Below are 72,089 nucleotides of genomic sequence, written 5' to 3'. Positions count from 1 at the left end.
GTGCGAGAGTTATAGTCTTGCGGTTCTGCAGACGTGCTGTGCTCCGTGGCAATGCATCATGGGAAAAGTGAAGTTTTAATGCTGTGCGGTTTTATGGCTGTTCATCATGCTTTGTGACATGTACAAAAGTGAGGTTTACCATTTCCCCCGACAGTCTGGTGTTACACTAACAGAGGCTGATGGATTTAGCAGAGCCTAGCGTCACTTGGACTATTCTGTGAATCAGCTCATATCTTCTTACTTACACATGTGAGATAATTTTCCACAGAACAAATACAGTACAGTTATATTATAAACATATGACATTTTCTTTACCCAATCTTGGCATAATTTAGAGCCTTGAAAAAAATAATTTGATTCGTCTTTTCATTAGCTTTCGGTCTTCGGGTTTATAAAAGTGTCAACAAAAAATACAGGAAATGTCTCTATTTTCTGAAGCCTATCATGAATGCTTGAAAATACATGTTATCCCAGTGGCAGCTTAGCATCACACAAGAAAACAGCAGCATGGCAGCACTGCACAGTAACACATTATAGTGATACTTATGCTTTTTATAGTTTGGATTACAATGTGAAATTCAGCCATTACATTACAGTTACTAGGTCCAGTAAAGATGCATTACTTTTGACAATTTTAGTGGCATTAACCTCTTCAGGGTGAAGAAGTACATTTAATGGTCTGTATGTGCCGATGCGAGGCCAGCGGACAGATAGGCCAGTAAATTTTGAGCGAGTAGTCGTTATATGCCTGCGCCTTCTGCAGGCTCTTTCCAAGCAGCACCCCTCATCTAAAACAGAGAATTTCCAGTAGTGTAAATACATAATAAACAAACCATTTTCTGCTGTGAGGAACTGCAACTGTGGACAATTTCCCAGCCTGATCCTTCCAGCACTTGCTTAAGTTTATTTATGAAAATGTCTTCATTTAAATGCTGGGTCTTTTTAGCTGGCATGCTTACATTACCCACAATCATAAGTTAAGCAGGCCATTAAATTTTCAGCTACCACAATCATGAGATCAAAATTACACCTTGTCCAAGAATCTTTGGCTCATTATTGGACCAACAAGACAGCCTGCCAGCATGCTGAAATAAAGTGAATATATTAGGCTATATTCAGGACTACAGCCTCAAAGAGCCAATGTGGTCATAGTCTGTTTTTTACATTAATTCAACCACAAATGAGTTAAAATGATATATTATTGTAAGAAAGTTATCTTTGAGTCTCTTTTGAACATGTGGAACAGAAATCTTTAATTCAGAAGGTGCAGGCCAGGAGACAAGCAAAGGAAAAAACACGTGCACCGAGTCCATTCCTGCGTTGTCTGCCTCGGGCTCTTTGACCTTCTGTCGCACGTCTCTCTTTCATCTTTTCATACGTGTCATGGCGTCACAGGTCTGACTGTGATTACAAATAAACAAAAAGGAAGCGTCAAACGTGAAATTTTACATGTAATTGTTTGACGAAGCAAGAATTCGTGATGTTGGAAGGTTCTAGACTTCCTACAGCCTGCAGTCAAAAAATGTTCATCCAATCATTAAAAAAAGTCCTTATATTTAAAATGAAGTCAATCCAGTTACTTTTCAGACTGGGGGCTATGTATGAAAATGGTTGTAATTCCTAAACAGTTAATGTAATACTTTTGTGAAACTAATTGAATTAAAGCTGAAAGGCTGCACTTCAATCACATCTTGGTTGTTTGATTTAAAACCCACTGTGGTGATGCAGAGAGGCAAAAACCCATGGACCTGACTTTGTGCACTAGACAAGCCGATGCTGTATTTGAAACTACATGCAAGCCTTTCCTCTGCTTTGTGGGTGACTATGCCTTCAGGCTGTTTGAACGTTTTGCCTTGTCTTGTACATGGGAGGGTTGCTAAAACCACAAACCAACCACCACAATAGTTTCTATGAGAAATTATTTCACATCTAGATCTGGCAGTTACGCTGCTAGCTGCTTCTTGACTTTTCGCTTTTCAGCCAAAGGAAGGACACCTCCACGGAGGAGCATCGGCTCAACGCAACATGATTATAAACCTGACTCTGACACCACAGAAAACCTTTCGCTCCTCCTGCTAGAGAAACTGTGTCCACAGCATCCTGTTTTTTCCAGTAGTTATCCTGTGATGTGCCCACAGGGTGGGGTGGTAACAGTGTGTGGATTGACAAATGGCGGAGTGGTTAGCTGCATGTCATACAGCCTCAATCCCAGATCTCGGGAGCGGCTGACTCACACGCTTCTCCACCCTCCGCTGCACGACACAGCCACTAACAAACAACTTAACACGCTGTGGAATGTGGCTGAACGCTGAAGTGGAGGAAGAACAGGTCTTAATGAACCACAAACAGCCACAAGACTGCAGGGCGCCAGCACCTCGCATAACAGTGACTATTATTCTTATAATCATTCCTCCTTTTGCTCTATCATTTCTCAGATGTCTAGCTGTTGCCAAAACAACAGCTTGTTATCAGAGGACTGATCAGCATGTGCTCACAAAAGGTTCGCCCCGTTGAATTCCCATAACAGGTTTCACATTTGGGTGAAGAGCTACAGGTGTGAGCATTCCTGTGCAGGGATGGAAAGATAGCCCTGGGAGTGAGGGTAGGAAACAGGCTCAAGATTTCCGAGATAAGGATTACCTGTGAACCTGTGAAGGTCATGCACACACACACACACACACACACAAAAAGAAGAAATCCCCAACAATCCCTACTCCATCTTCTTAAACCTCCTGTAGCAACTCACAAATAGCAGGCATGCAGTTCTCTGATATGACCTCTGACAAGGATAATCCAGAACCTTGTTACACCTTTTTAAGACTTAATTGCTGCCTGTCACAGAGCAGGAATCTTCTCTCTTTTTACAAGGCCTTTAATAGCCAAGTGCACCAGTCTTCTTTCTGGTGTAACTCATCAAACTAAATGGGCGGATAAGTAATCAGGCAGATGAACGATCGGGAAACCGTGTGAGTCAGTAAACCGCATAGCTCATGGTAAAATTCTTTATATTGTTCTGGGCGGTGCTTCACCGCACCGTTTTGCCTTGAGCGAAAAGGAAGCAAGGGTGTAGCAATCTTAAGCGAAGAGAAACTTGTTGAGCGGTGTTTTCTGCTGCGTTCCTTCCTGACTAACTCTGTCTCCTAGACTATGTCTTTACATCTACTGTAATGTTTTTGTTGTTGCTGTTGTGATGAAACCTCGTCGCTGGCCAGATTATGTTGAAAAGCAAAATGATGGAGACACTACAAGCAGATATTTCACTGCAATAGTCGTGGACAATGTTACTGTATTTTTTTAAGTTTTCCATTTGATTTAATTTGTGTGTCAGTGAACTATAATAATGCTGTCAGTGACGATTTTTGGCAACTTTAAAAGTGGGTTCAATAAAAAAACAATCCTCTAAAACATGTTTACTGTTGCAAATTAGCTGAACATAAACATAATTTCTAGGAGGTATGGCTGGCCAGGCAGATTAGAGGCGATGTCACGTCCCGGGTGTCAGTTGCTCCCTGCTGAATAGCTTCTGTGTTCAGCCGTGGAGTGACGGTGAAGGGTGGAAAGCTCACTGCAGCATTTCAAAGGTGAGTGATTTATATGGCAGCTGTTCCCCAGCGTGGCGTTCTGAATGCCCGTGCCCCATGTTTAACAGCTGACAAACACATGCCTCTTCTGTCACGCCGCATTTATGGCGTCACACACAATTCTATTAGTGCAACCTCAGCCATACAAGGGTATAAAGAAGCTTTTATGATGCAGTTATCGAAGTCAATCAAAACGGGGTGACTACTTGAACGGAGCTGGCCTGACGAGGCAGGCGCCGGCGCGCTGACAGCTAAGCCAATCTCAAGGACAACGCTTTAATTTGCTGTTTTCTCATTGCTCGCATTCAAAAATCACAAAGTTGCTTTTCATATGATGCGTGCGGTCCTTAAAATAAAAGGGAAGGCTTGGAAGTAGTTTGTTTGATATTTGAGATCTCTCCATTAACCCACAGCAGCGCACTGGGAGAGTGTAACCTTATTTCACGCTGGCTCTCAAATAGTGCCGAGAATTTGTGAGGCAGTTAGTGGCCGTCATTAATAACAGCCTAGGCTGGTCTGACAGCTGCTGATTGGAATGAAGAGCTGCGCTACGGCAGACAGCTACAAATTTCCCTGACAGCCAGGTCTCCATTACTGGGTGTCAGCTGCCAAAACAGCAGTAATCAGAGAAGGGGAGAGGAGGGAAAAAAGCCACTCTCTCACCACCAACGGCTTCCTTTTCCCCTACTGTTACAAAACATAAACACACAAACATGTACGCACACATATAACTCACATTTTTCATCTGCTCCTCAAACAGCTGCTGAATTTCTCTATTTATGTCAGACAGGCATCATTTTTATCCACTACTTTTATTAGAGCTTGTTCCTTACAAGTAAACTTCACAACAGCGTCAAGCAAAACATTACAGTAGATGTAAAGATATTTTCCAGGAGACACACTTAGTCTGAAAGGAACGCAGCAGAAAACACCCCTCATCAAGTTTCCCTTTGCTTAAAAAATCCGATTCAACGGTTTTTTGTTTCCTGCTAATGTAGAGTCCTGTAAAAAATACATTTTTCAAAAAACAAAGTCCACCCTTAATACTTCTGTAGGAATTAATAGCAGCCAGATGCTGCTAATCAAATGCAGTAGACTCACTGATCAGCAACTGTGAGCGTCTCTATAAAACCAGAATTTTATGGCAGTAGAAATCCCAGCAAATCCAACCTGAGATCAAACTGTGCAATGCTCAGAGTAACTGCAAAACCCCCAAGATGTACATCTCAGAACCTCAGTTAACGTGTTAAATAATAAAGTTTATGGCAGCGCTATTTGTTTTGTTTTTTTAATGAACAAGTATGACTTGTTAGGAAGGTTTTGGCAAGAGGAAGCCTCTTCTCTGTAAAAAGAACATGACAGCATGGTTTCAGTTTGGAAAGCTGGATCTGAATAAACCACAACACATCAGGAACAATGTCAAAGCAGAGATATGTAGGCGTAATACACAGCACCATGTCTGGAGACAACCAAACGGAGCATATCAGCAGAGACACCTCATACCAACTATCATGCACGGTGGTGGAGGAGTGATGATTTGAGCTTGTTTTGCAGCCACAGAACGTGGTTAGCTTGCAGTCATTGAGTTGACCATGAGGCCATCCATCTGACAGCTAAAGTTAGGCCCAAATTGGGTCATGCAACAGTGCAATTACACTAAGCACACCAGGAAGTATATAGCATAATGGCTGAAAAAGAAAAGAATCAATTCAATTCATTTTATTTATACAGCGCCAAATCACAACAACAGTCGCCTCAAGGTGCTTTATATTGTACAGTAGATCGTACAATAATAGATACAGAGAAAAACCCAACAATCATATGACTCCCTATGAGCAGCACTTTGGCGACAGTGGGAAGGAAAAACTCCCTTTTAACAGGAAGAAACCTCCGGCAGAACCAGGCTCAGGGAAGGCCGGGGCCATCTGCTGCGATCGGTTGGGGTCAGAGTCCAGACCTCTATTCAATTGAAATGCTGTTGTTAGACCCTAAAAGATCTGTACATTAATGAATATCCACAAACCTTAATGAACTGAAACAACGCTGTAAAGAAAAGTTGGCCAAAATTCCTCCACAACAATGTGAGAGACTGATAAACTCATACAGAAAATGATTACTTCAAGATATTGCTGCTAAGACCGTGTAAAGTCCTATAAAAACTTTCTTTTTCACATGACTGTACATGTAGCAATGCAATAAGATCACCTTGTTGTGCATTTGTATCCTAAGGAAAGTATAAGCAGCAGCTTTAGCATCTATTTATGATGATGGCTGTATTCATTTAGGAAAGGTGATAAGAAAACGGCAGATAGATTAAAAACTATATCGTTCACATGACTGATGCTAAACTGCTAACCTTCATAGTTTTGTGAAGTTAAGTTTACACGTTTACATAGTCTCATTGTGCTGCAAATGGAGATATTTAAAAAAAAAAAAAAACTTATTTAACATAAGAAACAAAATAGCTGTTTCAATAGTAACTGCAATGTGACTGAATTTACTTGCAATGTAATTACAGCAGTGTGGACTGCACTGCATGCTACACTGGCAGAAACAACAAGAATCACAACAGCATGCCAGCAAAAGAAGAGAAGATGAAGACAGCTAATAAGTAAACACGGATGTGACAAAAATGCAGATTTCTTGGCTTGGAAAAGGGAACGCGCTCAGCCTGCTCGCTAGACATTAAGGATACGCTCCGTGTTTACTGAATGTAACATCGGTAATAGACATGTCAGCCAAGTCCACCAAAATATTTGCAATTATAGAGGAAATACTGCATATTTTTGGCATCCACAGAACTTGACCCTGGTTTGAGAGGACATACAATCTGTGGTAAAATATCAAAAAGGCAAGTCTAGAGGGAAGCATCTGATCCATGCTGTATAATTTTGCAGTTTTTAACCAAACCTCAGTTTTCAGTAGCCTAAAATCAGTGACATGCTACGCTTAAAGCAAGAGGTGGAGCCAGATGTTCAGCGTTCATTGATCTGTAGGTTACAAAAAATGTCATGATTCTCCTAGCTTTATATCTCCTTCTAAGTACATCTGGCAAATTTGTAAACATTATAAAAATATGCAAAACTGCAAGACAGGATTGCAAATTGATGTCAGGTCTCCACTGTCCTCCCCTTTTTTTTATCCAGTGGGAGCTGCCCAGAGAAAGGCAAGAAGAAATATTCGTTTCTTGGAAGCATAAAATGCAAGAGATTTATCATCTATGTGCAAAACCACAGTGGGTTGTTGCAGAGAAAATACAGTAATTTCATCAAAAGTAGGCATCTACATAATTTCACAAGAGTAAAATTGTAGATGTTGGGCACTTTCCAAGCCTCACAGAGTGTTTTCCACATGAATGGCAGCGCATCACATACAATTTGCTACAGACAGGGACTATTTACAATAATGGCAAAAAGCCAAAATTGTACCAATATAGTCCTCAACCCTCCTGATCGTGCAACTGCACTTGTGTAAATGGCGAAGGCGGGCGCAGCATGTTTTCAGCGGGAGGAGTAAAAGTGAAAGTCTGTGGCCTTGAACAGTTTGATCCCTGTAATGACAGAGGGCTTTGGTATGGGTCAACCTGTCGGCGCTATGCTTCTACTGATCCCTGCTGCTCACTGCTGCAAACCATGGTCCTCCACACACTGTGACACACTCACACAGCTCTGGGTGTGTCCCGCTGTCCGCTTTGCTTCTACTGATGAAGTTTTCTACCAACAGTAATATGTGTAATAGTAAGGTCAGCCCCAAACAGGTCTGCTCAAATGCTGTTTGATGGATGAGCAATTAGCTGACGATGGGTTGTGGGAAAGTATTTTTTTGACATTTCATTTTAGCCAAAACTCTGTCAACCCTGCAACAGATGTGGCAGCACATTAAAATGAATCACATCTCAAACTTCCTCCTAATGTTGTTTTACACATAAACTGTTTGCACTCTGCAGTTGGAGTACGGGGCAGATTAGTTATCAGAGCCACATAGATTAAAGTGACACATGAGTAATCACTGATGAGTTATTCATTCTAGAGAGTCGGCCTCTCGTCTTATACCAACTGTGCAAACAAACAAGCTCATTTAAACCCCCTGTACGCACATACTGCACACAGGAACATTCACGCATACAGACTGCAGAGCTTTCACAGGAGGTGGCAGACGACCAAGAATGGGAGGCTTCATTTTATAGCTGCCTCTTCCATGTCAGCTTTACTCCAGCAGCAATAAAACACTCCATAATAAAAGCCACTATCCCAGAGAGGCAGCAGGACTCCAGCGACAGATAATCCACAAAGCTCACACGGCTCGCATAGCGTTTGCATTTCTTGCCCCTGAATTCATTTTGCAGGTTTACTTCAGCATTCTCTGGTTTTAAGTATAATGGAAAGCAGGGAGCTTTGGCTTAGCTGCTGGATCAACATGAAAACACAGCAATAATGTGACCTTAGACACAAGCGGGAGAGCGAGATGGTTAATTACAGCCTATAACATCATCGAAACCTTTGGAGTTAAGATGTAATTAAACTCGATAACCAGCTAAAAACTGATAAGGGGAAAAAATGTCAGGTAGTAAATCGATATATTTCTTTTATGTGGACGCTAGTTTTTACAGTTGCCATGTAACATAATGAAAATTTGACAAACACTGCCATATAATATACAGTCATGTAACAAGCGTGGCTCCAAAAAAGAAATATGTCACTCACGGGACATAACTCCGACCACTGACCACGTATTTCACTGAATACTTCAGCCGCCTCTAAATCACTCACTGCAATTTATGTCCGTGCTTGTAAACCCACAGTCAAGGTTACTTGCAAGCGCAGCAGAAATTGGCATGTGCCATTATTGTCAGTGTAATTCACACAATATTTATGACAGAGGATGTCCCATCTGGTGCCTCTTCCTTTCTTCTGATCCCCTGAGAGTGGGGTGCCTGAAGGTAGTGGCGCTTCTCTGTGACATCTGCTCTCCTCCTCTGAGTGTAATGCAACACAGTTGCAAAAACACTGCAGAGTTACAGGGTTCAGTGAAAGCAGTATTACTATTTCATATGCTGATAGTTTAGAAATGCCCATATGGTATTTAGCGCTTCAAATACACATTGTTATCATGTTTGATCATTAAATCATATCCTGAAAAGATGAATCAATTAATCAACTTTTTAAAAAATGATTAGTTTTTTTTATTTTGAGCAATCTTCTTAATGTAAGTTTCAGACAGCTTCTCTAACATTTGACATTTTTAGGAATTTAGGAGTTTATTGGACCATATTCACACACAGATAGCTCTCTTCAAATGTTAACAGCACCTGTAAAGCTTGACAATTCATAAACCTGCTTTCTTTAAACCATAAATACCAAGACTGAAGTCTAAAAGCAGTCCATTTGTTTCCCTTTAACCTCCCTGGAGTAAACACTATAAGTTAGTTGTCCTGTTTGTCACGTGAAAGTGGATAAGATGATGCCAAATGACAAACTGCTCAAATGTTACCGTTTTAATTTAGAAAGATGTTGAGAAATGACCCATCAGAGCTTAGGATGATGACTCAAAATGCTGTAGTTGAGGCCCAAAATGTATTAATTTTACAATCATTTGAAACAGACAGCAGCAATTCAAATTTAGCTGGGACCAGTAAATGAGTGATATGTGCTCGAAACTGCAGAGTCTGGGTGAAACTGAACTTGATAAGTGGAAGAAATGAATGGATGGAATATATATATAAGCATATATTCCTTAATGACTGATTTGCATGGGTTCTCTCTGGGTACTTCCGGGCTTCCCCCCACAGTCCAAAGACATGCAGTTAATGGTGTTAGGGTCATTGGTAACTAAATTGCAGGTAGGGCAGGGCAATATGGAGAAAAATATTTATGTAATAATAATCACGATATATATTTGAAAATTTGCGATAACGATTTAACTAAAGATATAATTGACACGAGACAAAATACCAATACAAAATAAACGTCACAACTATTAGTGCAAAAAACCCTCCATCAATGTATTTTCACTTAAACAAGCAGCTGTTTTTTTATGTGTATTAAAGCTATATAAAAATGTAACAGTGCAAATACAAATTCCTTGCTGACAGTTTAACCAAAAGGTATTTACAGTGGAAATGGGCCGAGATATCCTCAGCATAACCATGTATAATATCCACAAAACTTAAAAGGAGGTTATACACACACAATACGGTAATATTATGTTGAAGCACAGCACGTATCACTCCGCGAGGCTCCTGACTACGGTAGCTGTAATGCTCCAACAATCCATCAAGCGGTGCGGCTTCGTAGCTTCATACTAAAACATTTTTTGAAAGGTTTCTGAGCACCGTGTACCACGAAAAATCGGTTCGAGGTCAGTAAGCACAACCAGAATTCATACATAAGGCACACGGGATTATAAGGGGCATTGAGGATTTTTCAGAAAATCAAAGGATTGATTTTAAGTGTGCCTTATTTTCCAAACAACACGGTAATAACAACGGCCCACTTGCATGCTCTACCAAAAATAGTGCTTTGTTGTGTATCTGACGGACGAAAGCCAAACCAGTTCCACACTGAAGTTGCAGCATTTTTACAAACCAATTCTGGTTCTTCTCTTTCATTTAACAATCCGCTTTCGCCCTTCTCATTCTCCGTCGCTGCCATGCTTTTTCCGCCATGTGCGTATGAAAGCAAAGGCACTGCGCATGTGCGTTTACCCATATTCTATCGCGATATTTCATTTTCTTATCATTGCCTAACATTATACCAGTATTACCGTGAACGGTATGATATAGCCCAGCCCTAATTGCAGGTGTGAGTGCGAATGGTTGCCTGTCTCTATGTGTTAACCCTGTGACAGACTGATGACCTATCCAGGGTGTACCCTGCCTCTCGCTCTAAGATAGCTGGGATAGGCTCCAGAACAACATCCATAATTATTTGGGTTGGGTTTACTTCAAGGCACATGGCACATTTACGAAAGAATCATTAATGCTAAATGAGTGTTGAGCAGCTAAACACTAAACAAGTGTTGGAGTCCTACATCAAGCAAGAATGCAAAAATATCCTGCTTTATTTTGTTTTTGTTCCTAAAACGGTCACATTGTTGTAAAAAAGAGGTGATGCAAAAGTGGGAAACGTGGCCTATACTAACTTTTTTAGAAACACGTTTGGTATATTGTCTTTGCAGTACTTCATCTTAAATCCAACAAATCATTACATTTTCGTTTCTTGAAATTTTCACACTGTATCTTAACTTTTAACAGTGTTGTCTTTGTGCTAATGTGTGTGCAAATAACACTGTCAGAAAAAATATCTGGGCGTCGCATTCGATCTTTTCATTATAGATCACAGGATTTTTAGGCCTCGGTCTGAAATGGCAAAGGTAGGTGTGGCCTGAGGGAGTAGACTCTAACAAGGCAGCAGGCCTGATTTAACACAGCATGAAACTGCTGTTAGTCATAGATCGCCATGACAGCGGCTCTCATTATCACTACCTGGATATGCATGGCACGGTTGTCAGAGCGACGCTGGCACAGGGGACAGCCGCACATGATTGCCACAAATCAGCCGAGTAATGGGTTGTCTGATCACTCTCACCAGATCTGATAGAAGTACAGAAATTCATCTCAGTCAGGAATGGACATGCAGATGCCTTATTAAGGTGCAAATTGAGATGCAGAAATGTTCAAGTGAGTTTATTTTCCCGTTTCTTTGTAACCATGAGTAAAGGTGGGGTGATGCTAGCATGTCAACATGACAACATGAAAAGCAGGGGGCATTTGATGGACAACGGCATTCGTTTTGGCACCTTTCAGAGCAACTCACATCAGACCAGCCTCTCATCCTTGTGTCCTTCTGTCAAGTGTTGCTGGGTTGCCAGTTCCCCAACTGCTCTGTTGGCTGAGGGCTCCAGGACTGCAGGTGCACAGCCTGTCTGCCCACTACAGGTGGGCCCGAGAGAGAGAGAGAGAGAGAGCTCACGTCTCACCCTTCTCTGGGCTCATTAAAGTCTTTAGCTGCTCCTCCCCCTACTTCTTCCTCTCTCCCCCCTTCAGCTTGGTGCTCACGCCACACCGATCACACCCATCAAGCTTTGATTTACAGTATTTACACCATCCCCCGTCCCCATTGTGGCTATGGGGAATCTGAGGAATGCCCCTCCCCCTCCCCGCTGCCCACGGTGCATCGAGCATCCTGCTAAATGTGAGCCAATCAGTGGCGGTGGGTGGAGTGCCAAGCCACAGAGCACTTCTTGCCGTTGGCAGCCTTCCCTGCGGTGGCTCTGATCACAGCACAGTGTTAACAACACGTGACCTGGCCCCGCAGCCCACAGTAATTGAGGTTACATCCCAGGCAATACCTTGATGAATAATTAAAAGGCCAGAAACAGAACTCAAAGTGACTTAGCCAGCGCCCTGGGGTCTAATAACGTGCTTGGACTGTATTAGGTAATCTATCCACTAGTGCCAGTTAGTGTCGCATACTCACACATAAGTACACAATTGGGCCCAGATAAAGGCAACACAACAGTATCAGTCATTGTCAGGGCAGAGTGCTAGTTAAGGCTCTGCAGGAACAACATGAGGAATTATTTCAGGGTGAGTAGTGGGCACTTATCTTGCCAGCACTGTGAGGCAACACTGACAATGCGGCAAACATGCAGGCATTACGTGACACACAAGGATGTAAACAGCTCAATTATGAAATGCTTTTTGACAGACAAATAGAGCTTAAAATACTGCATAATATAACACTCGTACCTGAGCTTTTGCATATGGAAGAGGAACTAGCTTGTGACCTTGACCGTGCTGAAACCTGAGCCTAGAAACACTAGACCCATTTATAATTCGCCATTAAGCCTGCAAAGGTGATAAAGATGTACCTCCATACCAGCGTCAGCCGTTAAAGCCCCTAACGTCATTCATAGGGTAACAGAGGTCATTTACACTATGCTAAAACATGACTTGTTTTATGGTCTGCAACCCTGAGTGTAACATTGGAAAACAGTGGTGCTAACCGAATCGTTTCAGCAGTGACATTTCTAGAGGCTGAGGCTGCAATCATGACTTATTAGTTTTGTAGAAATATATAAGAGAGAACATTTATGAATTATGAAACCTATTGAATTTGCAGAGTCAAAGATAACATAATCAACATCCAGACTCAAGAGTAAGTAAAAATAATTGCAGGATAAATGGAGTCAGACTGCAAAAACGTGTGACGGACTACACCGAGGTCTACTAACTTAACACTTAAATGAAAGTATAGAGAGTACTGTGAATGCACACTGCACCAGGCTGCTGTTTACATATATTGTGTGTGAGTGTAGTATGTTACAGGGGGCAGCGTATAGCCCTTCCCTCTGACAGGTCCCTGGGTGTCACAGCTTCAGCAGTGAGTAGAGGTAAGCTGCCAGTGTGGAATAATTAAGACCTCTGTGGAAGTGACAGGGTCACTAGGAGGTATGCAGCATAGCAAAGCTCCTCTTCTCAGCTGTTTCCTCTATGAGCTGTCACGGCCTCTGCGTATTTATAGCCGCATGGCACTGCACTCCACTCTCCTCTCCCCTCCGCCTCCCAGACAGATGTCACCTTCAAGCCACCATTTCTGGGGCTAAACACAAGCTTTCAGCAACCTAACAAGCCACACACACAGGCAATCAAACAACCGAAGTCTGAGGACAACATCAACGTTGCCTCATTCACGCTGAATTTACCAGGCTGGCTGGCAGCAGTCCGCCTCTCCCATCGGACCGGGCTTTTCTACATAACAGCGAGTCAATTACTGTTATTCTGGAGCATGAGGACCTGAAGCTGTTGACACAATAACACACTCAGTCAGGAACGAGTCACAAGGTTGGCCACTCCAGAACAATGCTTCCACCCAACACACAACCCCAGAAATTTGCTCTTAATTATTTTTCAGCCCTGATGATGTCGTCCACAAGTAAGGCACTTTTAATTCAATTTCATCAATACATAGAATCACTCAGTGCTTTCCAATCTTCATAAACTGCAAACGAGGCCCACAATAATAAGACTCAATTCAATTTTAACATCAATTTTTGTGTGTCTGTGTGTGTGTAATATAGATGACTGTATGTCTGTGCCTCAGATAAGAGACGACTAGGGCCTCTGTAATGTAAGCCTGGATGACTGAATGTGTTGACATAGCTTTAATTCAGCTTGATACCAGACACCAGTAGTCTGTCTGAGCCTCTGTGCACAGGGGGTGTTAACCTCTCAGAGATTCTCAAAATACACAAACACCAAGCACGACTGGCCAGGAGGGATTAAAATAACTTTTATGAGTGTCATGCTCATATACTGTCGTTTCCACACTTGCCTTCGGTCAGCAACATAACTTATTCAAGCAAAGTACCGGTTTAATGGGTAAACAGTTTGGATTAATGATCTATTAGACATGTTTTTTGTAGATATGATTAGAATCACATCCAGTCTGGTGCCATCATGCTGCTCTGTGTATCATAGAAGCAATAAAATTCAATTACAGCGTACAAACACATAAACATCTTGTAACAGATGCAATTTATGACCGTGGCTATGATTTGATCCTTTAACCTTAAACAGACTGCTAATGTGTCAGATTATCTGTCCAGTAGTGTGTTCTCAAGGCTAGGGTAACACACCCTGAGCCTCTGGATGAAGTGTTGGTTACTCAATATGAGCAGGTCTTGCAGGTCATAAGCCTGTCACTGCCAAAGTGGGTTTCTTTTACTGCCACAGTGGCGATAATCAGCTGATGCTGGCTGTCAGTCGACATGACTACGGGACGGTCAGGGGACCGACTCAGAGGACACCCGATCGTCCTGCTGACAAGTATCTCTAACCCCAGCTGCTCCAACGGCTCCTCTGTCATGTGGGTGGAGCGGAGGAGGGGACAGGCGAAGAGGAAGGTGCCAACAGGGCCCCGCTGAGAAAGGGACAGGGAGTGGGTCTTATGAGAGCACAAATTTCAGCACCCCTACATTGCTGTGCACTCCACCCCTCTCAGCGGGCACTTCTCTCCTGCCTCTCCCAGCTGAAGTGCCTCGCTGAAGTCCCAGAAGAGCAGGGTACAGGCTGGACGACAGGCCTCAGTCACCACAGGTCCACAATAAGCCAGCAATCAGGTGCTACATTGTTTAGGAGCATTAACTCGGATCAGAGCACTATTGTGAAATGTCACAGCAGCCGTCAATGTATGTGCCTTCTGTTTCGTGCAGATATACAGTATTTACAGAGTAAATATCTATCTATCTATATCTATATATCTATATCTATCTATATCTATATATATTAGGGGTGCAACTATACACAAAATTCACGGTTCGGTTCGATACTTTGGTGTCACGGTTTGATATTTTTTCGATACAAAAAAATGTTCATGCTTTTTTAATTTGTCATTTATTAAAATTATAAATATATATTTTAGCTCAAACTTACAGTTTTTAAATTTAATGTTGCTGAAACAACAAGGGGATAAAATAAATCTATCTGATTGAGAAATCACTCATCTTTGGAAAAGAGAGTTTATTACAGAGAAATGGCTCTTTCCAAAATAAAAGCTATACTATACGCTTCTTCTGGGCTATATTCTCAGCAGCATATTAAACATATCAGGTCCCCATGAGGAGAATCATGTGCTAACGGCTGTCTAAATGACTCGAGTAAAGTTTGTAGCTTTTGGTGCTTGTTGTTTTTGTCTGCTTCCACTTGTCTTTGCGCTAGGATGATGTCGGAGTAAATGTGCAGTCATATTCGTTGTGTTCCCAGTTCCACTAGTGCTGTCAGCATGACGTTAACGCCACAACACGGCAAATCTCCGTTAAGGAGCTACCGCGGATCGCCCCGTGCCTTGGGCTGGAAGATGTCAACACGTTAACGAGCTAACTGTGCTAACGCAGTAGTTCCCACCCATGTAATTGAGCATTGCGTGGCACATCCGACATACTGTTTTACTTCTGTCCATGACGCGCTTACCTTCAGGGTCAGCTTCACATGAAAACCAAAATAGTTCCAGAGGCCAGATCTGAATGAGGGTGGGGGAGGTTCAATTTGCCATGTTGCAACGAGCTTAGCTTCTGTCTTGCTAGCTTGCGCTGCGCTCAGTGGATCTGGGCTCGACAGTGCAGCCTAGGCGGAGTAGTCGAACGCAGATCCACTGAGCTCTCAACACAGACAGCATCGTCAGAAGAAAAGTTGATAAAATAAATTAAAAATTTTTGTATTGTTCATGCACATGCGTACCGAACCGAAAGCACCTTATCTAACTGTTCAATATCGATATGAGTATCGTTGCACCCCTAATAATATATATATATATATATATATATATATATATATATATATATATATATATATATATATATATATATATAACACAAATATGACCTTAAAACCGATATTAAAAGTAGTAACACAAATATAAACAATCATTCTTTCACATTTTCACTTCTCTCCTTTTCCCTATGAAATTTATTTCACAGCGTCCCTTACCAGTTAGTAGTAGAGTCCAACAACCATGTATTTGGATATGAAAACCAGAGTATCTGAATATTTTTAAGCAAATAATTATTAAAATACACCTTTGCAATTTCAGATTTGCTTTTTAAGGACCAGGCCATGTGTAGAAGGAGAGATTTTCCAGTTACAAACCTTGCTTGTGTGCTGGGGACACACAAACACTATGTAATGATAGCTCTGTTTATAAATAAACATATGTTTGCTGGTTTCTTGTTACTTAATGGCTGCCATATGTGCCAATATAAATACTTCTACATATGCTAATATTGTTAGATAATCTGGCTGTCAGATCTGACAGCTACTATTAGTAAGTAAAGATTTACATTCATTTTTTGAAAATTATGTAATAATATAAAAGTCATTTAATAGATTGAGCAGCTTAACATTACGATACAGTTGAAATTAACAGCTGTAATACACATACACATTTTATTTAACAGCAACAAAAACTGATCTGTTTTTTTGTTATCATCTCTAATTATTATTATTTTATTTTTTTTAAGCAGCTGACAACACTCCTGCATTTTTACATGACAATCACTTTCGCTAAAGGGAGGAAACAAGCAGCCCTCAAGTCTCCTAATCTGTGCGCTCAGGCGGCAGTTTTCATTTGGATTCAGCAAAATGAGGTGTTGGATAATGTTCCCAGCTCTAAATAACCCTGCTGCATCTAAGCTTTATATATAGAATTGGGTCCTGCTGCCTGGAAAGCTATGCATTTCCTTGAAAAGTTCAGCCCCATTAATTAGTTTAAACTTAACTGCTGCCCCTTATAGACATGATGTACCCACTGGTCGCTGGCCTACATGCTGACGTGCTCAAATGATCCTACATCAACACACATGTGGTCGGGTTCATCTGGAGACCCACAGCGCATGACAAGCCAAGGCTTCGAAAGCATGCTATCCCCGGAGGGGGCATGACCCCCTTGCTTTTGATTGGCAGGTAAATGGCTCAAACCGAATCTTCTTTCCCGAGGAATGTGCTCGTGTCTGTCAGAGCAAAGAGCAGCTGGCAAGAGTACAGACAGAAGATCAAGTCAGCTTTAAGTATTAGAATAAGATCCTCACAGCTCTCCCTGCCATTTAACAGCACACCAGACTGTCTTACTTTAGATGCTCATTAGCAGACCAAGGACTTGTTATTGCAGTGCAGAGGGAAAAAGTAGACGCTTTATTCAGTGCACTCTAATGCCGCGATTGCACCGATAGACCTGCTGCTTCAAATGAGCCTCTTATTGACACACAATGAGGCATGAAACACATTTTCAGAAACACAAGTAATTGCCTGACTTGATTTTTCAACTCTTGCCGTTAACTATCATTTTGCACAGAAAGGGCTGAAATATTATTCTCCTGACTCCTTGTGCAGATTTAATGCCAACGTTCTGCTGAGCTGCAGAAACACACGTGCCCTCACACATTCTCCCCCCAGTCCGTGCCAGTGACGAGTGTTGACATGTTGAGTGTTGATGTATGCATATCCTCTCATATGCAGCAGCTTAATAACCCGTGAAAGATCCTGAAGAGCAGTGATCGCCAGTTCTCACTGCACCAATTACACTCACATTACATCTGATTTGAAACAAAATTAAACTTTTTTTTTTCATATTTACACCTTTGGACCTCTGGATTATTCTGATTTTACCTAGAAAGACAGGCTTCTTAAGTGCACTTAGCGATTTATTTATGTGTTTGCCAACAGATAGCACTGGTGTAGCAAAGTAGCTAGAAGCATCACATTACTAATGATGACTGAGAAGAATTTATTTAGGTGACACTCAAGATAAAATAATAATGAAAAGGTCTCAAAACTCCCACTGCACCTTTTTTGGCTATAGAAACAGACTAACTGCACACTAAATCCCTTTCTTTTCAAATTCCAAAACTTCCCTTTAACCCTAATCTATCACCTCAGTTATCCTGCATGATTAATCGGAGGCCTTAAATAACCGCGGCAGGCTTGATTAATCGGAAGGGGGTGAGGTGTTGAGATCTGGCCCTACAGTGAATGTGCAGAGCCAGCACACGCCTTGTACTTCTGTGGCCACTGCCATCTGTCTCCCAGTGGGACTTGTTCCTCCACAGCGCCCCTTGTGACTATAGAACTACACTGCTAACACATTTTTGACACATATAACACAGATGTCCTTCTGCTCCTAGAAGTCCTGCATCCCGCAGTCTTAGCAGTGTATTTGTAGGTGTTAGCGGGAAGCTTAAATATCAGTATAAAGCTTGTAAATTAGGATACCATCTATCCTTTATTACACTGCATAATTTCTTTGCGTACTAGCCTCAAATGAAGGTGCACGAAGCGAAACATTCAAATGTTAAATGCGCTGCCCAGTGACAGCTGAGAGGAAAGCAGAGAAGTCTACCATGACTCCTCTTGGCCGGCAGGCCTGGTGGCAGACAGTCAGGTCAGACAGGTGGCACGCATTTGGCTGAGGTAAATCTCCGCTCTCCTGGCAAAGAACATGCTTCTCAGCAAGCAACACTAATACGGTGAATGTAAACTAATACTGTACGCCACCCACTATGATAATATTGGGAGAATGAGGTTGGAACGTTGTCTAAAGTCACACTTTCTCACATGCACCACATAACAGGAGTGTCTCTATATCAGAGGAATTCTTACTACTGCTATGTAGTCTGCCTGCTTTAGAATCCAGGGTGTAGGAGGAAGGACACCGACTCCCACGCTGTAACTTCTCTGGATAATTAATTGGATAATTAATTCTCACAGATGACCATTAAAAGGACTTTTTCTTGGGAGCTGGCAAAGTAAAAGCCATTTAATGTCTGATACAATTGATTTTTCATATCCCCACTAGTGCTACAGTGCATGTGTTTAGATGGCTTTAGAGTTTATGTCTACATATGCATCTTTATACTGTACAAATGCATGTGCAGCCATAGACTGGACATGCAAATTCAGAATTCAGTGTTTATGCACTGTCGTTTACTAATTGTGTACATATATGTTTAGTTGCTCCCGACCTTTTTTGTTTCCAACCGATTTCAGGCAGCCATATCTGCTCACGTTATACCTTCACACAGCTTATATCATAAAACTGGAACATTTCTGGTGGTCTGAAAAACATTTTGAGCAAGAAAAAACATAATCTCTGGAAAATGCACAAGCCTAAACTCAATGTAATCTTTCGTATTATTTACTATTCTCCAAATCAGTACCTTGAGAAAATTATCCTGCAGCTCAAAACTAGCTGGCTAGCAACCTTTATTAGACTAAATGCACCTTTCTTCATTCGTTTCTGCACTACATGCACAACTTACCTTTCCACTCTAAGCAACTCTCAGCCATGTTTTTTTAAAGGAAATATCATGATGTAAACTCAAGATGACTTTAAAATGACGGCTGTTAAACACTGAATGGATAAAACCCCCAAAAAGCTAACGCAGTAATGCACTGGTCAATAACTGTGGAAAGGAGGTTAATATACATTTCCCACATCATAGTGTTCAGTTTTCACACAGCAGCAGTTTCTGATTCCTGCGTGGTCAATAACTCTGAGAGACGGAGGATCAATTTGCCAATAAAAGTTTAGTAAGCCTGTAATTTAGCCGGTAGACACTGAGTTACAATGGCTTCTGTCGCACGGCTGTCAGTTACGCTGCGCTCTAAGATGCCAAAATGCATCTCACAAATTCGAAGTAGATATGCGGGCAACATCTTAACCGTGTACGATGATGTCATCACCGCTGAGCAGTATGTGATTCTACACCCGGATACGATGGCAACAGTCACTGTAAAATTTATAATCACCATCATAATTTGCTCTTATCAGTTTATAGAACCGTGACCCTCGTTTTTCCAGGTATTTGATTATATTTTTCCACATTTAAAGGTCACATGAGCCATAAAACTGGAGATATGGGTGATATGAACCGCACTCACGCTGTTTGGTTTCTTTATTGTGTACTTATCGTGTATCTTATGATTTCTAAGCAGACAACAAAGGATCAAGGCCTGCAGTACTGGTGGTGCTTGCGACAGCTAGAAATCAAAACATCCCAGTTTAATTAATATGTCAGAAAAAAATAACAACAACAACAACAACTAGATGATCAGGTCTAATGAATTTCATGTGATAATCATAGCTTGTCTCGCATCAGACTTAAACCTCTCTGTATCATTTTAGTGCTACATCATCCACCCGTCTCATAGTGACACCACATACTGACCTAATGATATCATTAACACTGCAGTTTAATGTGGCTATTAATACGAGAGGCGCTCGTTCAGCCCGTCTTATTAATTAAACACTGATGAGATCTGACAGAGAGGCTCCTGGCCTGGAGAGCATCACATTACCACCACTGCAGACAGGGGGGGAAAAAGGGGGAAAAAAACTTTTCCCACTCCCTCCAATGCTAAAGTCGAATGAGAATTCTGTGTCTCCTACGATGATTTACTAATGAAAGTTTCCCCTTTAGCTTTTTGTCCCACACATAATACTTGTTTACTTAATTTTGGTGATTACAGTCCATGTGAAAAAGTAAAAATGGAAAACTTTCCTGAGTAAATCAACGTATTGGACATATAATGTAGTGAAACCTCTTCTCTCTCTTTCTAGCCGTAACTTCAGGCATTTCTTTTTGCCGCCCCTGTCTATGAGGTCAACGTAATTTTCTGTCTAATCTTTAGTAACTCACAATGCTAATTATGAAAGGACTTTTAACAGCGGAATAATAACTTGAGGCTCATACCTCAGAGAACAGCTCAGCTGCTGCAGATATAAACGAATGATTTATGAGAAGTCACACAAAAGTGATGCTATGCCATTTGCACACATATAGTACTTCAGTTAACACAAGATAGGGATTTATTATTTACTGCCTGATCTGCAGTTTTAATTATGATACAAATATAACAGGAGAGAGCTAATAACATCTTAGCTGAGATCAAAATGCATCGGGGAAACGATTATGGTGTTTTAATCATATGGTCTTCCGTGCATAGATGTAATCATAACTCAATATCCCCACTGCTGTTATGTTATTGATGAGGACTGCTGGAGTTTAACACAGTTTTACTGGTCAGTGTCTTTTTTTCCACGGCAGGGGGGGTAAGGGGGGAGGAAAGAAGTGAGAAGAACATTCTGTTAATTGGACATCGAGTGAGGCGAACAATAAGCTATGCATGGTGAGATTTGCTTTGGAGAGCTGGGCTAAGGATTTGGAAGAAGAGGAGTTATAATTGGCCCTAAGATGAGGAGCTCAAGCCAGCTGTACACGCTCAAACTGTGACAGTGGACTATTCTCCTCATCTCCGTGAAAATGAGCTCAAGATTCTGAGCCTCGGGAGACATAATACATGTCACAGCCTACAATAATGGTTAATTTGAAATCATGTAGCACTCCTCTCTCTCGCCGTCTCCCTCGTCTCCCCCTTTCTATTTCACTTCCCCCCCCTCTCTCTCCCTCTTTCTCGCACGCACTCTCCCCGAAATAACCCATTCATCCTAAAAATGGTTTTCATCGTTTTCTGCCTCCTCCCCAGCCCACCCCCGTACACCATTAGTCCCATCCCTCTATGCTCTAATGACCAAATGCATTTCCTAGATTTTCTCTATAGCAACCCTTATTATCCTGAAGCTAATGTTTTAAATTCAATTGCAACAATCCATATCCAGGCCAATTTGCTGTCTCCTTTTTAAAGCCAGCCCTCCCAACGCAAGCTTTACAGAGCACGTCTGTGGAGCGAAGATAAAAGTGGCTGGCTCAACACAAGCATCCCATGCCTAAACAACGCCACATTTGTTGATAATATATGCACCCAGAATGTCTTGACAATGCACAACCACCTCCTCCACATTTATAAAACACTAAGGCAAATGGGCTCCAAACAGGCGTGCACACCGAGATGCACTGACATTCATAAATGTGCTCACACACCCACGCGCGCATCCATGCTCACATGACCTGCATTGCTCTTTTTCCAGCTGTAGGCAAACTGCAGCAGTGGCTATTAATGTTTCACAACATAGTGTATCTGTGTCTCTCTCTCTCTCAGATTCTTTTCTTTTTTTTTCAAGGGCACACCGCCAGAGGGAAAGTGTGGGAGGGGTTTGGTGGATGGTTGGGTGTTCAGACACAGACAATATTTCCCCCATCTCTCGTGCCTCAATGCTTCACTGCTCGCCAGACTCAATCACATGTGCGGTGTGCTTTCATGAATTAATAACGGGCACTTTGGAGGCCTGGCAGGAACATGGTGACCACACGCTGATGGAAGTTTAATGAGCAGCACGGGGACTGCGCTGCCATGGCACCGGGGCGTCTCTTAGCGCACTAGGCCATGTCCCTAGCCCTCCCAACAGAGCCGCAGTGTTTGGGCTCTCATTACCTAGATAAATATATCTGCCCTCTGGATCAGCCCACAGGCCCTGCTTCCTCCTCCTCCACCGCCCCAAGAGATGCTATCACAGCCCTGATTACACTGCCCTGCCCTTGGGACAATAGCTAGGCTGGAATCACAAGAACAGAAACATCAGTCTCAATTCACCCTTCTGCAAAATATTAGGGCCCTTTGCAGCAGCAGCTCTGCCACAGCCAGACGTGGGTTCACGATTGCCCAGGCTGAAATCACTGAGAGCTGTGGAGTATGGTTCAGTGGTGTCTCCAATAGCCAGTTATCTCAATCGGATCGCATTTGGATTCAGGCAGTCGCACGGGGTAATTACGGAGGTCAGTAGGTAAGAGTACACCCCCCCCCCCCCCCCCCCCTCCTCTTGCCAATGTCTATCTCCCTCTCTCGGCCTTTCTCTCATTCTTCAATGCTATCCAGGCTCTCAGGGGACTGTCCACTGATGAGCCTCTGAGATGCAACACGCTCATTGATTTAAGACCCGCCACAGGCAGTGATTTGAAATGGCTGAGGTACCACGGACCAGAGCATCCTGCCCGTTCTAATGACTAGATCAAATGCATCACACCTCCTCAACTGGCCGCGCTAATAATAACTACATTCCAGACTGAACACAATCACACGACCAATTCCGTTTTGGACTCAAAAGAAAGTGATTTGACTGATAATTCACCATGAATGAGAGATAGATAAATTTTGCATTTTTGCAGATTACTATAGCAGACTTAGGGCGAGAGGCAGGGTACAGCCTGGACAGGAGCACGGGGACTGCGCTGCCATGGCACCGGGGCGTCTCTTAGCACAGGAAGGAAGTTGCCATAACTCTGTAGGTCGTTTCTTATCTGGCTGCAGGCCAGAGAAGGTCACCACATCAGAATGTGTGACCAAACAGTGTGTTGAGTTACATGTATGGCAGGTTTGAGTTTGAGATATATATATATATATACATGTATGGCAGGTTTGAGTTTGAGATATATATATATATATATATGTATACATATATATATATATATATGTATATGTATATATATATATATATATATATATATATATATATATATATATATATATATATATATATATATGTGTGTGTGTGTGTGTGTGTGTCTATATATCTATCTATATATATATATATCTATATATATATCTATCTATCTATATATATATATATATATAGATATATAGATATATAGATATATATTGATATATAGATATATCTATATATCTATATATCTATATATATATAGATATATATATAGATATATATATATATATATATATAGATATATAGATATAGATATATATATAGATATATAGATATATCTATATCTATATATCTATATATATATATCTATATGTATATATATATATATATCTATATATATATAGATATATAGATATAGATATAGATATAATATTTAGAAATTTTATGCAAATATAACCCAAATTTGACCTTCTCTGGCCTGCAACCAGATAAGAAACGACCTACAGAGTTATGGCAACTTCCTTCCTGCTCCACACTTTCAGATTATGCCCAGTCCTACCAACGCTGACCCAAATGACATCACTTGAGGGAACTTACTTACTTAACTCATAAGCGTTGTTGCATTGCTCTCCTTTACAGCATTTAAAAAAAAAAAAAAAAAAAAAAATCAATAATGCATAATAACTTTAACACTGACACGAGCCATCCTTTATCACAAATAATTGGAGTAGTTTTAGTTTTACTAATGCAATATTGAAACTTTCATTTTCAACTTGCTTGTACTGGGAATATATATATTTATGTAAAGCATCTGCATACATCAAAACAGGACATGCACATTGCACATTAATACAGTATGTCACAATGGCGTGCAATTTGTATTCAAAGAGTAACGGATGGCTTTGGAGGGAAATGTAATATGCACTTGTAATGAAATGGAAGGTCCTCCTTGAATTCCCCGGTGTGGAGGGGTCTCTTCGTTTTCTTGCCTCTTGCACCTCTTGCTCTCATGTTTATATAACAGTATAGTCTCAATCATTCTCTCCAGCTGGTTGAAGGTTACCAGGGGCAAGAGGGGTAACAAATGGGCTCTGCGCACCATCTGAGAGCTAGCAGGCTGAAGGCTGGATAATGGCCTGTCATAATGGACAATATAGGCAGAACCCTCCTGAGACCAGGAAACCAAAGAACAAGTAGGCTGAATTATTCATGGTTACCATGGCGGCTCGCACAGCTGCATTACATTAGGCTCTTCATTAGCCGTGCCGTATTCTACAAAAAGCTTGAAACTAAAATATGACCAATATCTCCCATTGAGGGAAGACATTATCATAAGCTCTCGAGGGGGTTTATTCCTGCTTAAATGTGCCTGAGTGCTGACCTTCCTCACCACAGTAATAATGTGGTGGGGATTAAAATGTGATTCCATCCACGACAAGAGCTTCTCATGCTTATTCTAATGATGGCTGCACTGTGACAGCTTGGGCTCGTCTGACACTGCAGTCATTTCCCACTAATAAGACACTTAACACAGGGCCTCTTGCTCCTCTCCTCTCTCTGAATACTGCAGTGAGGCAGACACAAGTAGCCGAGGGAAAATTGCACTCTGAGTTATATTTGCTTTTCACCCATATGTACAGATCTGCCTGTCACTCGGGTGACATTTAGAAGATAATATGTAGAGTGGTATAACACCTTCTATATCACAAAGGTTGTATGCTTTCTTTGTGCACAAACACAGAAAGGGAAATTAGGTTTTCAAAAAAAGGGGGGGGGAAAAAAGCACTGTCCAAATTTGCAAGTGAGATTAGGCAGTGTATTTCAAACCTACGCATGACTTTATGCCAACATTTAATTTATACGTCTAGAGAATGAAAGCGGCTTCTCATCCAAATGCCTAAATTTGGCTTTTTTGTTGCCGTAATGAAATATGAAGACTTATCCCTGCAATAACCTGCATCTGTTCTGCCATTCCTCAAAGCTCAGACAACATATGAATACAATAAAAGAAGCGTCACATTCAAATTTTTAATATTTAGAAATTTCATACAAATATAACCCAAATTTTATGCAAAAGAATATTAGAATCGAGTGATTTACCTTTCAAAACATACTTGGCTTTTTTCATTTTAGTAACACATAATGAAGTTAAAGCTTTCAATAACAGCTAGCAATTATGAAACTGTGGCCATAACATGTAGAAAGCCATGGGCATAAAAATAACCAGCGCTGGTGCTGAATAATTAAACACGCCCAAAGCAATCTTGTGCATCACTTTTCTTGGTATTCCACCTTAGTGATAACTGTGAAGCCACAAAATGTAGCCAACCTCATTGAAAAGCAGGTGAAAACTGAACTGTTATAAATGATAGAAAATCATCAACTGTTTCTACGTAGACCTCCTCGTGGGATCCCCTTTCTGAGCTGGTGGTTTCTTCCTATTAAAAGGGAGTTTTTCCTTCTCACCGTTACCAAGTGTTTGCTCAAATTGAGGGTTCATCTATTTGTTGGGGTTTTCTCCTAGGGAAAATGTTTCTCCAGGATAATCAAGGCCAAGCTCAAAGCTATACACCTACAGAAAGAACGTACGTGTCACGCAAGTGGATGTTCTTATAGGCAAGGAGACAGCATAGGCTAAATGCTAGCGTTACCATGCTTACACTGCTCGCAGTGACAATATTAAGATGCTGATGTTTTGCAGGTTTGCCATCTCAGAAGGTGAACTCTCACCATTCAACACCAAACAGAAGTTGGTGGTAAATCAAGCTGATAATTATGTCGAGGCTCTGCAGGTATTTGACTTTAAATACCTCACTATACAGATACATTTGGTGAAATTAAAATGTTGATACCCTGTTGACTAAGAAAAAAAAATGAAGGTGCAATCAAGTTTTTTACAATTCATGCAGAGTGATATGAATGACCCAAATTTCATTGCAATCATTTTAACTGTTCCAAAAGAAACATTTTATTCAAAGCCAAAAAATATCAAACTCTGGTGGAACTACTAGAAAAGCGGAGTCTGGGGGTCCTGTGGATGTTAGTACGAAAATTCGATCCAACTAATTGTTGCTATTTCATTCTAACTGAATGAAAGTCATATGTTAACATGGCTAAAATGACAAGCAGCTGAATTTTAGCATGAAAAAGTTGCGAAACTTTAGCGTATCCAGTGCATCAGATATTCACAGGGTGGAGTCTGTTAGTACAGGATGGCGCATGTTGGCCACTGCGTCTCCAGACTTGTTAATCAGGACACGCAAACAGCAGACATTTTCAGAGGGTAATATGACCCAACAAGACAAAATGACCTGACAGATTTGCGGTTTTTCAGCTAAAACTGTTTTAAAAGTTTTAAACTGCTTTGATTATTTATGAGAAAGACTGTAAAAATTGGTTGTCTTGCTTGATCGTTTTGACTGTTTGTGTTTTAAGTGGAACACAACAACCACACATGCTCCATTTCTCTCTCTCCCTCACACACACACACAGTTAGAGATGCATTTTCAAGGTAGGTAAAATGATTAGCGCTGCTGAAACATGAACAGTAATGAAAAAGTCAATATATTGTGATTTTAAGTGAAGATTGTTCCCTCGGTTATTGATCCATTCTCGTCATTGACCCAGCCGGTAATCTGCTGCCAAACAGATCTGAGATATGAGGCTTCTATTCATGTTGGCCTGTATCTCTGTTAAACTCATAGGAGCTAAAGCTCAAACAGTCATCTTTTGAAGATAAAATATAGTACTTGCAAAAATGTATTTTGCTAGATACAGGAATTTATTGAGACATATCTACATATTCTACAGTGCTGTGCAAAAGTCTTGAGCTGATGTCACCCCCTAATTTCTTTTAATTTTGCTAGGAAAATAGGAAATAGGTGCAGTGATTGGTTGAAACATCTAGATACATACATAGAAATACAGTATATAAGGCAAAAACTGAGTTTGCACAGTTCTAAAAAAGTTTGAAAGTCCGAATTGTGAATGACCACATTTATTCTTCAAAACAGCCTGAACTTTCTTCAAGAAGATATCTTGTAATTTCTTTAAGTAGTCTTCTTGAAAAGTTCTCCGGGCTTCTTCAAAGGCATTCAAAGTGCTTCTCCAATTCTTCATTAGTCCTTCATTTCTTCAGTTTTCTCAGTCTTTTTAAGGACACCATGGACACCATGCCAAGAAATGTCAGTTCTTCAGTGAAAAGAAAGAAAAAACCCCAAACTATTTCATGTCTGTCAAACATTTTTTGTTGATTCAGCTAAAGAACTTGGAACAAATTGCGTGCTTTTGTGTGACAAGTGCCTAAAGAAACACTTTAAAATTGGTTCTTTGCTAAGTTGCCTGTTGTATGTAAACACAACACTGGTTTATCCCTTAAGTTAAGTGCCCTTTTTATGCTTGAATGGGTCAGAGGTCAGTGTTAAGTGGCTTATCAAACAAAAACAATCCTCTGAAAATGGGCAGGAAATGAGCAAAAAAGCAGCCGTTGTGTACAGAAAAACTTTAAAATAGCTACACAAAGTCTGGAAAACTATCACTTAAAACCACTTTAAAAAATTACAAGAAGGTTTGGCTCTTTGGGTTAGCTCAACATCTTTACGGACTACCCTGTTGCTACAGCAACAAAATAAGTCGGGGCAGAAAACAGGACAATACCCTTTTTTTACACAAACACTTTGCCTCGTGGCTCCGTAGTATAGCGGTTTACACATTTGCCTAACAAGAGAAAGTCCTTAGGTTTGATCCTGCATGAGGAAGGGCATCTGACATAAAAATCTGCCAAATCAAACAAGTGGATCTACCCCTTGTGAATAAAAGCAGCCAAGCTCTCTTATTCACAAGCTTTTGTGTGAACATGAGAGTCAGCGTTTTATTATGTTTGACGTGACTAAAATGACAGCTCAGCTGAATAAGGTTGAGTTCCTAGCCTCTGTGCAAACTAGTAAAATTGGATTTATCATGTTTCTTTGTATGATGTGAGTGCAGGAGCCTTTTTCGTGTTTTGGTTATGCCTATTTTACACTAAATGGACACTTAAAAAGCAGTGAAAAGTATTTGGTCGAACGGTTGATGCTCTTTCAAAAAAACAAGGTCATCTTTAAAAACTTTGCAAAATGCTCCTGAGGCATCTGGTCACGTTATTCCTTCTACAATCTGATGTAAACGGTGAACTTCCACCTCCTGCGCTTTCACTGAGCCTCCGAGGCAGACCTTGTTGTCTTAAAAAACAATGCATTATTTAATTGGATATTATTCAGAGGTAATTCAAATGCCGACCAAATCATAAGAAAGACCTTGAAGTTTTATGTTTGCTTAATCCTTTGAATTTGTGTCTGCTATGTGATTCAGCAACGCACTGGAGCAAAAACCCAATCATTTGAAAAAAGAAAAAAAAACACACCCTCTTTAATATTTATAATCCCTTTTGAACTGTAAACTCCATCTGTAGTTTAAAGTGATGACTCATTCAAAGCGTAATCTTAATCCTTTTTTACGCAGCTTAGCTGTGAAACCAAAGGGAACGGTGGGAAATTGAAAGCTGCCATCAGTGCAATAAACCACAATCAAATACAACCAAAAGGGCACAATCTAATTCTCATACAAGGGCACCAATGCTGTTCATCTGTGTCCCTCACTGCAAAGCAGCATACTGTTATACAAGCTGAGAAAAACCCTCAGCTTTAGAAAACTACATTCTGTTGAATTCTGAATTATGTAAGAATCAAATAAGCCGTATCACAAATGGGAGGTCGCCACAGTTTCATTGAGGTCACCATCCAACGTTGCTTCTTTGTGTAACAAATTGAGAGCACTGTACCAGAAGACATTGTACCATACAATTAGTTTACATGCACTATAATCCAGTTATTATAAGAGTAAAGCAACTGTCACGTCAGCACCACAGGCAGATAACCTTAACTACATTAAGGCCATCGTAGGAGCGTCATTAACTGAATTTGAAGTGGTGGTTGTTATGTAAGACCTCGTGTCAAACAGTTGTGATGCAATTTCGAGTCACAAACAATCCACAACAACACTGTTTCTTCATTAGGCCATATATCTGTAGAGCTGCGCCCATAGCGAGCAATTGTGAATCTTGAGATTTACGTCTGAGGCTAGAATTTATCAGTGTGAGTCAGACTGTCATCACATGAATAGAGACTAGAGTTTACATCTTTCATAGCTACTGTAACCACAATCTTTCCCTGACTTTAACTAAGCAGCTATTTTTTCTGTCTAAAAGTAGCCATTGAGGTGAGAATTTTAGCAGCAACTGTGCTCGATTTAAAAAAAATAATCAGTGGACTAATTTAGACATTTGGCTCATTAATTTGTTTGCCACCAAACAACTTTTCTGAGATTGAGAAGAAGTCTTGTTTCTATAGATCATATAACTTTAATCCTCACTTAATTAGAACATTACTAATCATTTGACTTCTTCCTTCCTTTTGAGAGCCACAAATCACTCTCCTGTTAGTGACCCTGTCCACGGTTGTGATTGCTCAAATGCTGCCAACAACAACTCTTTTGTGTGAACAGGCTCGTATCTAGATTAGACAACCCTTGGCTTACTTATCAAGCTGATAAGCACCTTTGTGTGACCATTAACTTGATTGTTGATGTTAAGAGTAAGTGAATGCAGATAAGGAAAATATATCCTTGAGCTTGTGTCATAGGACGGGTCCCAGATAAAACTATGATCATTTAAAAATAAATAATACAAATAAAAAAGTAAACTCTGCCCTTCTATTGACCTATACTGTCAATGTCACAACTGATTTAGACGTTCAGACTTCTGCAGTGAATCTCTACAGCGCTTAAAACATTATAACTGGCCGATGCGTTATCAGCTTTCATGCTTTCATGTGGTGTTTTGTGGGAATTACCTTGTGGTCATGTCTCAGTCTTTTAGCCTCAGTGCCAGAACAATAGAAACAAATTAAATCATGGGACATTTTTCCATGCTGGGTCTTTTCGTTTTTCAGATGCAACCCTAAGTTTTTCCTCATCCTTTTCTCTCATGACCTTTTTGACAGTTGCTCCAGTTTCCCTCCAGGTATTTGCTGACATCAGTGAGTCCTTATATTGATTATTAATTCCTTACACTTAAGCAATCAATGATTGTTATTTTCTTCCTGATAAATTCACAAATCGCAGTGAAAAAGTAGCCTGAAATGCATCAACCGTGCTGAACAGGCCGCGTCAACACGGCGTGTAGTTACATTTCCAGGGTGGTGCACGTCAGGTGACGGTGTAGGATTTCAGAAGGGTTTTCGGTTACTGTGTACCTACGGCGTAGCTTTAACCCAGAAGTATAAATCCCCGTAACTGTGACTGAGGCAGAACGCTTAATGCGCCAAATCTGTCCAGTGACACTTTCACTGCTTAACAAATACCTAATTTAAAATACGTGCAAAACCTCTGTGAGAATGTGAGTGGTGCTAAACATTGTTGTCCTTATCGGTTTCTGTTTTCACTCAGCTTTGTGTCGTGATGAATACAGTTTATGGACGCGTTAATTAGCAGTGAGCGCTCATCTCATTAGACAGCAAATGACATCAGTGCTGAGTCCACAACATGCTGTCAGAGCTCTGATAACACATTCCTCCACAGAGCTGGTTCAGCAGCTCTCTGCGTTTATATGGTCTGTTTATAGACAGTGACACACATTATTACATCCCTCCCGCTTTCACAATAGAGTACTCTAAATCTAAGCTTACAAAATTAATTGAGGTCTCATTTTGAGGCATTTTCTGTGATACTGCGTATCTCCTTGCTGCTTGCAATTTGGTTTCTAAATGATTTGAACCACATAAGAAAGTACAATGCAGCACATATCCTGCCATAATCCATGCGACTTAGGTTTGAAACATCTGTAACTGTCTTTACTTCTATCCATACTACTCAAATTGTGCAGAAGAATAAAAAAAAAATCATACTGGTTCATTGAGGGCCACTTTTAAAAGGCTTGTGTCCTTGGCAGTTCACTCTGACTCCTTGATGTGTGATTGTGCTGTTTGATTTACAGCAGGTAAATGCAATTTTTGCAGAAGGCTTCAAAGGGCACCTTTGCCCACATATTCATTATAAATGTAAAAACATCACACGAGTGTCAAACGAATAAGGCAGTCTTTTTATACAGTCGAATGTGGAATCATCTACATTCTTTCGCACCTGTAAACAGGCTCTCTGTTAAAAAACAGATTATGACCAGCACGAACATGCACGAACGCTTCGAGCAAAGCAAAAAGGAAGAGGTGCAAAATCTTTATAGGTCATGATTCAGCAGGAAGACATAAAAACATCTGTGACACACTTACAAGGACAAAGCTGCCAACGCTTTGAAAGAAGCTTATTTTTTCTCAGGGGAAGGTATGCATGAGAGCTTCTGTCCATAGTAAAAAAACAGAAACCTGAGTGTAAATTCTCTCGTTTTATTTTTTACCGGGCACTGTAAGCTTGCTGGGTTAGATATTTAAAATGTATAAATGATGCTTTTTCTTTCCACTAGGAGGAAACTAGTCTTATGGTCCTTTGAGTGGTGTTACTGACCGCTTTTATACTTTAAACCAAACATTCACACAGTAGAGTCCTCTCCTTTTGATGTGACTCATTGTTTTCACTCTAATGGGCTTTGCTTTGCATTAGCAGTGACTTATGGAAGAACCTTCTTGCATTTTAACTTTCCATTTCATTCAGCAGAATATCAAATCAAAGTCTAATCTCAGAGGAAACTGACACTCACTTGTAACCAAAAGCAACTTTCAAGGTTGGCAAAAGTCAAACAATCCCTAAAGACTCTTGTGCTAAAAAACAGTTTGCTAGAGATGTGAGCATGTTTAAAGTCTGGTGCAAAAACATTTTCTCTTATTAGCTAATTCTGGTACGTCATTTTGTCTTCTATACTCTTTTCTTTATAATATCAGGTAATCAGCTTTGGGGGTAACTGAATTTTGCTTTACATGTGATGCTATCCAAAATTAGCATTCCATTTAATTTCATGGAAAATTGTAGGAGCACCCTGCTTATCAAGCTAACTAGCCATAGCCAGTGTTGCCAACTTAGCGACTTTGTTGCTATATTTAGCGAGTTTTCAGACCCCCTAGCGACTTTTTTGCTAAGAAAAGTCGCTAAAAAAAAGACGTGAAAGCGCATATGGCTTTTACTCTCAACAAGCAGCGGGTGCTGTAACGCAGTCAGTTCTTCTTTTACTCTTATGCTGTTTTGTGGATCAGGTTTAAACCTACTTATAAACACACACACACAAAGTAACTCCACCAGAGTGCCTATTTCGGGTCACTTTTGCCGGTCCAAGCCTGGGTAAAGGAGCAGGGTTGGAATTGTGACATTACAAAAAACAATAATTGCTAAAAGAAATTTAATTTGTAGTTCTAAATAAATTCTAAATGCATTTAGGACGTTTTTTGCTCACTTTATGTCTCGTCCACGATGTTATTTCTCTCTCCAACAGCGTAGGTTACAATTACATTAGCATGACCAATTATGCAAATTAGGTGATGACGTCATTTAGCGACTTCTAGCGACTTTTAGGACAGCCAATAGCGATTTTCCTTACTGAGGAGTTGGCAACACTGGCCATAGCTAGCATTAACAGGTAACTCTCCAGCTCTACTCTCTCATGCCAATATGGCCGTGTACAAAACCAAAATGCTGAATGTGAATGTTCAGGCTGGCAGTACACAAACCTGTTGGTGACATCACATCTTTTATGTACAGATTTTATATACAGTGCAAGCCTTTCTATTTACATCTTGAAAAAATGCGAGTAATTTGTAATTTGATATTAAAATCAAAAACTTTAGCTTTCTCAATGAGAAAAGCGCACCACGTAATTTGCTATAAACTCTAATTTTTTACTTATTTGGTGATTCGAGCAGTGAACCTAATGACCACACGCAATTTCAGCGCAACCGCTTCTCTCACTGATTTGATTTCCACAGACAAATTCCTACATAAATGGTTTAATACCAGAAGTGTCTCCAATTTATAATCTGATTAGGTTGGACATAACTGAGTCATGGAGCAGGTGTGAATCCTTCTCCTTCTCCTCCGCGTTGACACGGGGGCAATCAAGCGCCAAGCCACAGTCACATTTTCATAACACCTTGCTAACCACTTTACAGGTCTTAAAAATTTAATGATCCTGGCAATTGGACATTATAATTCTTATTTTCTAATCATAAAAACCACAGGAGCTTTCACCACTCCGGTCACATTTGCCACACAGACCATTTGACAAATCCCCCCCACCCACCACCCCATCACCTCCCCCGCAGCAGCCTTAATGTCTCTTGCATATTCATTGCTTTTTCAGAATCCCAATCAAAGTAGCTAGCGGGTCTCTGGTGTGAGCTGTGCCTCTCACTCCTCTATGAATCATTCATGCTGTTTAGCTCACAGTTGTTTGGGTGCATCTGGCACGGGGAGGTATGGGGTTGGCCAAATGGAGAGGCCACATGGCAGCTCCAGATGTTTTGCTTTTGTATATGCACAGCTCATCAAAAACAACAAGCAGTGCCACCCTAGAGTCTATGCCATCTGTGGGAGACCAGACAACAGCTTCTTGCACTCCCTGGTGAATTAGTGGAGGACTCTTTTGAAACGATCCGAGTTATTTTCAGGCAACCCCGTACTGCTGCCTTCAGCAACTCTGAAGACTGAAGTCCCTGGTCTACCTTTTGCTAAATTTTGGGCAACAGGCTGCTAATTTGAAGTCAGCTCTTCAGCAGGAAAGCTTAGATTTAGGAGAAAGCAGGCATCTGCACATCTGCACAGCAAAGTGCCCTTGAGCAAGAGCAAATCCCTAACAGCTGCTGAGCATGTTTTAGAGCTGCTAAGTATCTGAACTGCCTGTGGAAGAGGATACATGTAATACAAATTTAAAAAGAAAGAATAAAAATGCCCTTTCAACACGAGTTTGTCCTTTCGCTTTTATCGACATGCAACACAACAGAAATCAGTAACCGTAATGAGAAAAAAAAAAAATCGAGAACACGAGTTCACTTTTTTTGCGCAAAGTTTTTGAAAATCTGTCGAGCCCCATTATTCTGAGCGCTGCGTGTACTCTGTAGGCTCTTTGTGTCCAGGCCCTGTGCGCATCACACCCATCCCAAGATCCCTGCCACTCTCAGTAAAATCATTATTTAGTCCTTTTGTAAGCAAGCAGTGTCCCAGATCACAAATTAATCTTTCATATGTTTCCAAGATCTAGCCTTCTGTAATCCCATCTGTATGAGACACAACAAAGCACAGTGAGAGAGCGCCTATGAATTATTCATTCATTTCTCATGAAAGGCTTTCGTTATGTCTGTCATGTTTCACTCTTGCAAGGAAAATCCATTGATCCTTGCCTTTTCTCTGACAACAAGAACAAACAAGCGACATCACATGGCTGTACACTCCAACAAATAGATCTGAGAAAAATGCATTTGCAATAAGGCTATGTATAATCTGCATATGTGCATAATGTGTACACACATTACCAGTGCTCACTCGCACGTACTGTGTGCACACCGCATTAAACACATCTCCCTGCTCTTAACTAATAGCTGCAAGTGCAACCTCGGGAAAAATGTTTAAACTGGAACACGGCGAGGCGCAGTGGATAAAGTCACATGTGCCTTGCCAGTAATCATTTATCTCCAGATGTATTATAATCTCATGGGCATGTCTTCATTCTGACAAGTTGCCTTCATAATTCAGCACAACAGAATAGAGAAAACAGCATTGTTAACAAGAAAAGGCTTTAAATCACAAGCACGGAGTACATTTCCTGTGAAATATTAATGTGGAAAGTGTGTTTGTGTACAAGGAACAAAGGGCAGAGTGTTGTACATCAATGGGCTGACAGTGCTGCAGGCTGCACAGACTGGCTCTGCTTACTCCAGCAATGGCACGTTGTGTATGTATAGGGGATTGGTGCATGGGAGGAAAGAGAGAGGATCATTTATAATGTATAGGCCTGCTGGTGTGTGTGAGGTTAGTCTGCTTAGGTTAGTGCACACAGCTCTATGTGGCTGGTCTTCACCTTGCTCCAAGCACTTGCCTTATTTACTTTAAAGCTTTCCTCTGGAGTCTTGCGAGGAAACTTGGGAGGCTTGATGAACAAGACAGTTCTAGTTCATCTTTACAATCGCCTTACAAAGACGGAAGTGGGCAACGTATGAGTGCATTGTTACCCGCAACGTAATGAGTTTTGGCAGTTGGTTCTTTAGTGAGGCTTTTGGCTTTTAGTTTGGAGGAATCTGACCAGAGCCTGTCAAGAACAGCGGTGGCGTTACTTCTGATCATAACTGAAACTTAAAAGCATCACTGCATGCATTTGAAATCACCGTTTATTGACAGTGCGGTTATCATCATTCCTAACGCACCTGTAGCTTATTCTATTCTTGTCACTCATACTTCTTTCCTAGTACACTGCAGCTCTGATATGACAAGTTGCTTGTGCTGATTGTGTGTACTTGACTATGTAGATTACACAGCAGCTTGCAGGATAAGAGTGCTGTTGTTGGCCCAGGCTGCCTCCTCCCTGCCTGTCAGCTCCAAGCAGAGATGAGCTCGTGGCCCGTTCTGTCTGCTGTTAATCCTGCCTGTTCTGCTTTGTCAAAGCTGCTGTTTGAACAATGGAGCTGTCTTCTTGTCTGCTAATTTAGGAACAAACATTTGCCTGCGTAGCAAACAAGCTCTCCCAGGAAGTGCTATTAATAGGATAATTAAGCAGATGGTAATGAGCAGGATTACTGCTAATTATGACAAGATTTGTTTTGGCATTTGCCTGAGAGGCAGCAGAGTGTTAAAGTCTGCACAGGAGTTCATCACTGCACTGAGAGAGCAGGCACCTGAGTAAACAGAGCGGGACCCACCGGGGGTATGGGTGTGCTGCGTGCACGTGTGCGCGCGTGTTGGTGGGTGGATAGGTGGTGGGAGGGGGGGAGGAAAGCCAGAATAAGCAGAGGGGAGAATAACAATGCCGGAGTGGTGCTGCCAGAGCAGGAATTTCAAACTATGACAATCAAGGTCAGTTCAACCTGGTCCCTGTACAACTGAGAACGTTTACACAGCATCTATTGTGATGCTATTGAGTAACCTCCATTCCACTTTCACTTTCAAGAAGGCAAAGTCAGAACATCAAATCGTTTGTCTAGCAGTTCAAATATTCACAAAAATCCCTATAGGTGATTCAGATGTTTCTATAATCAATAACATTTATCAGCTATTAAAGTTGTTCATTCATTTTCTGTTGGCCAGTTGTATCCTTTCCAGTCCTCTTATTACTTTGATAACTAACGAATAAATTTTTTGATTATAGCAAACTATTTTATTGCAATTGTTCAAATTTTATTCCCACATACTTCAAAGAGTAGTGTGTAAAAGTGTCAAGCCACCTTTATATTTTGATTCTAAGCAGCCAGAGTCTCTCACTGTTGTTTTAAAGTGGTCTTGATAATCCTCCAGGGTTCCTGAAGGAAGTTTATCTATTTCACTCATTTTCAGTCCACTCTTTGTACTGACCATTTTCAGAGGAATGTTTTTATGTGTTTAAGCTACTTAATCCTTGAATTATTCAAACATACAAAGGCACCTAACTCAGGAGAGGAACCAGTGTTGTGTCTATACATAACAGACAACTTAATAAAGAGATTAAATTGTATTTTCTTTTGTTGAACCTTTAAAAAACACATAAGGTAGCACAGTTTGACAGGCATAAAATAGTATTTCTGCATCTATAAGGCATACGTGAGCATGGTGTGCAGTGTGTCCTACACACCATGAGGAAACTGTACAAGTGGAGAACAAAAAAAGGCCTAAAAACCATCTACAGAATAAAAACAGCATCTGAAAGACCTGACACGGGACCTAAGAGATGCATCCGGCCCTTCAGTTGATCCATCTACTATTCACTGAAGCCTCATCAGAAACGGTCTCAGTGGAAAGGTGCTTTTAAGAAGCCATTTTTAAGGAAGCAGGGAGAATGACACTAGAGCTGGACTGAAATCAGGCCTTAACAATTTCATGAATCCAAAATTGAAATCTTCGTTCATATCATCATCAGTAGGTATGGAGGAGGTCAGGAGAGAACTACAACAGTGAGTGTCTAGAGCAGGGGTCTGCAACCTTTAACACCCAAAGAGCCATTTGGATCCGGTTTCCACGCAAAAGAAAACACTGGGAGCCGCAAATACTTTTTGACATCTACAAGGAAGATAACACTGCATATAGTTTTTTTTTTACCTTTATGCTTCGTGTGAACAACTTAAGTAAGTAAAGTTTATTTATTAAGCAGACAGACAGACAGGCAGTCACAAAGCGCTGTACACAAAGATTAAAATAAACAATACAATCAATAGACATTATACACAATGTAAAAGATCAAATGTACATAATGTAAAGAATATACAATTCGTAGATCAACAAAAGGCTTGTTTGAACAGAAAGGTTTATAACTGCTTTTTAAAAGAATCCACAGAGCAACTAAGGTCTGTTGCTTATGAAATCCATGAAGTGCTACAGAGAAAATTACATTTTATTTATGTAATTAACACATTTTGAACTCTTAAAGAAATATAACAAAAGGAAAGCTGAACTAAAAGGATCCATGTAGCAAACAAAAACTGTTGTGAGCCGCCACCCTTATATCGCCTTTGGGCTTTTGGAGCCTTGACCTGACTTTTAAAAAGTAATTGGAAAAAAAGCACTATGCTGCTAAAAAAAATAGATATTTGCAAAATTCTGCCAAATTATGTATTTTACCTGGTTAATGTGTGTGGCGGGCGTGGTCTGCAGCGCCGCTGCAGGGGAGGCGGACGCACCTGAGCGGCACCCTCAATTACGCCTCGCCGCCTTAAAGTCTGTGCTCTGTCTGCTGTTGTGTTGTCGGGCTGTGAGCTGAAAAGCTACAGCCGGCTGTATGCGTACAGCAACCGTGTGTGAAAAGTGGTCAATAAAGAAATGTTGAAAAGCATGTTCATGGAAACATTGTCGGGTCTGCCGTGATATGTTTACAATGGAACTTCTGCTCCTGAACCTCTGCGCACAGCGTCTGCAAATCGGGGCTGTACTTTCATCTTTACGCAGGACTGTAAACTGTCATCTGTGAGGCGTGAGCGGTGTTTGTTTTTAACATAGTTCACGGTGGAGAACAACTGCTGACATAATGTGGATCTGAAGATCCATAATTGCCCTACCTGGGGTTGAAAGTCTCGATAAATGCACGCCGTTTCGGCGGGTACGCCGGCTTCCGCGAGTGTGATGCTTATTTTGAGCGATGAAAAACAATAAAATATAATTTTATTTTTATATTTCAAAATCACAATAATCTTCCAATTTAGAACTACAAGTTAAAAAAGAACTAAACACAAATAAAATACACTTCAGCTAAATACTTCTAATTTATTTTCCCAAACCACCCGGAGCCGCAATATAAGGACAAAAGAGCCGCAGGTTGCCGACCCCTGGTCTAGAGTCATCTGTAAAGCACAATGGATGCTGGATGTTTTGGGGCAGGATCCAGTGGTATTGGTGATATCATCAAAATTGATGGGATCATAAATGCATAAAAGTACCATCAAATTGTGATACCATGTGGAAACAACAATGATCCTAACCCATTAACAATGCTGTAAAAGCACATCTGGATATAAAAACACTACCAGTCATGGATTGGTCTCCCCACAACCAGAACTTCAACGTTAATAAAGCAGTGTGGGATCGTCTTGAAAGAGAATGGAGCAAAAGGCAAATATCCAAAGAAGCTACACTGAAGACTACTTAACGAAATTCAGTTCAGACTACGTAGAAGAATCACAAAGGTCATACCATGTTGCAGACTTTCAAACGTGGTTTATGCCTTATATATTGTATTTCCGTGTATGTTTGCACTTGTATCAATAAATCCACCTATTTTCTATTTTCCAAGCAAAATAGGCAGTGGCTCTTTTTTAAATGTCTTTCACTGGACGCTGGAAGTTATTTTCTGGTTCACTTTGCAGGTGAGAAAAATATGAAAAAATATTCAAATGACTCCACTACACGGCATCAATTTTAAAAAGCTTTTTGTTTACTTGTCATTTTTTTCTGCTATCACACACTAAAAGCACTGGCATTTTGTTTGAACTGAAACTTGATTGTATTTCATGTGAATGAATTTGTGATCATTTCTTTGTACTTGTGGTTAAGGTTTTGCTCCTTTGCAGCTAACAAAGAGGCAAAAAAAAAAATTAATTTTCATCTTACACTAGATTAAAAGTTTGATTATTTTTCAGCACGCTGTTGTATTATTAGTTATAAAATCATTGTCATTTTCATACATGATAAGAGATTAAATGAGACTGTTCCTTGCTAGGAAGTCAGGAGAATTAAACTGCGGGGTGACTTTAACCGAGACGAAACCTTAATTCACAAGATTCAATCAAAAACTGACAACAAGCAAGCCTAGTTGAGGTGAAGGGGAATCTTAATGCGATTGTAGCTAAAGCTCAGACAGTGAGCCGCCTCCATTAAAGCATGCCACACAGCCCAGCAGCTTCAGATAAGACAGCTGAGTCTGGGATTTAAAGCTTTGGCTTATCGTCATCTTCACACCGCTGTCTCACCAAGAGCAGCGAACACGGCACCCAAATCCTCTCTGACGGGGAACCAAGTTTGTCTTTGGGCTGGAAGTGCAGTCCAAGTTGGCCACATTTTTGTTAATGGGTTACAACTCCCAATTAGTACCTCGATCTCTGAGCCTCTTTGGAAACGCACAGCAGCTTTGGCACACTAACAAGACTTTTCATTTTGTAGCAGTAGCTAGGATAAGATTAGAGAGAGAGAGAGAGAGAGCTGTGTAGAGTAGTGTTTCAGAAATAAAATTGCTTTTATTCCACCCAACATGTGTTCAGTGAGATTAAGGCATAATCTTGCAACGTTTAATAAGAACCCGTTTGTGGCCTTCCGGCTGAGGCAGAAAAAGTGGAGCATGCTTGCTCTACTTTAAATCCTGTTTATTGAATTACAAAGAACCTTAAAGGATCAGGAAAGCGACTCATACATTTAAATATTTGATGTTATTTTCACATTGAAGCACGCCGTCAAGGAAACGATGCAATGCTTCGAAAACTTTTTGCATCCATTTATTTATTTATGTTGAAATATACATGATCCGTATAACAAAATGGCTATAAACGGTATAGTTCGGGGAACAGAATGCAACTACCTCTGTGTAAATTCATGCCAGCGCTTCAGTATTAATTACCAAAGGGTTTCGGGCTGACTTTCGATAATGATCCTTTAATTTAAGATTCAACACTAAAGGGAAAAAAATGATAAAATGTCACTACATCCTACATCCATGTCGTGCTCTATGTGCAAACATTAGGCCATGCTGGAAATCCCTAACCTCAATTTATGTAATCCAAAGCCCTCGCATGAACTTCAGTTTGAGCTCTGGCTTTCAAGAGGTATTTGGAAGTTAAAGTCTCAGATCAGATTTGGGCAGATTAGAATTACGACTTCGAAGTCTGGGAGGGGTGGATATGAGGATTTGCACTGCTCCACGAGACGGCCTTGTCAGTGATAAGTTATACTGAGCCACTGGTAAGAGGATTGCCTAGACTAATCCGAATCAAAAGACATACCATGTGAATTACATCCCGAAACAGGTTCGCTTACAGAGATTAGGAGCCTGCATGTAAATCCTGTCATACTCTACTTGGCGCTGGAAGATGAGCCTGAAAGAACAAATACAAACATGTGCTCTGTATCCCGCTGCAACTGCTGGCACCAGGTCGCTTACCAAAATCATCGGCTTCCTTGATTACAGCTTCCTTTTTCCCCCTCATTCTTCAGAAGATTAAATGGCCATTGATGAGACTATCTAGGCCAGGCACACTAATTATTCACACCACATCTAAGAAAGTGCTTATACGGCGGGTTGAGAATAACCCTCCCCATGTGAACTGACACCAACAGACACCCACATAGCAGCCTGCTCGACCCTCCTTTTCTCTGCCTCACTCCCACCATCACTAAGCTGAGCTCTAGTTCAATGAAGCATTTATTTCTCTTCCTGTTTGACATGGGTGATTCGATCAAGGCATCTGGCAGCAAGTGCTGTAATACAAGGCTTGCTGTTGAGACGTCAAAGAATGTTACTCTCTACTGTTGCGAAAGAAAGAAAAAAATAGCTTGCATTTTTTCCCCGCTCTCCTTCTCTCTCTCTAGAAGTACAGAACAAACAAGACTTGTATCCCTGGCCCAGAATGCTTCAAAGAGCACATGTCTGCTGGGACTGGCTATGAAATGTAGAACGGTGTTGGCTGCTTAGGTTTGCATTACAGCCAGAGCACGCTCATAAGAGCACTGCAGAAACTTGAGCAGATCTGTAAATCAGGGAGCGTTAGGCAAAAGCACTCGCCCTGCAACATCCACAGAAGGTGAAAACATGCTACTGCGATATAAAACAACTGCAGTTTCATGAGTTATCCTCTGCCGATACTTCCTGAACCGCACATGCACCGCTGTGGACGATAAGGCACGGCGATGCCAAGACCCTGCGAGTTACACGGGGCCGTGGTGCTACTGATAAAAACTGATGAATATCATTGCTTAAAGGTGGAGTGAATGTGTTGGGCCCCTGTGTGCATATGAGAAATATACTATGGTAATTACCCTAGACATCAAGCCTTGTGAAAAAGCAGCAAAGCAAAGCTATTTTGTTGTAGATTGAGTGGATGTAAATGCTTTAGGGCACGCTGTAAATGGGAAGCACTGAGACGAAAGCAGTAGGAGCAGGCATAAGAAAAACCATCAAGCGGTGGTGCAAAACTCTCTGCAGTGCTATGAAGCATGCCGAATAGAGGTCTCTCACTGCAGTATAACGGCTCATAAAGCCGCAAATGGTATTTCCACTTCATTCAGTCTCAGGGCCAGGTTCCAAGCAGCTCCTCGACGATGGAATTGAACCCATTAGCAATCGATTAAAGAACCAGCAGGCAGTCGCCGCTCTGCCTGTGGGGAGGACAGCGTCTGGCGGGGGTGGGGGCCTGTCAGCCAGCCGAGCCTCCCGGGGATTGAGGTTCAAATCTTTGTTTATGTAGAAACTGTGGCCAGCACTTTAACCCCAGATCCCACTCCTATGGTGCAGATTAGGACAGTCGAACCATGGAGCCCGTGGTGCTCTGGGATGCAGAGCACGAAAGCTTTTGATTGACACATCACATCACTGATGCACAAGGTACAACACCTCCCTGAGATGAGGCAGCACCCGCAGGACACCTGCCACTACTAAAGAGATTATGGCTTACCAATTTGATATTCATAAATCTTGTTTAAACAGAACATGAGATATGAATGATGAACAATTTGACCTTTGGAAACAAATTAGAATTCCAATCAAGTGACCAAAAACCAACTCGAAACACTATAATACAAAAGAAATGAAGAATTACGTTGTGTAATTACCCGGCTTAAAACAACTTTACATTTTTTTCCACAAGTCTTTTTGGCGTATTGTGAGCCCACAAGGAGTCAGATGCATATTTCAACAATTTATAACACAGAACATATTCTATTGTGATCCTAGTTCTCCCCCAGCCATTCCTTTACTATATATTCTCTCCAAATAGCAGCCTGTCAGCTTCTATTCTTGGTGCTGACCTTTGTATGCATGGGCCTCATAACTGACATTTTCAATTACACTGCAAACAACTTATCAATATGCATGGATTTCCCAGCCAATATCAGAGCAAACAGAGTCGTTTGGAGAGCTGTTTCTGTCAGGGGAGAGAAATAGGGCAGACATGTCAAGGTCAGGATTTTGTTAATGAGGGACGGACCGCTGAATAATTGAATGGGCTGAGCAGTATCGACTGTTGAAGCAGAAGCATTTAAAGCGTTGGCGATCGTTAAGGAAAATCCTCCCAGCACTTTATGTTCCATGGCAGTAATTTATGCACGGGCATCCAAGCGGGTGCCCTATGGTTCACAGCACTGAATGCACAAAGCAATGAGTGGATTAGCCAAGCACACTTTAGAAGCAGCAGCCAAGCGTGCAAGTCATTCCTGTGGATGAAGTGATGGCTCTGGCAGCGCAATTATTCAGCTGTGCATTTTAAATACACAGACAAATGGCATCGAGAGAGGCTCTGAATATCTGCTCGGCGTGGACGGAAAAAACAGCTAAACACGAAACCAATGTCAGGGCTGAAAGTGATCAATCCTCAAATTACGCATCGCACAAACACACGAGGAAATGAAATGCAAAACAGGCGGCAGCAGTAATTGAGGGCGATCGGGCCCACGAGCATGTGACGAAACATGTGATGTAATGTTGTGCGCACTTTGTTAACAGGTTCCTTTCAGGTTTTGGGGAATGATTGAGCTGATAGCCGGATTCCCCGGCTGAAGCAGCTGTGATGTTTGGCCACGGAAAGCAAATTGTGATAATTGTGGGCTCAAAAGCAGCAGATGTAAATGCATGTAAACAAGCCAAGTAATACTAGTTTGGCCAAATGCCCCCTTTGTTTTGAACACAGTCTCAGCCATTTTTAATCTGCACAGAGAACTGCTCAAGCTGTTGTTGTTGCAGCACCATACTCGAGCAGTTCTCAGGCCTTTAAGCCTCCACCCCTCTCTCCTCTCTTTAGGTTGGGAGCTCTGAAAAGGGGTGGGGTGGGGTGGCAGGGGTTTCTAATCCCTCTATGTAATTACTGCTCCCTGCAATGGCCAGACCATCTCTGTGTAAATCAGATTAGCTGACCTAAATCGCTCTCGTTTCTCTCTACCCCATCAAACAATTCCTTATCTTCACCCAGAGAGCTAAACAACACCGCTCCTCCAACCTCCACCCCCAACACCCCCCACCCAAAAGGACATGGCCTGTTTATTTGATCAGCACAGGAAAGCAAACAGTTTCTCCATGATACACAAGCAGGCAGGGCTGGGCCAGGCCCTACTGGGTGGCCGGGGGAGAGAGGGTCGGGCAGAGATGTGGGCTGGGGCTGAAGACATGCAGATAACCACTTCCATCACGTCCGCAACTTCCACACCGGGCCATTAAAAGAAGAAGGAAGCCAGGCAGACGCATAACACGGCCGACGATGATGCTCAACGCGCAGTAAATAAAGGTCACCGAACATGATAGAGATGTATTACTGCTCTCTGTGCTGCCTCCTCGGCTCCTTCCCATCCAATTTATTCCTCAGGTCATACATTTACAACTTTGAGAGCAGGAGGAGGAGGAGGAGGAGGGGGGCGTAGAGAGGAAATGCTGCTCTTCAGTGGGAATAGAGACAGGCTAAAGTAAAGAGGGGGAACAAATGAGGTCTGTGATCCTGTCTGTCCCCTCCTCTGCCCCCCTTCCTTCCCCCCTGAGCCCCAATCAGGCTGAACCACTGCTCTCAGCGCGACAGCCAGGCCTTTGTTGCTGACTGAATGGAGGTTAAATATCCCTCGAAATCAGAGCTCTTTGGCTTTCTGGACGCATAGTCAGAGACCCGGTGCCTTTCACATGCTAATGCCCATGTTTTTTATTTCCTTTGTAACCATGGTTAGACAGCGGTATCATGCTAAAGGGCGATGAATAAAGCTGGTGAATTTGTTTTTTTCTCAGCTTTTTTTCCTCTCCTCTTTTCTCCCCCCCCCCCCCCCCTTTTTTTTTTTTGCCTCGCTCCCTCCTTTATCACCATCTCTTAGAGCCAGCCCACATTCCATCCCCCCCCTCCTGCAGGGGTTTAAAAAAGCACAGATGGTCTCTCCTGACCCGCTATTCATCATTGTGTCAAAAGCTTTGTCAGAATAATGCTCCCCAACAACAAGCTGGAGGATTTTATTTGTTTCAATTGATGAGGCCTGTTAATTTCACAGACGTCTCATTAGGCTTAAACCACCAATTAATTTCTTTTGTTCTCATTAAATGGCTAATTCTAAACATGAACCGCGCTGACAATAAATGCTGCTCAGAGCCAAAGCCAGACAGCGCTGCTCCCGCCACTGAGCTACTGGAGCGTGAAGCAGGCAGGTAGAGGGAGAAAATTGAAGAGCAGGAGGAAGGGCGTGATGGAGGGGAGGGCGCAAGGATGAGGAGAGAAAGTGGCGGCAAGAAGAGGCAAGGGGGGAGCAAGAGAGAGAGAGAGCAAAGGAGAGCCCTGACAAAAGGGTCTAATTTGTAGACACCCTTAACACTAGGAAAGGATGGCAACTCATTAACTGCTTGCGGATTTTTTTTTTTTCCCCTGTCTGCGGATCAAGTGGTCCTCAGGAGTAAAGGTTGCAATCATCTGTTGGTGGCTGCAGCCAGCACTCAGCCCTGAATGAAAGCAGAAAATAAAAAAAATAAAAAAAATGATAGAAGAATAAATCAAAATTCAAATGGGAACAAAGGGAAAAAATGAAAAGCACAGACTGGGAACCAAGGTAGTAATTTTTCTATTGGAAGTGTACTCACAAAAGCTATCTTGTGCCTGCACTCCATTATAGCAGTGCAAGCTGTCATTACGGCCAAGGATATATAGAAGCCTCATAATATCCAGAGATTGGTAGTTTGTTAGACAGCACTGTACAATTTGCTGCAGCCTTGAAGGATCCTTGAGTCTCGCTTGACAATTTACCGAGGGAATTGCCGGAGCGTTGCCTTTTGTCTGCTGGAGACACAGGGGCAATTATCCAGCCTCCTGTAATGTTTCCCTGACTTTAATCTCCTGGCTGAGAGCGTAAAGCAGAATGGGTAAGGTTTCAGAGTGCCTCTGGGTTCTATTAACACACAACTGCTGTTTCTGTTCAGGCCAGGCAGCCAAGAGAGGACTGCAATCTGACAGACGGGCCTCCCCCGGGCTTTTAGGGAGAAAACATGATTATGTCATAATATATTTTCAAAAAGAGATCCATTTGAAAGATTGCCCCTCTGTCTTTTCAATCTAACATGGCTCTGCTTTTGTCAGGCACAATGGGAGCACTGGGAATGACAGATGCTTCAATGAACCAAACAGGAATAAAAATAAAGTGTTTTACCAAGAAAGGAAAAAAAAACTCACCAGAGACCGGAAGCAGGGGCAAGAAAATTCAGTTTCTCTAACAATTTCATCATGTGAATCTCGTCACTGTGGTGTCAAACTTTAGGTCGGTTTGTGTAAAGATGAGATCCTGCAGGAAGCCTGCAAAAAGACAGATGTATGAGTTATGAACAAAACCATGCATGCCTACTTTTTTTATTCATAACTTATAAACTGTCACCACCACATCACCATTAATTAGACTGTAGAGTGAATAATAATCTGGAGGTAATTGTTCTGCTAATAAACCAGTCACTATAGTTCTTTTTCAAGTCACAATGAAAAACATTCTCTGTTTTCAGCTTTTTAAATATAAGGATTTTATATTTTGTTTCCTGTCATATGCTTAATTAATCTGAATATTTTTCTCATTTTATCAACTTAATGAGCAATTAGTTAAAACCCAAAAGGACTGAACAATAATTAGATTTCTACAGTACTTTAGATTTTGTTTGAAATGCTAATCATTTCTGATGATAATTTCTTGTGTCTAAGCCACTATATAATAGCAAACACATTAAATTCGATTCACAAGTATTTGGATAGGTTTGTGCCCTCCAGCGTAGACCTGCTGTGGCTATTTTCCTCTTTAAATGTGACTTTTAACAAAGCCAAGCAAAAACAGCTATCTCGATTACAGCCAATACCTTTTAGCAGGCCACCTACTGTCTGCATCTTTCCAGTAATGACTATAGTGTAGTGGAGCATTCACCATATAGAAGCAATAGAGTACAGAGAGGGCACATTGATTAAGTAATAAGACCCCCGTGCCCCCCATATTGCTGTTTAAATTCTTCAGTTCAAATGACACAAAAAGGTTTACCAGTACTGGTGTTTGGTGGATATGTAGGTGCATATGGAAACCCAACCATCTCTTTAATGAAAAATACAGGGAGTGGCTTGTCCTAAAGCTTTCTTACCTTAGCCAGTTAACTCGATTTGATTGTTGCCCGGTTACTGTTACGTCTCTTGAGTATATCTAGAGCTATAACTGCATCGCCAAATCATCACCTCAGCAGGCACGGTTTTGCCTTCAAAGCGGTGCATCTGGTGTTAGCTTGAAGCCGTGCAGCATCTCGAAGCCCGCATGATACCAGCGGTGACACGTCCATGGAAAGGAATCAAAACCGCACATTACACTTCCTCCTGCTACATGATCTTGCTAGCGGGTAAATGTTTTCCCCTAAACACGACCTTATAAACTACTCCAGCTGCTTAGGAGCGAATACAGCTAACATATGGAGAAGAGACAGAGCTACGTGTTGAAAGCTACAAACAAAACCTCAAGCTAGGTATCTGTTCAGAATCACAACGGTTTTTCCTCCACATAATTAATTTAATATAATTTTGTTATTCTGAAATATTTCATATAATCCAGTACCTGTGTTTGGGTGATAAACAATCACTGGCCACTTTTTTGGGACAAATGATTAGATATTGCAGTTAATGCAAATATCTGCTATTTATATTGCACAAACTCTGTGCATGTAGACATGGAGTCATAGTCAAGATGATCTGCCAAAGTTGAAACTGAGCATATGAACGGGGAAAAGGATTGATTTAAGTGACTTTCATGTGGTTGCTTAAAGTATTTCAGAAACTGCTGATCTGCTGGGATTTTCCCCACATAACCATCGCTAGTGTTTATCGAAAATGGTAAGCAAAAATATCCATTGAGCAGCAGTTTTCAGAGGTCAGAAGAGAAAAGCCAATAGAGTGGAAACAGTTACTCAAATATCCATTTGTTAGAACCACAATATGCGGAAGAGCGTTTCTGAAGGCGCAACAAGTCAAACATTCTAGCAGATGAGCTACAGCAGCAGAAGACCACATCTGGTGGCCATTCCTGTCAGCTAAAAACAAGAAACTGAGGCTAGTTTGCGCAGGCTTATAAAATAGAAGATTCTAAAACCATTATCTAATCTGATGAATCTATGTTTTTGCTGTCATATTTAGATGGTATGGTCAGAATTTGGCGTAAACGATATGAAAGCATGCATTCATGCTAATCTTAATAATGGTGTGGGGGATCTTTTCTTGTGCCCCTTAGTATCATTTTATGATATTTTAAATATCACAGGTCTGCCTGAGTATTATTGCTCACCATGTCTATCTATTTATGACCAGAGTGCAGCTGTTTTCCGATGTCTGGATAACACAGCATGTCACAAAGATCACCTCAAACTGTTTTTCTTGAACATGATGATTTACTCAAATACTAGAAAGGTGCCCAGTGAATGCTCACCCCCACCTTTTAGCTGATTTGATCAAAGTTATACCACCTAGTTATCTAAAGGAGTTTAGGAGTATCTCAAATAACCACGTGAAGTGACAATTAAATTCACTTTTAGCTATTTACCTTATAGCTATTTACACGTATGTACATATACATGAAAATTAGATTTTGAGCTTCTGTTCATTTTGAAAACCAATAATAAATATATTCAGATTGGAAGGTGGACCGATATAACACAAAGCTCCCCCTTTTTTTTATTTCTTAGTAATGAATAATGTGAAGTATAGCTTCAGGCCTGTGTAGCAGCATTTACAGAGCATGCAAGATACACCTGCCTTCTAAGGCTTCACTGCAGAATCTGAAGTTGTGAATATCAAGTGGGATATGTATTAGGGAAAAGCCACAGGGTGCTGTAAAGTTTAGAGAGAAGACTACTTGTTGCATGTTTTGTACTAAGTAGTCGATAATATTATCCTTATGAATATGCCCTGTATTTTGTGGTTAACTGTCACTGAAAGCAACTATATCTTATCCCACAGAGAACAACAAACAGAAGCTACTATACACAGTTGGCATATAGAGTTGAATCAATATTAACTACTTAGGAAATATAGGCTCACAAACCTTATATTTGTTCACTGTCCCCCTCTATTATTTCAAATAATATTGGTCAAAGCTGGTAACTGGCTTTCTCAAAAGAAAGTATGCATTAGAAGTAAACAGTGAGCAGAAGGGGCCAAAGGGAAATCCAGCTTCCATCACTTTAGCTCAGTACCTCCATTTCCTCTGTAATTAGTCATGTTGCTTATACACCTCCAGCTGTGCTTTAATCAAAGAATGTGTGTGGAAAAATAATTAGCATGTTAGCATAATGCACATAATAAAGAAGTACTTGTAGCCGTCTTGATCTCAACATCAAAGACCGTGTTGGTTCTTTCTTGGGGCATTACTATCATACAAATCTAATTACCCCTGGTATTGAATTACCGGATTTTAGTGGATACTTGGAACCAATATAAAGGAATGTCCTCACAGATCTCCAACCTTCTCCATTACAAAAACAGCACACATGGACAAATGTTGAAGCAGAATACTAATAATGTGCGGTGTTTGTCTCTGGGACGTGTTAGGAGAAATGTTGTTTTTTCCGCGGTTCTCTAACTGCAGCCACGTAAACCTGCCCAGAGCAGACACTCCTTTGACCTCAGTGTCTAAAATAGCTCCCAGTCCACTACTGTGGCCGTGTCCTCTGACTAAACTCTGGGACGCCACAGGATTAAGTGTGGCATCAAGTTCTCATGTAGAAAGTCCTGTGAACATCAGTAGTCTGAACACACCAGCGACAGCAAAAGCAGCAGCAGCGGCGGCGGTGGCAGCAGCAATCCAGTCTAATCCAAATGAATCCGGGTCTCCCAGGTTTGTTCATCCTGGTTGGAGGGTGATGACTGCTCTGCTCTGCTGGAGTGCTTATCTGCTGTCAGTGGTCGCTGGCTGTACAGGCCTCGTGTTATCAGGGCTCAGCCTGCTCGGGGATTGGAGGGTCTGTGGAAAGTAAACACAGAACCTGTCCTTTGCTTATCTGTCCCAGGAGAGAGTATGTGTGTATGCGCGTGTGATGTATTAGTGTGCGTGTGTGTCTGTGAGAGAGAGAAAGAGAAAGAGAAGCTTGTTTCCATGGCAACCTCCTCCTTTAACCCCCCACACCCCTCCCCTCTAGAGGAGAACCCTGGTGGTCTTTGTGTAATGCGATTCCACTAGAATGCACTGTGGATTAGAGCTGTGCTGCCTTCGGGCCCTAGGCAGGGCAACAGTGAAGACATTATTACCCAGATCAAATGCTGTAATCACTAGGCACTAGGGGCTTTCACGTCCATTGCAGATAAAACCTAGGACTGGCAATACTCAGGTGATTAGGGGATTATTATTCTGCATTTCAGCACGGTGCCAGTCCCTCGCTGTTGAAAAATAAATAAATAAATCCTGATTCTCTGTGTGATGGATGGGGGAGGGTAGAAAACAGAATGCCAGCCAAAAGAACCAGCCAGAAATCTGGTGGACTGTGATCAGTGCCTGAGAGTTAAAGCTAAAAAAAACAAAACAAAATACAACCAAAAAAAAAAAGAAAGAAAAAAAGACATTCACACAGTGCACACATTGGCATTACAGACCACCCTTGAATTTCTGTATTGTCTTTGAGTCTTGGCTCTGACAATGCAAAAGAGAAGAAGAGAACTGGACCACGTTCTTATCCTCAGAGCTGCTGTAAAACACTTAGGCCACTCTATTTCCTTACACTGCACTGTTGCCCTTCTCTAAATAGAACAGAGCACCATGGGCTTTTGCACGAGAACCTGCTTGAAAGCCTTCCATTCAGAGGTAGATCAGCGGAAGGCGAGACAATGACCCCTTCAATGTCCAGCAATAGGCACTCAGAGGTACAACCTTTCATCTGCAGATATTCCACTGTTTGATTAAGTGAGGAAGAAAACTGTACTTGAGCAAGAAGCTCGAGCTACAAATGTGCACAGGAAGTACACACTTCAGCAATGTGGGAAAAGAAAGACTATAGCCTTTAACAAATGAGCCCGTGAGAGCGGGGCATGGCGGCTGGCTCCATGCTAAAAGCATCCGGCCCCGCTTTTATAATCTAACAACAACATGTTTGAAGAGGCAGCCATATGAAGGGCTCACAGCTTCAAGCACAGAGTCCTAGGAGAGCGTTGCTCTGGAGTGGAGGGATTGGGCCATTCACCCGTCCAGCCCAAAAGTATTCAACTACCAAAAGACCACTCAAGGGAACTCGAGAGCAGTGTTTACGTCATATTTCTGAAGTGGCACTTCATAAACCTCTGCCTTATTGTATCACTCTGTGATGGGCGTGTGATTTCATAGCTGCCACCATGCATGAATCCAAACTCTAAAAAAAAGTCACTAGCCGTGACAGTGAACACAGTTGGTACAGCACGATGCGACTTTGAAAGTCGCATCAAGTTCATCCCTCAAATATTAATGCAAGCTCTGTAATCTTCTGAGTTAAAACCAATGGCAAAGGTCCATAGCAACCCTCTCTAACAGCACCCAGAATGTTTTTTCTATCGTGTCTGTGGTTCTCCTGAGACAGTTGTCAGCTCCTATCTGAATGCATTTACCAAAAATTTGCTGATGTGCTTCCATTTACTGTCAAGAGCAGCCCGTGAATAAGATTGTATGTAATGTAGATGCAAGCTAGAGCAAGGGAGATCCCTCACTAGCAACACACAGGACAAGGGGGACTTTGAGGTTGCACTTTTAGTTTTTAGAAGAGGAAAAAGCAAGCCCGAGAGACGTTCAGCATGTCGGTGCATTGCCCTCAACAGCAGTAAGTGCTTTAGGTGTTTTACCACACCCACTGTTGGCTGCACTGTAAAAGCAAATATTAATCAGTGACTTTAAGCTTCTTTCCTTAAACAAATGGTTTGGCATCTCTCTTGCCAGGAGTTGTTTGGTAAATTTGAACCGACAGGCAAGGGAGAAACGGGTAGCCTTAGACAGTCTGGCAATAACAAAATCTGTTTATCAGTTCCTCTAAAGCTCACCAATTAACACGTTATGCCTTGTTTGTTTAATCCAAAAACCAAAGTGCAAAAACGACACGTGGTTTTATGCCAGGCTGCGTTCTGGAACATTTCTTGGATGGATTCAGTAACTTTCTGGAGGCTTTTTTTCTTTTTAAACTGAACCTAACCAAACAAATAATAGTAACATTTGGGCACATACACCTGTTGAGATTAAATTTAAAAAAAAAAAAAAAAAGAAAAAAAAGAAAGAGCTTTAGATTTGCGGGTAGTTAAGCTATTTCTGCATGTTTGGTCATGACGCTAAGGTGGATTCTGTTGGCAACTTCATCTTCAGGCATACACTCAATTTAATGCTTTACAAAAAAGAGCTAATAACCATATTACCCCAAAGTCTCCAACTAATCCTTGGAAACCTACCACAGCGAGACCACAGCACTACAGAAATCCAGTCAAGATAAATTTTATATAAAACAGTTTATTGATTTATCAACAACTGTCAGCTGTACAGTCCTTATGGATGATGCCACATGTATGCTACACAGTCTTAACTTGTGTTTATGATGAGACCATTCCTGTCTATGAGAAGATTGTAGTGAATATTATGAAATACTGAAGAAAGCAAAGAATACACCCAAAATGTCGAACGTGGTAATGGCGTTGCCTGCGTCCTTTATGAGTAACCAAGTCTTGCATATCAGTCACAGGCTCGCAAACACAAGCGGCAATAACGATCTCTAATAGACTGATGGCTAAACTTTGCAGAGTGGAGCAAAGTTTTCATACAGTGGTTGAGTCAACAGAGTGAGCTCAGGTCACAGCTGCTTCTCTGTAAAACCCATCAATCCGACAGTTGATATAAATCCATTTTGATGTTATAGACAGGAGCCAGGGTTCAGTGAAAGGTCTTCATTTCAAAGCTGAAATTCTGCTGATCAGGGTCAAAAAGGTAAACATAACTGGAAACCATGATTTTTTTCCTCCCTACAGAAAAAAAGCCTTTCCAGAATTCTCGACTGCAAAAATCCATGGGACAAATGTCTGTGATACAGCAAACAGCGAAGAAAAAAAAAAAGCCTTTGTCAGGGAGAAAAAAAAATACAAATTAGATTTCCGAAAAGGTCATTTTGGACAAGGAACATGAAAAAAAAAAAAAAAAAAAAAAAGCCGAGGAGGGGGAAAAAACTGAAATAGAATATCCTCTTACAAAGTCCTAATCTAATTTCCATCCCCGGAGGGGACAGAAAATCACGGAGAGAACAAGAAAGAACCATCACAAGCGTAACTGGACACCAAAATATAAATCTATAAAAGGCCTTTTATTACTCCATTATGTACACTTTTCACAGGACCTCCAAGGAGAAGCTCCAGAGCGAAGCGCCGCTTCTACTTGTGTCATGGAACTTTATCTCCACATTAAAAAGGACGAATAAAAAAAGAAATATCCAACAAACAGAAACAGCAAGACATTATTTTCTTCTCGGTGCCTTGGGAAACTGCACTCGCTGTACAAGTGTTAGTTGTATGAGTGAGGAAGGGCAGAGCCGAAGGACACAGCATCCAGTGCCACAATAACACCACCATCCATTTTCGTCTGGCACTGCCAAACTTCCTGCCCATCCACCTTGGAGCTGCAGGCAACATCCATGCTGTCTGTGTGAGGGAAGGAGGATGGAGGAAGGGTCTACTGTTCCTGAGCATGAGCATGCTCCGATCCAAAGCAGTCTCTTCTAATAGATCACTTCATACACAGTGGCCTTCTTGTCACCAGAGCCTGTCACGATGTACTTGTCGTCTGCAGAAATGTCACAGCTCAGGACAGATGAGGACTCCTTGGACTGTTTAAAGAAAAGCAAACAAAACACACACACACAAAAAACACTTTAATCTTGGAGGCAGTTAACCTTAAATGTTGCTGAGTAAGTTAAGAGGTGAAAATTAGCTGACTTCATGGCAAGATTAGATTGCACTGACATCAACTTCTGGCCTGACGGGCCTCAAAAAGGCGTCTTTGTCAGGTCAATAATTCAGGTTCAGTTTTCACTGATAGGATAGTACTGTCAGACAGCGGTCGTTTTGCCCTTCCTCTTAGAGATCTGTGTGTACATTTGGCCTGGCTACAGACAGAGTCCATTGATCTGCATACCTGGAATATGCTGGCGCCATAAGGAGTCCTCCAGGCATTCAACAGATTGTCCTTCCCGGTGCTTACGAACCATTTACCTGCAAAGACAACAAAAGTGCCATCAGGACACTTTTCACTAACAAGTAGTCGGAAAAGTACCCACAAATGAAGAGTAGCCTTGAGATGACAACAAGCATTTACGCTATTTAAAAAAAAAAAAGGCACTAATAAGGACAGGCAAAGGGCTCTTCACAGTTAAATACGGTCAGCTTTATCTGATGCTCTTTTTGTGTGTTTCTTCATACCGCAGTATGCAAACTTGAGGGAAAGGACACAGCTTTCGTGCAGGTGGAGCTGATACTTGTCAGGCTTTGAATGGTGGAGCACTTCCACGTTGCTGCTCTCCATTCCCACAGCAAGCCACTCGCCAGTCGGACAGTAGCCCAAAGAAAAGATCTGGAGATCAAACAGGACAATAATTACAGACAGTTCTTCGGCCGAAAGGAAAACAGACTCCAGGTCTGGCCCTTTGCATTATGCAGCGTTGTACCTGTGAAGTGAAGTCGTGCTGCTGCAGCTGTCGACCCTCTCTCAAATCCCATGAGCGAACAGTGTTATCGAGACCACCCGTCCACAGCTTAGTGCCATCATGGGATATGTCAATACAGCTAGCACCATCCGTATGACCTTGAAACTGCCTAAAATCAAAATCGGAAGACATGCAGACAGTTATTGACATTATCTTTTAAATTGACTCAAGCCCGCATACTGGAAATAAAGTTTTGTTTCCGACCTAACGAGAGTCTGGTTATGCAGGTCCCAAACGGCAATGTTTCCATCACTGCAGCACGAGAAGCAGACTTTGGCATCAGGGCTGATGGCCAAGGCGTAGCACGCCGGGGCTGAGGAGGTGAGCTCAGCTTTGATCCGCGGTGTCTGGGAGGCCAGATCCCAGATGGTCAGTGTGCTGGCCTCGCCTCCGACAATCAATGTGCGACCATCAGGCAGTAGCTTACAGGAGCGGATGTAGTTATCCCTGTTCTGTTGCACCGAGGACAAAGCAAATCAATACATGTTCAAGGCAGTGGAGCTAGGGAGAGCTTTAAAAACAAACAAATCAAGGGCGGAGGATAAAAAACGTCCTGTCATAACAAATAAACCAAAGGTTGAACCTCAAACCTAATCTGAACTATGTGAATAAGTGTTTGGCTTGTTAATTTTTTTCTAGTGTTAATGAAATAACATGTGTGTAAACATTAAGAAAAACTGATGAGGTCCTCACCAAACAGTCCAGCTGGGACACGGGGCTCTTGCTGCCTGGTTGGCTCATGTCCCAGATTTTGACACAGCCTTTGCCACCAGTGTAAACATGACGTGTGGGGTTGCTAATGGTGACAGCACAGACCACCTCGCCATGGCTCAGTGTGTTGATCTGACGGGCGTGGCGTGGAATACCGGGACCAATGAGGGCGTCGGGTGGGAAGGGCACAGGCTGCATTTGACCATCTGCGCTGACATGGAAGGAGTACGCTCTGAAGGAAAAGACACGTGCCTGTCAGTATTTGATATCAGCTGCGTTACAAAAAAAATGGATCTGCAACATATCTGGGGAGACACTTACGGTTTGCCGCCAGAAATAGATGTGAGGCTGGCTGGGAGGCCCGGGGCTCTCATGTGGGTGTGAGGATCAAACCCCTAAAAGATGATATGGGAATGTTTGACTAACATACTCAACTGTTATCACAGTAAAATCCCTCATTGCATCCTGTACATGACTTTTGCGGAAAGGGAAAGCCTTTACCATGGGAGTGCGTCCATAGGCTGCTGCTGCTGCAGCGCTCATCTGAGGGGAGATGTGCAGACCAGCATACACCCCAGGGCTAGTCAGGCCTCCGTTTATTTCATGATGGCCCATCATAGCAAAGGGGGTAGGATAGGACCCTGCAATGGATAGAGGTGTGCGCAAAGCTGGGGCTGCTGTAGACAAAGACAGGAGATGGAGATCGGTTTGTGGCCTAACAGTTTTGCGAAAGAATGGAAAAAAAAGATCATCTCAGTTTCTGTAAAGTGAAGAGAATGGTACCAACCGAGAGCTTCCATGCCTGGTGGCTTGCCCAGGATGGGTCTGAGCCCAGGAGTGGAGCTGGTGCCAGGGGTGGGGGCATCGTTTCGGGGGGTGGGGGTGTTGGATTTGAGACCAGGCGTGGAGGATTTGTCATTCTGTCAAGGGAACGAGAGAGCAAGCACAATCACAATCCCGGAAACCAGGCACTGTGCAGACTGACAATTTGAAAGCAAACTGAACTTAATCCAATCTAATTCTGACAACCCTCATAGTCCTGCAGAGCCATAAACTGCTATTTATTCTAAAACCTATTATGGTCACAATGGAGATGGGGACGTTTTTATCCCCTTACTGCTTTGGCTTTAATCTTTTAGTGAGGCAGAGGGAAAAATCCTGGAATAGTTAAATACATTGAGCTATTAACAGAGAAGACCTGACTGATCCTGATGCGGGACAATATTATCCCTGACGTTTAGTCATGCACTTAAAGCACAGACAGCCATTGCTAATCCACTGCAGAAAACGTCCTAGATCTATTTGCACATGTCCCTTTGGTCTCTCGGCAATTGTCATTTAAAACCCTTTCTGTCCCAGTTTGTCTGCAACTCTTTTGATGTCTTACATGACTGAGCTCCTTAGCCTTGGAGGAAGGGGTGCTTCCAGATGACGCCACTGATGCGGGGCTGTTGGGTGTGTCTTTCTTTGGGGGGCGGGGCTTGTCAATACCATTTTCAGGTGGTGAGTGGGCTGGGCTTGCCCTTGGAGTGGCAGGATCCTGGAGAAACACACCAGTAATATTTACAAAACCGCAACGTCACATCAATGTGCTACGAACAATTGCTGTGCAGCTCACCTCATTGGACACATCGACCACCAAGTCGTCGCTTTTCTCTCCGTCACTGTCCTGTAACAATAATTAGTAATCATTTAACCTAACACACACAGATGGGGAAAAATTAAAGCACAGAGTCCAGGATGTTGTTCTCTGGTCTAAACTTCATTACTTTTTCAAATTAAATTGTGAACCTAAAGCAATTTTTTTAAGTCACCCTTCATAAGCATATTTCCCCAACATGCTGAACTACTCCTTCAGGCACTTACATATCTACTCATGCTGTCCTTCTCCTCCACTTTGCGTTTCTTAGAATCCAAGCTGTAGTCTGAGGAGCTGCGATGCTTCTCACTGGCTGTGCGTAAGCTTTCTGATGGGGATATTGAGTTATTCTGCAAAAAGGGGAAAAACCAAACACGCTTTATTACCATTTTGTCTTCCTTCTGTAAGAGAGCGCAGCAAGTCACTCATCCATTACAAATTCACAGAGAACACACTGTGCCTATCCAAACACTAAAAATGCCTTATTCACACAATGATGGATACAGCGGACTCTTAAAATGCAGCTGTAGGCCAGCTCCAAACAGTACCCTGACACCAGCCAAGCCCAATCTCGCACACAAGCCTGTCCCTGGCCACACAACAGAATGGGCTGTTATCTGAACTGAATGGAGGAGGGCTTGTTTTCCGAGCTGGGCTCCCTCCTCCTCATAACTGGACAACAAACAGCCTCACAGGGACATGAGCAGTGTGTTGTAGCTGAACAGAGGGCCTTTTCTCCGGAGTCAGTCAGGCTGAGCGTGAGAGAGAGAGAGAGATAGAGATGGGAGGAGAGAAAAACGAAAGTAAAGCGAGAGAGAGGGGGGAGAGAACCTATATGTTTTGGGTGCTGGGCATTGATTGCCATAGTGCGCTTGGGCACCATGTCAGCTGAGGCTTTGAGCTCAGATAAAGAAAGAGAATCTATATCCTGCCAGTGGGCACGGCAGCGTGGGACTGACTGGTGCTTCTTCATGGAGCCTGCCCACACAAGCTGGGACAGCTCACTCTAAACGCCAAAAGAATGGGAGGCTTTAGGCAGGTGTCCAGCAGCTTTCACAGGAGTTTGCCACTTGCCTGTAAACTGCCAAGTTCTCCCGATTCTCTCTGTCCCTCATCTGAGGACCAAAGCGAAAACATGGACTAAGTCAGCGGCGACTCAGAGAAGTGAACAATGGCTGATGGACTAGCGGTCTGGGCAAAAAGCCACTGTCTGCATAACGGCTGACCTTTAAAGAGATGCTTAGCGTGACTCATTAACCAAAGTCACCATTCTACTATCAGATGACCGGGGACGAGAGCACAGAAACAAAACAGGCCCGCTAATCGCCCCAGGACTTCCATTTCTTCAGACATGACTGCACCCATTCAGCTGGCCCGGCCTACAGAAACACAATCTCACAGGCCCATCACAAGCCATCATAGATCGCAGCATTTCAAATATAACGCTTTAGCAGGCCCAGCCAGACGAGGTGGAGAAGAAGAAGAAAAAGAAAAGAAAAACAAAACAACACTCCATTTGTGTTCATAAATATTCATCACATGCCAAGAAGAAGAAAGAGAGAGAGAGCTGGTAAACAAGGGAGACAGTAGAAGGGATCAAATAAATCCTTTAAGAAGGGGAAGTCCAAGCCCTTCTTTAATTGTGATGAAATTACAAGGCTTCTAATCTCTCTCACATGATACCAGTCATTTCCCCTTCTGGATTAAACACACACGACTTATATTCCAGACCTCATTTTCCATTAATCATTTTATTGAACTCAGATTACACCGCATGAAATCAGTATATGCATGCACTGATGGAAGAGCTCTACTTGACACTTGCAGCGCAGATGAAACTGTGATGAATTACAAAAAAGCAAAACGAGTGCGGCTCGGGAAACTTACCGTGCTCTCTGTGTCGCAGACATCACGGTGGCGGCCGAGGTAAAGATGAAACCAAGCGGAGCAAAGAGAAAAACAAGTCACTTAGCACATCATAACAGATGCTTCTAGCCGAATGTGTGACAATCAACTGCAGGGCACAAGGCCCCTCTTATCGGCGTGTATTGGAGCTGCTGAATAGCTTATGCAGTCATGGGCTGGGAATGTACCAGCTCATTACCCAGACAGAATGTGAACAGGCAGGATGTGCTCCTCACCTAAGGGCCCTATGATTGTGAGAGTGAGAAGCACTCAGCACTAAATTGGTTTATTTCAGTTTAACATCATTTCAGAACTGCTAAAACTAATATGCCTTTTGATTCTCGCAAATAATAACTAGCTAACAAAGCTATGGGGCCGAGCTCTTCTTCTCACCTCGGTGTTCGAGATCATGGTGGTTCTTTTCATCCTTTACTGGGAGGTGGGCTTGGCTCCCCAGAGCTCCTAGCGCCAGCAGCCCTGATCCGGAGCCCGTCACAGGGGGGATGCCAGGGGGCTGCAGGCCCGAGGGGTGAGGCGGCAACTGGACTGGAGGCCCATGGGCAGCATGGGAGAGGTGCTGTGCCTGGAGCTGCTGCTGCTGTAAGGTGACAGGGAGATAGACAGACAGACAACAAATGGGTTGGAGGGAAAGGGCGAGGAGAAACCACCAACTAAGCACGAGGCTAAACCCCAGATGATATTAGCACATTCACACGTCTATTACTGTCAGGAACACACAGCAATCCCCCTCAGTGCTATTTCCATACCAGGCCAGGGTGGCATAAGCCCTAGATCTGTGCTGAGGCGAGTAAAACCTATAACTGACTGACCGCTCTCAGCATGTGTAACACACGAGGCAGAGATGCTCAAGTTATCGAAATAACCCACTAATCGCAGTGTATTATTGAAAACAACTGAAATATTTTTCATTCTACTTTATCCAAAAAGAAAAAAAATCTGCTTCAGCCACATCTTAAAAGAGAAAATCATTATGCTTAAAGGTAAACTGGCACATATTCTACTGCAACAACACAACTCCTGTGCTTCTGTGATTTAAGCGATCAGAATACTCTGTGGAAATCTGTCTGTGGGCTAAACAATACCCGCTTTTCAAACACATCCAGTGTCTGTTTACTGATCTCATATTCACATTTCTGGATTGACGGAGCATAAATCATTTGCGCACCCAAACTTTAAGAGACTGCGGGAACACAGAGTGCTAGAAGCTGGCACGCCTTCCCTCTCACTCTGAGTCTTTGAGTGTGTTTCTGAGTGTGTGTCTGGAAGGCTGCTGCGGGAGCCAGGACCAGGGGTCCCATGCTGGCACTCAGTCAACCCTCCAATACTCAGCATCAATATTTGAAAGGCACGGGGAAATAGATGGGAGTTAAAAGGCACTCAGCATGGAAGTAAGCAGTTTAAAGCAAGGTTAAATAATACTTAGCTGAGACACCAATAAAAACATCAGCAATTTATTACCCGTATACGAGCCAGCTGAATAATTCAGATGCTGTTACAGCACACTCCTCTCTCTTTTTACAAGACGGATTTCAATCAGTGGCCATTTATGGCCATTTCAGGAATATTAGAATCTTTGTAATGACCAGGGAGGTAGTGCGACGCATAGAAGACGGTGGTGGGCAGGCCTAACACATAATTAAAAATACATTAACTCAGCAGGAACTCCTAAATTCTGTAGCAGGAATACAAAATACACTTAGTGCTTAAATATGTCCTTAGAAATATAATCCACATTGTTCTTTTGTTTTTCTGTTGTAGAAGTAGAGAGGACGAGCATGACTAACAGCTAACTTTTTAACTTGCAACCTTGTGCTTTGTTACATGGGGCAGATGTCAATCCAATTACAAAACGTACCCAAGACAGACACAGGGAGCTCTCTCTCTCTCTCCGTGTCTGTCCGGGAGCCTAAGAGAGCGAGTGTGTTATAATATTGTGTCCATGAGGGAAATTAAGGAGCCAGTTCATTGGCAGGGGAGAGCCATCCTTGCTCATTGTGTTTAATGAGGCACTGATGGGTAATAAGCATGGCTGATCAGCAACAGCCCTCATTACAGGGGCCATAAATGAAGACAATAATAAATAAAGAAAGGAGTCTGGCCTATTTTCTCTAATTTAATATTCTAAGATAAAGACCTACTCTTTGCTCCTTTTTCCTCTAACTGAGTGTAGCTAAAGAGAAATGTGGGTTCGTTTAAAATGCCTTGTTTATGACACAGATATTTTGGGTATTTTCTAATCTACCAGAAAACGCTGCTTGTCAGGTTCATCTCAACACATGCAGCTGCCCCAGTTTCATTCTATTAATGGCCCTCAGCTCCATCAATAAGACATGCAGCTGGCTCCTGGATGCTGCCTGTCTACCTGGCACGCTCTTTCACCTTGCTTTACAAAATACATGAGGATTTTGGCATGCCTACAGAGCTTCTTCTTAATGAATAACTAATGGCAAGGTATTCGTAAAACATACAGTGGCTACATTTCCTCCTCCTCCTACGTGAGCGACCTGAGTGACCCGGGTGGGAGCCTTACTGTTTCATAAAAACTGTCCTGGTTCCCACAAAAGACCACAAACTAAAACTCTGAGCTTGTCAGATAGCACATAAAATGTTTTCTTAATGCTTTGAAAGCCCAACAAGGCACAGTCAGATGATGAAAAATACAAATTCAAATGTACAACATCCTAGTACTGTGATGCTCCAAATGTGAAAATCATATAGACCACAAAAAACCCCACTAGTGAAATCTCCTATTCTTAGGAACTACTGCTTCTACTTCTACTGCTGCAGCAGCTGCTCTTCCAAAAAGTGTAATAAAGCCTCCGTTTCAGTCCAACAGAGAAGTAACAAACAGTTTTCCCATCACCTCAAGACACCCACTCAGGCAAATTCTAGGGAGCAATTATCCAGGAACAAAAGGTCACCAAGGGGGTTATTAATTGAATTCCAATATGTGCGTCCAGTCATCAAGTGAGCCTTTAGGCTAGTCTTCTGTGCATGCCGGAGAGTCTACAGTAGTCACAAGATCACAGACAGTTTGAGCTTTCTATCGTAGGTGAAACCAATCACTTTCATTATAGCACGCCAGGGTCAGCACAGCTGATCAATGAGGAGCAGATGGCGTTTGGAAGCCACGATGAATGCAGCGGATTACCGCTCGCTGCCGTGGCGTGAAAAGAACTGTGCAGCGGAGCCGTGATGGCTGACGACTGTCTGTGCTGTCTCAGTTAGCTTGCCGTGCTGGCTGTGTTTAGCTCACCCTCAGCCTTTTAATTCCCACAGCAATCCAGGTCAACTGTGAGAGATGAGGCTCCTCATTAAAACCTTAGCCAATTAAAGCAATACGAGCTGCGAAGGGGGATCTCGAGAGCTCTCAGGCTCGCATTTATCAACACACAACAAGGCACTGAAGATGCCACCGAGGCCAAAGCTAAAGCAATGCATGAGTCTTTTTTTGGTTTGTTTTTGGGGTGTAGTTGCCAATATTAATAGTTTAGTTTGAATTTAATAGTGAAAAATAAGTCATGAAATGTAAAAAAAAAAAAAATAGTGATGACACATTTGATTTCAAAAGAGGCAAATCTGCACTATAAGTGTAGCAAGTGGTGTATTACAATGTGTTCACTCAACAGTTCAGACTACTCGGTATATGAATTTGATGTGAAGGTTTTCCCCTACCCAAGGTCAAATAAAGGAATAAAAGGGGGTATACACACGGTGAGAGGCAGATTGGGAAGTCCACGTACCCCGATGATGGCATTCAGCTCAGTCATAGTCACCTGCTTAGCCCTCTCTACTGCCTGAGCAACCTGCTGTTGGTGCTGTGGACAGACATTTGCAAAAGATTATTTATCACACATCCACACTTGCTCATCTATGAATTTCACAGTTTTTTTTCCAAAGCAACACTAGAATTATAAAGGTGAGATAAAATGCTCTTAACCACAATTATTCCCAAATGCAAGGAGTATTATCTTAAGGGTACAGGCAACAATAGGTGGCGTTGCTTTAGTAGTAAACTGTGACACCATTTGGAAACTGGGCTCAAAACTCACCTCTTGTGACAGGAAAGGCATAATTTGAGCTAAAATTGCGTTGAGCCGTTTGGCAATCTCCGTCTGGAAAACAAAGAAAGGGGAGCAAAATGAGACGGTAAAGTATGAAAGAGACAGTGACTTCATATAACCCCGCCTTTAATGTTTACGCCGATTAAGTCAATTACTGCGGCAATCAGAACTGCTTGACTCAACATCCTCTAAACAGCGTGATATTGACATTTGAAATATTTAAAACATTAGGAGAGCCCAGGGGGATGGAGCACAGCTGTGCTAAGAGTGCACTCCATGCTAAACGGATATGAGCAGGCAGAGTGCTGCTGTGTTGAGAGGATCCTCTCTCACTCTGCCCTTCTTCCCCTCATCTGCGAATGTGCTGTCCTGCAGTTAACCTCAGAGTTAAACCACACAACCACACCCCCAGGAAGGAAGGCCTACTAACTACAGCGCATTGTTTACTTACATGTAACGGTGTGGGGAATTTACATTAACAATTAGGACTGCAGAGCATGCAAAGACAAACAGTAATAACATTGTAGGGGAGACACCTTCAATCAATACCATTAAGCAAGCAGCCTGTGTCGTAAGCGGCGTTTGCTAAAGCTACAGCTTTTCAGGAATAAAGCCCAAGCCGTTTCTCACTGCAATCAAGCACCCAGCCCACCACCCTCATAGCCTCCCAACATCCACGACGCCCTGCCTCCATTCTTCTGCTTGTCTACCAACTGCCATGGCAACGGCTGCAGCCCTATCTTGCTGGGATCATTATGCAAATGGCACCTCTGCTTGACCGTAACAGGCTTTAAAATCATATTACGTGCTTGGAGGCAGGTCATTAAATTGAATTTTCAGCCTGTCGATCACATGAACGTACCAAATGAATGGTGGATAAAAAGAGCAGTAGGAGGAGGTGTGCGGGGAAAGATGGGGGGGGGGGGGGGGGGGGGCTATGCTCCACGCCCCCCACCCCCTCCAGTCTCCTGTAAAAACACTGCACAGCCGGCCTGCTCTGCCTCTCTTTCTCCTTCCAGGGAAAGGAGATGAGACTTTCAGGTTCAAGCTCTGCACTGGGAGCAGAAAAATAACAGTGCCAAAGCTACATCATCTTTGGAATTTATGAGCCGCAGTTCAACCCAGGGCCACTGCAGAACACAAACACATCACAGGGATTTTCTCTGATTTTTCATTTGGAGCAGCAGCACACACAATGTACTTTGCAGACCGCTAGCTTATTTATTACACATGGCAGAAATGCCAGGCAGTTTTGGCAGCCAGACATATTACCTCTAAGCAGAGCCAGAGAGATTGGAGAGTAATGTCCAACAGAACGAGACCTGCTGACCCAAGCTGCAACATGGATAGCCACTTAGCCAGTCAAGCCAGCAGGACAACCAATAACAAGCTGAAGATGCAATATCAGATGAAGCCGCGGATCAGATGCAATAATGCCAAACAAATATATGGCAGCATGTGTCACAGGAAGTACAATAGTCCAAAAGATAACACTGACTATAACTTTATTATTGCCCGCAGACAAAAAAAGAAGAAAAAAAAGAAAGAGACTGAACCGCAGTCCCCTTTGGCACACAATAAATGTGACCTACAGGTAATAAAGATAAATGTTTTACGAGCGCTGGTATTAATGCAACGCAGTAAGTGTTCTAGAAAGAGCTGAAGGAGCCCCACAGAAATGGTCGAAAAGCGACAGGACCCGTATAATCCATGTTTGTTCAGATAAGCCATGTAAATAGCAGTCGGACATTTGACAGGATTTGCAGAAAGGCCTTGAGCGCACGGCCCATTCCTCTGTAGCTTAGTGTCATGGTGACAGCTGGCTGGGAAAGGTCAGGAGGTGGCTGATCCACTCTGCCCTAAACAACTGGCTGTCTCTACACTCTCACAGCACTACATGCAAATACACGGAAAAGGCAACAACTCAACTCGCCACTGCTGTCAAAATAGATACGGTGCAGAGCTGGGAGGATTTCTTTTTTTTCCCCCTGCCGGCAGATAAAAATTGGGCTGTTGTCACTTTAAGCAGATGACAGCTTGGCCCTTGAGAGGCTGGCTTTGCACTGCCGCTACACAATTACAGGTACTCGGACCTGTGTAGCACCACTTTAAGAGCACTCTCGGGCTGGCTTGTCAATGGTGTGCAGAGAGGTATTCGCCTGTTGCTATCAGCAATGGGAAAATGGACTCGAGACACTGATGAGTATTAAATGTAGAGCGAAAACAAGTGGTGGCTCTGGTCACATGATCCATCTATAAACAATACTTGACTAGTCACATTTAGAGGCTCTGCAATTTTGACAGCGTTGCCTCATGTCAGGTTTTCAGAGTAAGAAGAAAAACATCAGAGTTTGTTTAAGCCAAAAAACGATGCTTCCACTAAACCTTTGAAACTAAACTTTGATACAAACTAAATTTTTGATAAAGAAGTGTAGTGAGTCCAGAATTAGTTTCTAATTGGCATTTAAAGTTATTGGTATTGATTTGAAAAATGCTGAAAAGCTGCATAAATGAATACGTGAGTCATTACTGTGATTAGTCTTGTCAGCTGCAGCAGTCGAGCTGTGTTTTTTTTCCTAAACAAAGCATGACACAATCTAAAAAAAACAATACACTTATTCTAACAAAAACAACATAAGAACATAACGGTCGTTGTTACGCCACATCTTAAAGTACACTCAAGCAACTTTTCTGCTTATGTAAGTGAAACTGACACCCAACAGTTCACACCCTGAAATTATTACACTGCAGTCCAGTCCCACATGACAGATTGGGGATATGGAAGTACTGATGGCTTGGAGAGCCACAGTTCCTCCAACCACTTTTCACTGCACGCCTCTTTTGTATGAAGACTGCAGACAGCCTGTTGGCTGACCAAGTTTGCTTTGGCGCTCGCCACGGCAGATACTTTGCTACTTAGCAAATGATTCCTGCAGACATGGCTGCGTTACGGCCGTAGGTAACGACCTAATCTGATTGAATCTGAGCACCATACAAGCCCCAAACCCCATGCAGCTCTTGGAAAACAAGCACCATATGAAGATAATTACCAGCTGACATCATGCAGCAGAAATTAGCAGTTTGCATCGACAAACTGACGTGGCTGATAGAGAGGGATCAGATAACACCACCAGCGTCAGTCTTAGCTTTGCCCGTTTACGCATTCTGAAATGTGAATTATGTCCCTGCACAGTAATGAAAAAGGCACAGTTAGAGGAATGAATTTCCTCACCATGGAATAAATCTCCTGGCAGGAAAATAATATGCCTGTGTGCATCCAATAATCCATCCCAACCCTGCCTGTTAACTGCTCCCCATCTTCTCCTCCTCCCCTGCCTGAGCTGTAAGCTGGGGGAGCTGCATGGACGGGGCCCACACTGTTTGCTCACAAACACGCCGTTCAGCAGGTTAGGGCCCCACTGATGAATTATTCAAGCGCTTCCATCAGCTCTGTTGAGGTTCCTGATAAAAGTCAGGCGCTAAAATGGATCAGTCGATTAACCTGTTTACACAGAGCTGGGCTGTTGCCCCGCCTCCAGCTCTATTCTCCAACTTGTCTCCTGATCCCATCCCCCCCACCTCTCTCCTCTGGTTGGCGATAAGTGCCTGACAGAAGCTATCAGAAGGGCCTGAGCCCTGACAGACATGTGGAAGTGTGACACACAGCGCAGACACTGATGGATCGCCCTAACACGCCAACCCACCGTGCCGCCAACGCTGTCATTATAACCAAGCCAGGCAATCGCAGGGGGGGCGCGGGAACATAGACAATGAAATGTCACTCATTCACACAATCTCTATCACTTCAGTGCGATTTATCTGCAGAGACATACAAGATAGGATCTTCTGATAAAGATAAGACCACAATGAAGCGACTAAAGGACTTTTGCTCTGCTGGTGTAATTACTTCATCCTGAAAAAAAGAAATACTGACCTATCAGAGGGCCTCTCTTTTTAATCATTAAGTCAAAAGGCTAAGCCTGCCAAAGTCTACCTTTAATCTTATCAGAAAGCTGAGTCAAATCCCGGATGCACACCATATGCAAATTTCCAATAACGGCTCATAGCACTTGTACAAGCTGTGGCACAAGTTTGGGGTTGTGTTGTTGTTTGTGTGCAGTGGATCTGCCCGTTTTCAGACCATTGCTGATGCTCAGTTCAGCTCACAGCCTGTAAGTGGCTCCGCCTGGATCTGACATCCCCTGACACCGTGGAAAACCAATGAGCTGAAAAATATGAGCAGCACTGTGATACGTACCTGCTTGTGCATCTCTATGTTCAGCCCGTAGGACATCTCGTAATACTGAAACGAAAGCAGGGATTTAATTGTGGTTAGTGACGTCAGCGCAGTTACAAGATCTGATGATATTTATTACGTGTAACAACAGGCGAGTGTTTTTGCGCTCTATGCTCATGAGACCGGCGTAACCTCAATGTAATTATCGCTGCGCTGATTACATCACGGTCAGGGTTTGAACGCTATAAAGCCTATATAAAAAGTGTTTTTACAGGAAAAGAAGATACGTTATAAGATCAGATAACAAAAGGATTTCTTTGAGCAGCTCAGAGTGAATAGCCAATAAATCAATGCTTCGCTGTTTGCAGTGTGGGCAGAAAAGAGAGGGTTAGAGTTATTGATCAGCTTAAGCCCTCAGATCCCTGTGATGTTTGTTTACTTAGAGTAACGCGGTTGCTCAACACTTATTTCCAGCCAGGTCAGTCTGTCTGGCTGAAATGTAATCCGCCGAGCCCACAAGTGGCAGCCGGAGCAGAAATGGCTTTCCAGTCAGCGTCTATTTGATGAGGCCAATGCATTATTCAGTCCATTAGCTTCTTCGAAAATTACTCTCAAACAAGAGAGCCATTCTGTCTGAGATCAGAGCCCCACAGCCATGGCGTAACCTGACACCGAGCGCTGGCTGTGGGATACTTCCCAACATGTTTACCTAACCTCCTGCTTGTCAGGCCGACATGCTGTTTTCCTCTGAGCAAAAAAAAAGAAAAGAAAAAAAGTTTAATTTAAGGCTGCATGCATTGGTTTAAATAATTCCCGGTGTGTTTACCTGGGATAGCCTTCTTAGTGTGTCATGTCTGAGCTAATTTTTGCGTCAGGGGCACACCTATGTTTTTCTAAAAGGCTGCTTTAAAAAAAAAAAAAAGCAAGCTAATGATTAAGGTTTACAAAGAAGCTGAGTATAAAGGAGACTGCAGTGTGCTCCACGTCCTCCATTTTGTTTACTGTGGTGTATTTTCCCACACGCTGCTCTGGGCCTCCGCCCTCAGCTCACACCTAATTTATGGCCATGCATATGTCTGAGCGTGGAGTCTCCTAGGAGAATAATCAGATCAGCACACACAGAGGGCAACGCTGCAGCCGACCCTTGGAGATCAGGGGCATGCTATAATGGAGCGGCAGCCCACTGCTGGCCGCCTGTCAGGAAGCGCTCCTCTGTAACAACCTGCTACATCAACCCCCGGGGGGGAGGGGGGGCTTTCACAGGCCTGTACCTGCCACTCAGCCCGCCCTAACAACCACATAGGTGATCGCAATAGCCTCGTCTCACTCCACCCCAACCAGATCTTCAACAAGCCGTGCAATCTGGAAACCATAATTGCTTTCAATTGTAACACAATCTTACCATGACATAGTGGCGCTGCATCTCTGTCTTCTCATTGGCCAGTTTGTCATACTCCACCTTAAGACTTAAAATAGGAGACCAGGTGTCATTTTCAAGCGTCTGTGGCACTTCAATCACTCAGTCACACTTAACCACTTAACAGAGATGTGCACAGGATAAAAACGGGGCTGCTTTAAAAAAAACAACAAAAAAAAAACACACATATATATATATATGCTCCTACAGAAGTCAACAGTCAAATATTAGCCTTAACCTCAAAATCCAATAGAGTAAATGTTGACACTGTCATTCTTTGAATATAATCATTACCTGTGATACTGGGCTTGCAGGAATTGAAATTCATCTTTAATCCTGTCACAAGACTCTGCTACGGTGAATTTGAAGCCAGGCTGGCCAGGCTGATGTGGAGCCTGAAAGAAAAGAAAAGTGGTTGTAAAAAAAAAAAAAAAAAAAAGTTTTATTCTGCATTGTGACCTGCTAAGGAGAGATGAACAGTTCAAACATTTAGACTCAGGCTTTTAGGCTAACATCTCCTCTGCGGGAAGACATTACCACAAGGTGGGTCTGATTCACACCTCCAGGGGGTAATAACACATTAGCTTTCACACCAAATATGAAATGTAATTTCAAAAAAGAAATTCAAATCACCACCACCACTACCACCACCTGTCTTCACGTTCAGACACAGTCATATGCAAGTGTCTGGCTGAGTAAATATCTCCAGGCATACAAACAATCTGCATCCATTTAGTACTGACTGCATATTCCGATGAAGCATAAATGCACTGTAATGAAACCCATACAGAAATCTGATGACCTGCATTAAGAGCGGAAAACGCTTTGCAGGGCATGTTTCAGGAGAACGTGGGGGAGGACACGGCACAGGCAGGAACCATACACCAGCACCAGTGTTTTGTAATAAATATGCAATCTTCTCTAAGTATAGGTGAAGCGAGTCTTACCGGATGTCGGCCTTGTGGATACATCTTGAAATGTATCCTTTGTTTATCCCTCCAGTGTACAGGTCCTTTGGCAAAACGGGTGAAATTTGCTCACAGCCACACCAGTCTCAGCAGACAGGGCCGAGGGGAGTGAGGGAGGGGGGAGGCAGGGGATGAGGAGAGGGGGGGGGGGAGGTCGTGAAAATCCTGTGTTGAGAAATAACGCGGTTTAATCTATAACCGTAAAAATAAAATAGAAAAAACAACAACAACACACACATACACTTTACACTGTTTACCAATAAGTAAGTAGTCACCACAGCACACTAGTCCCAGTTACCGCAGCAGTTCGAGCCGAGTCAGAGAAGCAGCACAACAGTCGAGCGCTTCTGTCTTCTTGATGACCTTATTCGGTCAGTGGTCAGACTCGATATCCTAACAAATCTCAACGTGCGGTTTAACATGATGCCAACACGTAGACGAGGTTGGAGAAGCCACTTATCCGCCGTGCAATTTTAATGCTCAGATCCGTTTCGTTCTTTAATAAAAATAATAATAAAAGAAAAAAAAAAAAAGAAAGAACGGAAACTGACTGCTGTTTGTGAAATGACCACCACCGCCCCCTCCCCCGGTCCGTAGGACGTCTACAGGCAGGCCACAAGCGACAGCCGCTGGCTTGCACCTAATGTTTGACTCCCGCTCAGAGTCGTGGAAGCGGGGTCGAGCGTACGCCCAAAAATTAGGAAAAAACTAAGAAAGAAATCAACAGCTCTTGTAAATACGTACCCGTGCGTGAGTCCGAAGCGTCCGTCCGACTTCTGCTCCCGAAGAAAATACTGAGCAGGCTATAATTCATGCGTTTAATCCCTCCTAATGTAAGCCTGGTGGACGCAGTTTTCGTCAAGCATCCTCTCTCCCTCGCTCTCTCCAGAACGCACCCAGCCAGGCTGGGAGAAAAATTTTTAGTGCGGTCGGGCTCGATTAAACTATACTTTATTCTTCAACCGCGAACCTCCGAGGAATGCGCGCTTTCTGCGGCTGGTTAATCCCACAAAGAAGAAGAAGAAAATAAATAAATATGCTTCCAAAATCTGTCTTCCGACTCGAAGAGGTTGGAGATTCTTTAAAAGCGTAACATGGTACTCTCCACAATCTCGCGTTTCCCCCAGTTGTCCAGCTTACCCCGGTTGCCACACACAGGCAGCAGGGCTGAACTGCCGTGAAAGCGCCTATCTGTCCAATCGCATTACTCGGAAGGAATACGGCCACATCTGCCTATCGGAGAGCGACGGCCCCCACGTGGGGTGCAACGGTACATGACATCATCCCGCGGATCCACAAGGCATCATCCGTCCGTCCCACCGTGTACAACAGCAACAACAGCAGGCATTGATGTGCCGACGATGATATCCAAATTTGACAGAGACAGCACAAATTCCACATCCGCGCTTCATTAGGGTGTTTTCCTTTTCCCCCCTCACTGTGTGTGCGCGCCTCCGACATAAGATGATGAATTTTTTTTTGAGGGGGTAAGACCACCAGCGGGACGGGGGAGGAGGGGTGGGGGGATGTACGGTGAATTTTTATCCCCACACTCAGAAAAACGGATGAGGGGAGCGCTTCTTGTAAAACGTGGTTACAAAATACGAAGAAATGCTAACACGAAATATACAAAGTAGCGGGCAAAACCAGAAATATCCGGGTTTAACCCCCCCTCCCTCTCGCCACCACCACTATCGCCACCTCTTCCTACACGCACAGCGTGAAGGGCACAATATAATGACCAATCGATCGACGACACCCACCAAAATTGAAGCCACGGGAGCGTCTCGATATAATTTCTCGTAAGTGTTTCGAGATTCTTGAACAACATACCCGCTCGTCTACCTATCAGCATTTGGATGATAGTTTCTCAGCGGGGGAAGAGGAGATGATTGCCTTTGTGTGATATGAACATCAGCCATGTCTGAGCGCTGCCTCTGCGCCTTGTTTTGAAGGTTCGGCTCTGCCCCCACGTGGGACTCCTCTGCGGCTTTAAGGCCTCTCGTCCAATGGCCGCGCGGCGCACTTACTCGCCGGCTTCCCATTGGCCCGCCGGCGCCGAGCCTGTCATTCACGCGGCAGCGTTGTCAATCAATACCACGCGG

The 72,089-nt window shown here is 42.5% G+C and overlaps 1 protein-coding gene and 1 long non-coding RNA gene across 2 annotated transcripts; both read right to left on the bottom strand.

Annotated features, from left to right (window-relative positions):
• Positions 1 to 45,222: 45,222 nt before the first annotated feature.
• LOC102790366 (uncharacterized) lies at positions 45,223 to 47,729 on the bottom strand. The gene is made up of 4 exons (XR_436833.2): positions 47,439 to 47,729; positions 46,501 to 46,620; positions 45,915 to 46,171; positions 45,223 to 45,776 (listed from the first exon to the last, which is right to left on the bottom strand). It is a non-coding gene; the product is annotated as an uncharacterized LOC102790366 (long non-coding RNA).
• Positions 47,730 to 52,766: 5,037 nt separating this feature from the next.
• tle3a (TLE family member 3, transcriptional corepressor a) lies at positions 52,767 to 71,282 on the bottom strand. Its single transcript, XM_087843149.1, has 20 exons — positions 70,729 to 71,282; positions 69,964 to 70,149; positions 69,311 to 69,411; positions 69,002 to 69,065; positions 67,621 to 67,665; positions 63,351 to 63,413; positions 63,042 to 63,116; positions 59,654 to 59,875; positions 57,600 to 57,722; positions 57,352 to 57,402; positions 57,121 to 57,273; positions 56,521 to 56,653; positions 56,235 to 56,410; positions 56,055 to 56,128; positions 55,716 to 55,965; positions 55,227 to 55,474; positions 54,984 to 55,131; positions 54,739 to 54,889; positions 54,455 to 54,531; positions 52,767 to 54,146 (listed from the first exon to the last, which is right to left on the bottom strand). Exons 2-20 carry the CDS (start codon positions 69,985 to 69,987, stop codon positions 54,039 to 54,041), a joined length of 2,286 nt encoding a protein of 761 aa, XP_087699275.1. The 5' UTR covers positions 69,988 to 70,149; positions 70,729 to 71,282; the 3' UTR covers positions 52,767 to 54,038.
• Positions 71,283 to 72,089: the final 807 nt, after the last annotated feature.

This window comes from Neolamprologus brichardi, chromosome 7, assembly GCF_056152115.1.
Source record: "Neolamprologus brichardi isolate AB-2024 chromosome 7, ASM5615211v1, whole genome shotgun sequence".
NCBI lineage: Eukaryota > Metazoa > Chordata > Actinopteri > Cichliformes > Cichlidae > Neolamprologus > Neolamprologus brichardi.
The sequence above is the reverse complement of the archived record's forward strand: the minus strand, read 5'-3'. Positions and strand labels throughout refer to the sequence as shown.

Excerpts from the sequence above, each read along its gene's own strand:
- tle3a (XM_087843149.1), bottom strand. The coding sequence starts at position 69,987 with ATGTATCCACAAGGCCGACATCCG. Across the intron at positions 67,666-69,001 it reads TGCAGCGCCACTATGTCATG|TATTACGAGATGTCCTACGG; the intron begins GTAAGATTGTGT and ends CTTTCGTTTCAG. Across the intron at positions 54,532-54,738 it reads CCTCAAGTTTGCATACTGCG|GTAAATGGTTCGTAAGCACC; the intron begins GTATGAAGAAAC and ends TTGTCTTTGCAG.